Consider the following 68611-nt stretch of genomic DNA (forward strand, 5'->3'; position numbering starts at 1 on the left):
ATAAGGCAGCGGATATGTGATACACTGATTCCAGTGTTAGAGCTTGCGACTTCCGTCCATCAAACGGCTGCCAGCTGAAATCAGTTCTTCGTGAACCTTTCGTTGAAACGGGCGCACAACAAGGACTAACCGAAAGATACCAAATCGCAGGGAAGTGATCCAACCACCGTTGTGACAGTGTATATATTTTATTTAGTTCGTTCATTTAGTCCTATTTTTTCCATTTTTCTGTTGAAATTTTAAGTAGAAAATAGTTTTAGTGACAGTAAAATCTGCAAACATGCCCCTACAATGTGCCAGAAACTTAAAACATGGGTGCCTGTAAACTAGCTCCAGTCAAAAGTGGTTCGCAGTTTTCACTTCGCCTCTTCTTAAAACTACTGATCGCTTTTTGTGCCCTACAACAATGTGCTGCACCGGTGAAAGCGGATATTCAGCCCATCGAGTCAGAAAAAAACATCAGTGACAGTCGCGGAAACGATGGCCAATTTTACCAGAGTGAATCGAAGAGTAGTCAAGCCGTCAAGGATGCCATCTGGGGTCAGTTGGCCAATGAACTGCAAGGCCGGGTACTCAAAGTTACCACTTTGGAGGTGAGATAAGAAATTAAGGAATCGCGATGTGTTATTTTAATTATCAACTTAACAAAATTAAACAAAAAATAGGTGCTTATGTCGATAAGCAAAGATAGCAAGATTTTTGCAAGCAATTGTCCTAATAATAGTAAATTAATTATACAATATGATTTGCGGATAAAAAATGGGGCTTTCTAGTGGTCTGTAACTTTATATTTAACAAATTAAAAAGTTAAGATATAATGAACGGCCATTCGTTGATTATTTTGGCTTACAATATTTAAAAATTCGAGGGTTCCAATTTTCCTAAAAACTTCATTTATCGGAAATTATCCGATCTTCTCGAGCATAGCTTATTTCAAAAGGCAAGCATTTCGGCAATCTGGAAAAATCTGGAAATATTATTTGGAAAAAATGTTTCAAAATTTTTCAAAGCGGTAGAAACTTCAGAGAAAAATCGGAAAAACTATGTTCTACCTAATGGGAACTTTTAAAAATATCTCAAAATATTCAAAATACATTCTTCAAACCATAGATTCGGTGTCGCTTTTGTTGATTTATCAGGTGCAAAAATTGAAAACCGAAATATTTAGAAATTTTTATATAAACGACATAGAATAGATACTCTTGAGTCGCTTTATACGTGAGGGATAGGTTCCAAGTTCACTATGAAATCGCGTAAAAAGCAACTTTTTCCACTCTTGGTTTTTGAAGCTGATAGCTGATGGCCAAAGTACGGTTTTTAAAATTTGTGATGTAAAATGGTGATCTAAAATGGTAAATGTGATTGGAAAGATGTCAATAAGTTGCAACCGTTTCGAGTAAGAAATCGCGTAAAATGCAATTTTACTGTAAATTTTTTTACGATCCGACTAGGAAAAATAGCTTGAAAAATCGCATACTCAAGTAATCCATTGACTAGTGGAACAAATGCGAAGCAATAAAACGTCACTCGTCTAAAATTGGTTTCTGATAAGGCTAACTATGAAACTTTATGAAGTGCTAAATAAAACATCATTATAATAAAATACTAATGAAATACTTATTCAAACTTTACGACAAACTGAAATGAAATTGAATAAAACTGCGGTACAATTATACGCGGAACAAAGTTTACTAAAGATTACTAAAAAAAATCAGTATGAACGGATCAACTGAGTAATAAATAAGGAAAATTAAAGGTAAAAAATACCTTAAGTGACACATTTTTTTGTTTTTTTTTTCTCTTCTTTTTGTCATTTTTTGTTGATTTTGTTGTCATTTGGGTATCCTTTTGGTATTATTTTTGTCATACAAAAGCATGCGAAAATAATTATCTGGGCGAGCGCCACCAGGGGTGGATTTACAACAAAAAAATTCGGACATAACCTAACCTTAAGCAGTTTATTCAAGAAATGGAAAATTATTTTCAGTTAAAAGCTATTTAGGTTGAAATTGAATATTTTTCATTTGACAAAAAATCGAATTGAATAAAATAAAATAAATGTTAAAATTTAGCCTCTCGGTTGGCATCGAGGTATGTTGTGTGTTCGAATCTCGGCTGGGAGAGGCTGTAAAAGTCCATAAGGTCGAGCCTCTTCGGCCAGGGTCGAAACAAGTTAACAATTTATCCTGCATGCTTTTCAAGATCGCCCTTTGATGGGGTAATTCGACAAGCGGATATCGAAAAAAGAGGTTTGATTTTCAGTAAATGTAGCAAACTACGCCGGCTACGCGTTTTGATATTAAAACCAGAAACTTTGTCACGGCGGAGGCCATTTGCGCTAGACTGAAAGCGGAGGGTAGGAGGATTGGGTTGAAAATAAATGCGTCGAAGACCAAATACATGTATGGTAGAGGCTCAAACGAGAGCAACGTGCGCTTTTCGCGGACGGCAATTGTTGGCAGCAACGAACCAGAAGTGGTAGATGAGCTCGTTGTGGGATCGCTGGTGGGCACGGATAGCAAACAAATGAGGAGATCCAGCATCGTATTCAAACAGGACATCAAGCCGTAAAACTTCGTAAAACGACACGATCGCCGTACGAAGCTGACAATGTATAAACCCCCTTGATAATGCGCACTGAGGACTTACGCGCCCTTGTGGACGGTGGACTACAACTTCAGAAAATCCTGGGAAATGAGCGACGAATAACCCAAGATCAAGTTGAATGAAGCTTAAAACAGTACGAACCACCCCGGCTCTAAGCTGCTGACGACGACAACGAAGATCGTATAACCAGCCCTGCAAATTTTCTTCTAAACCAGGACCCGGCATAGTCGAAACAAATAAAAGACGCTGACTTTCTATTACCTTCACATCATACATGAAGAGACTGGTCTTATTTGTTGAACAGAATGTTTCAAGCAAGCGCCAGCTGAAGTTGGTGACTGTTTCAAGTGACGACAACTGAAAGTCAGGCACGAACACGATTTGTCGATGTTGACTAAGAAGGTTAAATATTACATGCGTTATATTGTAGGAAATGTTACTGACCTTCTACTGAATGTTTGATAGGAAAGTGAAAATGAAACTTCAAAACCGATTGTCATGCTGACGTGAAACCTGTTTTACTGACGCAGATTGAAACCAGATTTGAAGCGAAGCGGAGTTGCTTCAATGGAAACCGAGGCTTCATTGCTTCATTGTCGGGTTACAAATTGCAATTGAAAGTGATGGTGTCGGGCCCTGCTCTAAGCTGATGGCTGTGAAATTTCAAGCCTGAAAGTGTAGAATTTTTCTCCTGGGGGAGGGGTTTGAACCCCCATACCGCCCCCCCCCCATCGCTCCCCCCAAGGCACGACGTCAATATGGCCTATGCGACTTTTGAGAATTTTGCAGTGTTGCTGAAATGCCATTGTACTTTATTTAAACTGTGGGAAGGCGCATCCGCTTCTCTATGTTTAAGGGGGGACCCTACTCTGGAAGACCAACAAATAATAGATTTTCGTAAATTTTTTTCAGATGCTAGAATTATAGTTAAGTGTTGGGGTATTTTGGTTTTATTGGTTAAGGTATATTTGAAGATATATTTTGTATTTTTTGGATACCAGAATAGTGATTATTATGCTGGTGGCAGGTGGACACGTGAATGATAAAAAGAGTGTTGTTCGTACTGAGTCTCAAACAAGAATGATCTTTATTCCCTTGATCGGTTATCTCTTATCGGTTATCAATTTCTAATCGATTGACTCATTCTCTCTGAGCCATAACAAACCTACCTACTCTTCATCGATCGACTCTCTATCCAGTGGTTATACCACAGTGAATATCCTCTAGAAAATAGTTTCTTGCTGGCGGTACGTGCCGGGAACCAACGGAGTATCGTAGAACGGATTTCAAAGATGATTTTGAAGCTTTAGGTTAATACCTAAATTGTTACGTAGCGGTTTTTGAAAATTCGAAAAATTACCAAAAAGGCAACAATTTTTCCAAAAGAAAGGTGTTTTTTCATCAAAAATCGCCAATTAAACGCTCATAAAAAATTGAAAAATTGAGATATATAAAATTTAGATAATTCATTTTAAAATGCCGAAAAAAATTTCAACCAAATCGGTCCACTAGATTCTGAGATGCACGTACCGCCAGCTAAAGAAACATGGTTTTGGGGAAAACGCGTTCAAGGATTCGTACAGTAATGAACTTCGCTTGAGGTGACTCCACAATATTTGCCGTAAGTTTTCAACGAGATCAGATATTAAAAAATCCTTTTGGCATGACATTTCTGAAGGTGTAAGCGTCTCGAAAATGCAAAAAAATAAATTTCGATTTTTCCGACTCTCCAGAGTAGGGTACCCTTTAATCTACTATTTATACTACGAAATTGTCTTAGTTACTTAATAAGTTGGCACTACGCGTCCAGTGCTCGCCAGATCTCGCTCCACCTGGTTTGGAAACCTCGCTCGCTCCACCTGTGCCCCTTTCCGTCATATTCCTACTGGATTCGATGCGAAACCATTTTTGCAAGAAAGTTATCAGGCATTCTAGCAACATGTCCCGACCAACGTATCCGTCCAGCTTTAACCACTTTCTGAATACTGGGTTCGCCGCGCGTTTAGCGTTTTGAACGATGCGTACTTTATACTAAAGCTCAGATTGTTAGACCGCAAGTGTTTGTGGAGTTCACAGTAGGCCCGACTTCCGCTGATAATACGCCTTTTAATCTCACGGCTGTTATTGTTGTCCTCTGTTGCCAGTGAGCCACCCAGTTATCTTCGAGGTACGATGCTGGTCTAACAGGCCAGTCGTCGTATGTCGTATGCTGAGGCAAGGCGGTGCTGTTAGATAGAGTCAATAGGATTGTTGCACTAGCCCCGTAACTGTCCTGTACTCTAACAGCCGGTTGTGAAGTCTGTCGATAAAGAAGGGTCAAGTCTTAGAAAGACGTTTAAGTCCAAGGCTGTTTTGCCAGTGAGCCAAGGTATACGAAATCGTCGGCTACCAGAATCTCATCCCCATCGATTACCATGGTACTGCCTAACCGGCGACGTTTTAAACGTATTTATCTTCAACCCAATCTGCTCTGCTTCGCGTTTTGGTCTGGTGTACTAATGCTCCACCACCTCAAATGTTCTGCCGACAGCATCCACATTGACTAGATTTATTGAAAATCGTGCCCCGCGCTATGTTGAATAGCAAGCAGGAAGACCAAACGAGATTCGAATGGGTCTTACAATCCAATCGAGATTCTCACACAGCACTGAAACCCATCCATCGTAGCCAGGATAAGTCTAGTAAATTAACCCGGAAAGCCGTTTTCGTCCAAATTTTCCATATCTCTTGTTGGTTTACTCTATCATTTGCGGCTTTGAAATCAATGAACAGGTGATGCATGGCGACTCGGAATTTGCCGCACTTCTGGAGGATCTGCCGCCGAGTGAAGATTTGGTCCGTTGTAGACCGACTCTGCATGAAGCCGGCCGTAGATTCGGTACCACACGGTCTAAGACGTTCTCCGCTATCTTGTGAATGGCTGTTTTCACCGCACTCTAACAGTTCTCAAGAAAGGCTCATTCATCCATCTCACCCTCTTCCGACAACGCGACTTTGAGAGATAACGCGTAGTTTTCGGCAGCATCCGATAGCTTCAGTCGCGTTAGATTATACCGTGGCGGACGGCGGCATATGTTGTTGTTGACAACCGATAGTTTTTGACGTATCTTAACCATCCCTGGGTTATGATACGAATAATGTGAGCGTCCTAATAGGTTCTGACGTCGATAATGTCTGAAAAGTGCCGACCATCTATCAGAACATGGTCGATTTGTGATTCCGTCTGGTTGGGTGATCTCCAGGTGTATCGTGGCAATTATGCTGGAAAAAGATACTACGTATGATCATGTTTTTGGAGGCATCTAAGTTGACAAGTCTAAGTCAAGCAGAAGCAAAGCCTAGGTGTTACATTCTGTTATCGAAACTTGACCTTCTGTTTTTATACGACAGACTTCGCAGCCAGCCAGAATGTTGTTTGTAATACTAACGCCAAAATCTATACCTATAAAGAAGGATTTCTGTCTGTCTGTCTGTCTGTCTGTCTGTCTGTCTGTCTGTCTGTCTGTCTGTCTGTCTGTCTGTCTGTCTGTCTGTCTGTCTGTCTGTCTGTCTGTCTGTCTGTCTGTCTGTCTGTCTGTCTGTCTGTCTGTTTGTCTGTTTTGTGTTCCTTATAGAATCAAAAACTACTGAACCAATCGGCGTGAAAATTTGCATGTAGAGGTTTTTAGGGCCAGGAAAGGTTTTAGTGATGGTTAGAGACCCCTCCCCCCACTAAGAGGGGGGGCTCCCATACAAATGAAACACAAATTTCTGCATAATTCGAGAACTAATTAAGCAAATAGAACCAAATTTGGCATGTGGGTGTTTTCGGTGACAAGAATTTATTCTAGGGTAATTTGAGACCCCTCCCCTCTTTATAAGGGGAATTATAACTCCTCTCCCCTTTAAGAGGGGGGGTTTCCATACCAATTTCCTCATAACTCGAGAACTAATCAAGCAAATGGAACCAAATTTGGCATGTGAAGGTTTTCGAGGGCAAGAAAATTTTCTATGTTGAATTAGGACCCCTTCTCACTTTAAGAGGGGGGGCTCCTGTACAAATGAAATACCAATTTCCTCATAACTCGAGAACTAATCAAGCAAATGGAACCAAATTTGGCATGTGTGTGTTTTTGAAGACAAAATTTTTTTCTATGATGAATTGGGACCCCTCCCCACTTTAAGAGGGGGGGGGGCTCCTATACAAACGAAATACAAATTTCCTTATAACTCGAGAGCTAATCCAGCAAATGGAACCAAATTTGGCATGTAGGTGTTTTTGGAGGCAAGAATGTTTTCTATGATGAATAAGAACCTCTCCCCACTTTAGGAGGGGGGCTCCTATACAAATGAAATACAAATTTCCTCATAACTCGAGAACTAATCAAGCAAATAGAACCAAATTTGGCATGTGGGTGTTTTCGGTGACAAGAATTTATTCTATGGTAAATTGAGACCCCTCCCTCTTTATAAGAGGAATTGTAACTCCTCTCTCCTTTAAGAGGGGGGGCTGCCATACAAATTTCCTCATAACTCGAGAACTAATCAAGCAAATGGAACCAACTTTGGCATGTGAAGGTTTTCGAGGGCAAGAAAATTTTCTACGGTGAATTAGGACCCCTCCCCACTCTAAGAGGGGGGGCTCCTGTACAAATGAAATACAAATTTCCTCCTAACTCGAGAACTAATCAAGCAAATAGAACAACATTTGGCATGTGGGTGTTTTTTTTGGTGACAAGAATTTATTCTATGGTGAATTGAGACCCCTCCCCTCTTTATAAGAGGAATTATAACTCCTCTCCCCTTTAAGAGGGGGGACTTCCATACAAATTTCCTCATAACTCGAGAACTAATCAAGCAAATGCAACCAAATTTGGCATGTGAAGGTTTTCGAGAGCAAGAAAATTTTCTATGGTGAATTAGGACCCCTCCCCACTTTAAGAGGAGGGGCTCCTGTACAAATGAAATACAAATTTCCTCATAACTCGAGAACTAATCAAGCGAATTGAACCAAATTTGGCATGTGTGTGTTTTTGGAGACAATTTTTTTTTCAATGATGAATTGGGACCACTCCCCACTTTAGGAGGGGGGGTCCTGTACAAACGAGATACAAATTTCCTCATAACTCGAGAACTAATCCAGCAAATGGAACCAAATTTGGCATGTAGGTGTTTTTGGAGGCAAGAATTTTTTCTGTGATGAATTAGGACCTCTTCCCACATTAGGAGGGGGGGCTCCAATACAAATGAAATACAAATTTCCCCATAACTCGAGAACTAATCAAGCAAATGGAACCAACTTTGGCATGTGAAGGTTTTCGAGGGCAAGAAAATTTTCTACGGTGAATTAGGACCCCTCCCCACTCTAAGAGGGGGGGCTCCTGTACAAATGAAATACAAATTTCCTCCTAACTCGAGAACTAATCAAGCAAATAGAACAACATTTGGCATGTGGGTGTTTTTGGAGGCAACCATTTTTCCCATGATGAATTAGGACTTCTTACCTTTTTAGGAGGGGGAGGGGCTCCCATTCAAACGAAATACAAATTTGCTCATAACTTTAGAACTAATCAAGTAAATGGAACCAAATTTGGCATGTGAGAGTTTTAGATGGCAGAATTTTTTTTCTGTGGTGTATTACGACCCCTTTCCCTTTTAAGAGGGTGGGCTTCCATACAAATGAAATACAAATTTCCTTATAATTTGAGTACTAATCAAGCAAATGGAACCAAATTTAGCATGTAGGAGATTTTTGAGTCTTGAATTTATTTTATGATAGTTAGAGACCTCTCACCCCTGTGGTAGGGGGATATGGACTTTCATACAAATAAAACAGAAATTTTGGCGAAACTCAAAAACTAATCCAACTCGAGAAATTCGAGACTCTTCCATAAAACATTAATCAATAACAAGACCACAAAAACTATCTATAGTAACACTAGATCATTCAGGACGAGCCGGTCGCGAGTGTTGCCGGTGACCCGCCGTCGGAAGCGCCGCCCACTGGGGGACTTGCAAAACTCGAGAAGTGATAAAGATCATCCGAGATTCATGATTTATGTACAACACAGGTTAATTTGTGGCAATACGAAGTTTGTCGGGTCAGCTAGTGTCAAATAAAATGTTCTGAACACTTTTTCATGTTACTCATTCAAGACAGTTTTGTGACTCTGAGGCTTTAAAAGCAAGTACCGCCTTACCCGTTAAAGCATTAAAATAAAGCTGTAGTTTCAATTATTTTTGTGTCATTCTTATGCCAATTTTTGCATAAATTTTGTGTTATCTTTATGCTATTTCGTGCCATTTTAGTGTAATTTTTATGACATCTGTGAATTATTTTGTGCCATTTTTGTGATATATGTGTGCCTGCTGATCAAAGAGATTTTCAGACCAAAGAAATCCTTGATCTATTGAAAATCAAATCACATATCAATAACGTAACATGAGAGAATCGGCTGAGCCAGATAGCCGATACTAACCACACAACCATGGAAATCACTTTTCAAGTTTGCGTATTAATTTTCACAATTCCAAATTGTACACCTTAAAACCTTACTGATTCGAAATCAATGTGAAGCTGTGCTAAACTTGATTCTTCTGACTACCATATATAAACTAAATTTTTGAGAAGTTATATGGCTGTCGAGATATAATTGTAACTAAATTGTAACTAAATCATTCACCATTCTCGCTGCAGGACTGGCCGCTCAGCTACACTGAGCGCATCAACGGTACCCTGTATGGCCGCGGAGTGGCTTTCGAGCTGTTCGAGTTCATCATGGAAAAGTATAAGTTCAACTACACGCTGGTAATGCCGGAGCACAACATTGTCGGGTCCACCAACGACATGGAAGGCAGTGTTATCGAGCTGCTGGCCCAAGAAAAGGCGGATGTGGCCGTAGCCTTCCTGCCTATCTTAGCCGACGCACGACAGCACATACTCTACTCAGCCGGACTGGACGAAGGCGAATGGATGATGATAATGGTACGGCCAATGGAATCGGCCAGTGGTGCCGGTCTGCTTGCTCCGTTCCAGCGCGATGTATGGATTTTGATTCTGGTTTCCCTGCTAGCAGTCGGACCGATCATCTATGCCTTGCTCGTGCTGCGGTACAAGATGACCAAAGATAAGGAACAGGCCCTGTACCATCTGCCCCATTGCGTGTGGTTCGTGTATGGTGCGCTGATGAAACAGGGTAGCACTCTGTCCCCCACGGGAGGTAAGTTTCCGTTAGTGTCCGCTGTATCATCAGAGAATTTTCCCCACCGGATATGAATCGTAGTGTTCATCGAAGGTGGTTACTTTCCAATTGAAAATTTAAAATTGCGGAACGAGGAAGGTTGACTGAATTGAATGGACACAAGCAACCTGAATCGCATCCGAGTGGTGAAGGCGAGGTCAATAATTACAAAGCACACACAAAGGTTGAACGGCTGCGTCCACAAAAGCCACGTGTGTTCGGTAGTTACGACAAAGAACCACATTGTTATTGAGGGTGTAATGCGACAATCATTTTAAAAATGTATGGGCTTGGTCAATAGTTAGCATCGCTGGAATTACCTCAATAAAATCATAGATTATTTTCCATTAGGGAATGCGTTGGGGCTGGGATTGAGGGTCCTTTGCATTGCGTGCAATGGACAATTTAGTAAATGTATTTGATTAGCAATTATAGTGCATTTATGTCATATGACGGAATGAAATCGAGATTAAAAATAGAGAATAATTTTTGAACAAAAAAAATAGAAAGAGGATAAAAACAAAAAAATATTTTTCAGACTCCACACGCATCCTGTTTGCCACCTGGTGGATATTTATAACACTGCTCACCTCGTTCTACACAGCCAATCTAACCGCTTTCTTGACGCTATCGAAATTCACCCTGCCTATCAACAGTGCCGAAGACGTGCTCCAGAAGGAGAAGCAGCTCGTCACCATCCGTGGCAATGCGATCGAATATGCCATCAAGAACGTAAGTTAACTAACTCTGGTGAAGCGCAAATGGGCCACCGTAGTCAAACTGTCGAACAATGTGGCACCGTACTTAGCATTAATAATTAATCCTTCGCGTTATAGCTTTGTAACGAGATAGGGTGAGGTACTTCCCACAAGTCGTGATTCGCGTCGGTTTGTTCTTTTTGGTGAGCTTCCAGCTGTATTGACGCCTTCCGTGTGAATGCGATTAATTTTTGATAGAATGAATTATGATTAAGACACCTATCCATAGTCGTTGATACGAACAACGAAAAAAAAAATGGGGAAAAAACTTGAAAAACTACTGGTAACGGCGTGATGAACCGTATTTAAAACAGGTTGAGTAATTTATTTTTATCATATTACGATGGTATATTTTTGTATATAGATTTGTATTAAAATATAGAAAATAAATCAATGGAATTCGAGCAAACTTAGCTTCTATTCCATTATCATATATTTGTCGAGAAATTAATCACTGTAGGTACAGTCTGGCAAATGACACCGCCACTAAACCAAAAATAAATACACCAAATAATGAAACACCCGTGCCTCTCCTGTTCACGTGCCTTGTTTGCATAGGGCTTTTTGATGATATCAATCAAAGTCCTACTTTAGTTTGGTGGAAAGATTATTATTGAAGGGCACTAACACTTCTTGATTAATGTTACCAGTAGCAAGCAAGGTCATCCATTAAGTTTCCGCCACTCGTTAGTCGCCGGTTTTTACATCCCTAGGAAGGTCAGCATAAATATTTACACCAATTTTGTTTGTCCACGACCATATTGCCGTCAGTTATTTGCGCACATTCTAACGGAATCAATCATTTTATTCCCTTCCTCCCGTCGTCTAGAGTGACGAGGCCTTGAACTCGCTCAGCGCTCTGGTGGACAAACATCTGGTCGAATTCACAACAAATCTGAACGACAGTGACATCCTGATGACAACAGTGGCCAAAAAGAGCTACGTTTACGTTCGGGATCGACCGGCTTTCGCTCATATGGTCTATAGCGACTATCTAGTCCGACGCAAGGTTAATCCGGTCAACGAACGAAGCCACTGTCCGTTTGCAGCTGCCACTTCACCGTTTCTGAAAAAGGTTCGAGCCTTCGCCTATCCGAACACCACCCGTTGGAACATTTTATTCGACGCACAGTGAGTAGTCACCGAATGCTGGCAGCGTAGTCGTTTCCGCTTTTATACTGACTGTCATTATTCTCAGGCTGCTGAATATGGTCGAGGGAGGCATCGTTAAGTTTAAACTGTTAGAAAACCTCCCAAAAGCTGAAATATGTCCACAGAATCTGGGTGGTACAGAGCGACAGCTGAAAAACCGTGACTTAACCATGACCTACTTGGTGATGCTAACCGGATTCGGCACAGCGATTGTTGTTTTTGTAACGGAGGTGATTGAAGACGTTTTTCTATTCTGAATAATTACTCATTTGATTTTGTTTTTTGTTCCATCAGATGTTCTTCCGAATTCTGAACGAACGTAAATTCAGCAAAGAACCGCAATCCGAGTCCCGGAAGATCCCCGCAGCGATAGAAAAACTGACCTACTTTAACGGCAAGCCAAGATCCCTTGGCGATTCACCACCGCCCCCGTACGCGGAGATTTTCAGCCGGCACACGAACGGAACGTTAGGATTTTACGGTAGCAATATCGATCCAACCGCTGGATCCCGTCGGATGATCAACGGTCGCGATTATATGGTTGTGAAGGAGAAAAACGGCATCGGATCGCAACTGATTCCGATCCGAGCCCCTTCCGCAACCATCTTTCAGTATACGTACACTAATTAAGGTGGAATTTACGTTGGATTATTTTCAGAAGTTGTATTTTATTGGTTGAACAAAACAGCACATTGACAATAGTAGGTAGTAGATGAATATTTACAACAAAAAATATTAGAAATAATGTTTCACAATCTGTTGGGCCTTGTTGAATAGGATACGTATGAATCAGTAACTGACTCGTAAGCTGAAGAATTCTATCAACATGTTTTTCCGATCCAAAAACCTGGGTGGATTGGGACTAAAACCAGACGAAACACTAACAATTACCAAAACAAAATAGGGCTGGTTTGGTTGAAAATTTCAATCCGGTTTCCAAATAGCAATTCAGGTTGGTTCTGAGCGAAATGTAGAATGGAGGTGAATGACTAACGTTACTTGTTTATTTGTAATGTATCTACAAAACAGAATTAATTGAATTTCTATTAAAATCACCCTCGGGTTTATTTACGACCGCATCCGACATTTGTGGGAATAGTTCGATTTGAGCGAATTGGAAAGCAGTTATTCTTAAATTTGAAAGAAGCGAAAATCGCAATATTCACAGCAGATTCGGCCGTTTTCAACGTTACCGTTTTAATTTTCCAAAATTCAGTGCTTTGTTAAGTTCTTAGTTCTTCCACTTTAAACCATTCTGGTCAGAACTCAGATTAAGATTATTACACGATTCGCAGTGATTAACGAAGTGCATGATTTTATAGTCAGTATCAACCGTTTTTGTCTTTGCTGTTTGCTCAAATACCAAAACAAAACTTAAATAAGAGATAAGTTCAGTGCAGTTTAATGATCGTAACAAACAGAACTACTTCTGCCTTGTGCTATACTTTTTCATTTCATCTATCAATGACTTGGTGGTTATAAAATCACTAAATTATTTGGCTGCTTGAATAAACCATTTCATGACGTGCCTGGTTAGAATTAATATTAGCATCTAGCATAAGTGTATCATCAACAGTGTTTACAGAATCAAACAAAAAAAAGACAAATAACACAGATCTTTATGAAATGGTTTATGCATACGACTGAATACCATGCGTCAAAACTCAAATTTAAAGGCTAGCAGCTCAACAGACTACAAAAGATTCATCGACGGAAGTTCGGTTATGCCGTTTTGACATTCGCGTCAGTTTGAGGGCAGCACGCGTTTATTTTAATATTCGATTGAAATATAATCAGTTTAGATCTTAGATCCACAATGATGCCAAACTTTAATTAAATTCAATGTAGCTGTATTCAAGGTGAGTTAAAATAGGTGATCTAGTTTTCACAGTTTGTAGAACAGAAGTGCGCGGAAGGATTGGTTAGCAACCATCGACGTTGTTTATACATTCAGCAGTTTCCGCTTTGAAAATGTCGGTGATCGTCAAGGGTAACCAGCGGGGGTGAAAAACAAATTTGAACATCAGAAAACCTCTCTTGACTAACCTTGGCTGTATTATTTGACAGGATTGAAATTTATAAACCTTGATTTGGTCGATGCAAACTAGATTGTAGAGCTGCCAGGCATTAAACAGATCCAGAATACAATCCTTGGATTGAAAAAAAAAAATCATTGTCAGGCGTAGAAACTAAACCAAACGTATAAAAGAATGAATTATTATTATAGCATGAAACTAAACACAGTAAATTAGATGTTATTGCACATGCAAAAGTATCTCAAAATACAAAAAATACCAAAAAAATTCGATGAGTATGTGATTCATTCATACTTTACTGACATGGCAATGGAGGAAACGGAAAATTAATTCAAGTGGTTTCATTTCTACTCATAGATATATAACGATATGGTCGACTAGAAAACTATATGTACTTGGTACATATTGAAAATAATACCAACAAAAATGATCGACTCGGCAATGGTAATAAACGGATACCGATTACAAGTAAGATTTATTCTAACCTGTACCAAGCGTAATAAAAACTAGATGATAAATTTCTTTCAAGGCACTAGTAAAACTTGCATATGGTGTTAGAAATTCAAAATGTTTACCACAGTTACGTATGGCGTACGAAGATTAAACCACGCAGCAGATGAAAGAACTGGTGTAGCCGCTATTATCAGAAAAGTTCTTTTTGTGATTTAGATGACGGCATGTTTTTCGGTGTTTATGTTGCTTTCTATACTTTCGAATATATCATGATCAAACATTTTGATGATATACTACCGTCCGACATGTTGCTTAGCACCTAATAAAGCTGAAAAGTTATTGAAATCTACTTGATGAAGATTTACTTTTAGTATTCGAGCAAACAGAGCAAAGGAAAAGGAGCAAAAAATAGCAAATGCGACACATAATGTGCCACATTCTCTACGAACTGACTATTATCAAAAAATAAGCTATTAATTTTTCAAATACTGCGAAAAAAAATTGTTTGAATTAAGTACTAAAGTCCAACGTTCTGTAACTATTTCAAAACAATTGAAATATTTCACCGTAGAAGAAATATTTCCGCAGGCGCGAATTCCTTTTTCACCTGGGATTGGGAAAAACGAAAAAACTATAGAATGTCGGCTAACTGTATAAAACCACGGACTATTTTTAGTCATACGACTTGTGAATTCAATGAAAATTTTGGACGTAATAATGATTTTACTTAATCCAGAAATAAGGTTACATTTCTAATGACGACTATGCCCAATATATCGGTACTTAATATATTTAAAAAATGAGTTACATATTGCTTTCTAAACTAATTGTTGGTTCTCTATTTCGCATCATACTTATTTTTACACTTCTTTTTTATACAGTTTATTTTTACAATTTTTGCATTAACGCATTTTTTTGTATCATTTTTCGAATTAACGCGGTTTTTTCAGAGATTAAATTCGGGCGAGTTTTTTCGGTGATTTTTTAATTAACGCGTTTTTATGACGATTTTAGAATTAACACGGTTTTACATGCTTTTCTTTAAGGCGTAACGTATCCCCTGTGTAAAAAAGACTTGAGTGATTACGTACAATAAAGTTACTATGAATTTCACTACATATTCTTCAACTTACCCTATGTAAGAATCTGCACGTCTTCTGTCATCTGCAGATTAGACAATTTTTTGGCAACATATAGCGAGCTAAATCTGCATACGACATGTTGCTTCTGGCCTCACCTGAACTTCGATCAACTAGCATGATCGTACCTTTTTGTATGATTGTACCTTAAATATTCCCGAACGCATTGAATGAAAATTCTCTGAAATATCATAATATTTGGTTTTGTGGTAAAACAATAATTTTTTTCAAATAAAGAAAAATGTGATTTCTCATGCAGTTTAAGTGATTCTTAACCTTTTTTTAAAGTTCTGATATAGTCCAAAAAAGTAAAAACAAGGTTTCTTTTATGAAATCTGCATAATACCTACCTTGATATAATGCTCAACAATGGACATATCGACATTCAGTGAAACTTAACATGATCGTTCTTGTATTTGAAACGCCTGATGACGGAAATGGAATAGCAATGCTCAATACACAATAGACATTACATACTATCAAAGCAGTATTATAGATCCTAGCACTAGGAAACATTCTTGAACTTGTTGAGAATACCTGTATACCTGTTTGCAGTTTAAGTAGTGACACCAGAAAAAAAAATCACAAACGCACATTTAGATTACTCAAAAAAGCAGACCCATGTAACAAATGACCTTTCGAATATGGCCCAGATTTATTGCATAATAGGTTTGATTATTTTTTCTTTTGAAGCAAATAAAAAGGCTTACACGTCCGATTTCGGATGAAAGTGGCAACCAAAAAAGCTTGTTATAATTCAAATCCCTATGAATTTTGAGAAAAATGTGCCTTAAAATCCATATACAAAACTGGCACAAAAAGGATGATAACTTGAGAAAACAGAAGAACGTACTCTGCTAGATATCACAGTGCATCCAACCGAAATGGACTCCTTCGCTTCTTGTTGATAGCTTACAAACCAAACAGAGTCTTCAGATCGTCGATAGTCAGCTTGCTGCTGGTCTGCTTTGTTCCAGTGAGCACCTCGTTGGCAATACCCAGTTTCTTTTCCTGCAGTACTCGAATTGCTTGCTCCACGGTGTCCATACACATAAATCTGTCCGAAAGGAAACGTTTAAAATTACTTCTCCCTTTGCACTAGCAGATTAAATTGGACAGCACTTACTTCCAGATATAAACCGGCTTTTTCTGGCCTACTCGGTAGACACGATCCTGTGCCTGCGATTCCAGCTGAGGATTCCAATGTAGATCCAGTAAAAATAAATGATTGGCTCCTACGAGGTTCAAACCGACGCCACCGGCGGTTAGTGATAGCAGCATAATCTAAAAAATATGCTCTGTATTAGGATATTACACTTTTCTTCGCCTGTACTATAGTGATTCGCCATTGCTGACAACTTTTGCTATACAAACCAATCAAGAAACTTTATTGAAAGGTTACAACACACCAATGCTAGTAAAAATAAATATCAAATTCTTCATAAAATTCATGTTTGTAACTGCTAAAAATAATTTAAATCTATAGAAAACCACACCGACACCATGGAATCATTTCTTTTTCTGCTTGTTAACGTTTTCGATTTCCATTCTGGCTTCGTGTTCCATCTCCATTTGCTTCGAACGGCGTCGACCCAACGGTGTTTTACACCACCAGTACATGAAAGCTTCCTCTTCCTCTTTGTAGACGGGTTCAAGTGCGCTTCATTGAAGAAAAAAAGCGAATAGTAAAGTTTCCTAATAAATAAACATTCAAGCCAACTACAACATCGATCACCAACCTTAACGCATTGATCAGCTCCAAATGGGTCAAAGGCTGTGTTCTTAGCTGAAGCATACGCTTACAGGTAATGACCTCCCGGATACATCTCACGACCGAACCTACAGTGTAGCCGTCGGAAATTTTCGCCATAGCACCCGTATCAAACTGCCGTGGAACGCCACTGTAGTGGCTCAACAATTCTTTCCACGCGAAAGAAAGAGCCCCGTAATCTGGCCGAGGAATGTAAATGAAACGCTGATAGGTTTGCACCATCAATTTCATGTCCGCCTCCCAGGGACAGTTAGATGTGCCGATCAGCATGATGCGATCCTCCGGGTTGATGTTCTTTACCAATTTCGGCAAATCCTTTTTCAAACGCTTGGGATCAGTTCGATCCGTTTTCGGGACCTTCTTAATGAAGGGTTTTTCAGCGTCCCCGAAATAGATTACAGATGGTTGCAGCAGACGCGAGACTTTCGTTATCAAATGCATCAACATGATGAGTCCGGACTTTCCTGGGTACTTTCCGGCAATGTTCGCCGGACTAATATCGAACAAAACCGATCCGGTCTCCGTACAGATTGCATGAACTAGAGATGTTTTTCCCGAACCCTTCGGACCGGCTATAAGCAGGGACTTAATGCACGGGCCGAAATTACGGATAATCTCAGAACCCAGTGGAAGGATGCAGTACTGTTTGATGAGATGACGAACATCTCCCGGGGAGGGATTCAGTGCACTCCTAGCGGCGTAGCTCAAATCCCCCACGAAGGAGTTAATCGGAGTCTCGGGGAACTTTTTAATAATACCGTTCGTTAGCAGCTCCTCAAACAGCGACTCAGTCGTGCGATCCGGGGTCAAATCTTTCTCACGTTTCTTCTTGCCCTTCTTGCCACTTCGACGAGCCTTCTTACTGCCCTTCTTGGTTTTCTTTCCCTTCTGGGCTCGATCTCTATCCAGCGCAATCTGCAGGAGATCCAACTCCTGCCGCATAATATCGTCCACAATTCGTCGCAGTTCAGTCTCAACATCCGCATATTTTTCCTCGTAGATCATGTCATCGTAATATGTCTGTCGTAAGTTATGCGACTCATCCTTACCCTTCCAGACTTCAGTATACTCATCGATAGCATTTTTAATCTCCGGAAGAAATGAGGATTGCATCGGTTTAAATGCCTTATCCAGTCCTTCTTCGAGCGAAACCTCCCCAGGTCTTTTCTGTTGCAACTTTGCGTCTTTGGCGGACTTTAATTTACTCTCACGCGAGGACATCACGGAAGACCGGCTCATCTCGCTTTCTGTGGCCTGTCGACTCAGCAAATGGCGGGATCCACCGGCTTCCTCCGAGGGAAAATCGGGCAAACGTCCTGTTCGTTTCTGGTACTCTTTAAACCAAGTGCGAATTTCGTCGGCGATGTCCTCCTTCATAGCGGCTCCCTGTTTGGAGTAAATTTCGTCCTTGACGCGAACCAGCGATTTTTCGTACTCCTCTTGAAACTCCTTTTGCTGAACATATCGTGCCAATTTCGCTTCCTCCAGCTCATCGACCGCAGTTCGCGTCGTCGTGACGTGGGGCGGAATCATTCCGATCAGGATCATTTCCTCCATTTTTCTGCGTCTAGTTTGTCTTCGTGTCGCATAGCCACGCCAAACTTTCTGGATTTTCATTGCTGCGTTCAATCCGGTCGTGGATTTATCACGGCTACTGTCGGGCTTACCTTTCTCCTTTAATAGTTTTAACTCTTTCATAAACTGAGCCCGCAATCGACCCTGTCGAGCACGCTCGTGCGTTTGAATTATCTTTATAGCATCCAACTCCGACAATTCCTCCTCCACAACTTCCTCATCCAGTGCCCCAATACGTCTCAATATGTCATCCATAAACTTTCTTCTTTCATTGAGCATATCTTCTTTTTCCCTCCGAAAATATCTTGGAACCGTAATTTCCATTCGAAGAGGTGTCAGATTCAATTTCTCCACCACGGCATCATTGTAGCTAAACTCCATCATGTCAATGATCACCAAATCGTGCTTCAACTCAAGCACCCGACCGAGACAGTTGTCCAACAGTTTTCGAATCAAAATACGCTTCTGCGGTTGGACCATCTGATCGTAGATTTCCTCCAGTTTGTTCGAAACCACAATGTAACGCAGGTATAGCTCAAATACTTGGCCCTGGACCTCGCTTCGGTCGTGTTGTGCTTCGATAGCCTGATACTCGAAATCATTGACCGCAAGTTTTTCCAGTGTTTTCTGGGAACTGGTCCACAGCAGGTTGAACGTACGGTTGGACATTTTTTCGGACTCTTTTTGCCACAAGATAGAAAGAACAATGTGAACTCTTCGAAGTTGAAAATTTTGCAAAATCAACTGCCTACTACAGTTCCATGTTTGTTCCGAATAAACAGAAGGAACTCGTTACGCTAGCAACGGTTTCGATGGGTGGATGTATGAATATGTTTATTTAAAAGCCACCTGTTGAGGAGGGCACCAGAGCGTTCACATCCGTAAACATAAACTCAAAAGTAACCCAATCAGTTACCACAGCAACGTTGTCAACAATGGCCAATTATTTAAAGCAATCTTCCGACCAAGCATAATTCAGGGATCGTTATTATTCTTAAACAGTTTAATACCACCCCAATTCTTTCGGCGAAACGAGCCAACTTAATGAAATACTATTTAATGCGAACAAAAAGAATACCCCAGAAAAGATTTCTGGCACATATTATGAAAAGAATACTTATTTTATGAAACTAAAATGCAGCGAGCATTTGAGAGTAAATTGTCTCTGAATGTTCTGCAGCGTTCTTTCCCCTCATAAAATATATCCTCTAAATATTTCGAAAAAATAAAAAAAGTAAAACACACTTACCTTTGGACCCGAGTCCTGCTTGTTGAATTCTACCACAATGTCGTTCCGAAACTTTACCGGCACCTTACCGGTCAGAGACACAAAGCGAACACCTTTGGTACTCAGATGCTGAGCGACAATGTCCAGCACGCTACTCCACTGTGACACAACAACCGCCTTATCGTTGCCGGATAGAATTTTCTCCTCCAACAGATCGAGCACTTTAGCGATCTTCGAACTAAGCCGGGCCAAATCGAAAACCGGATTCGAACGGAGCATTACCTTGGACGATGCCTTCGTGATTGCATCCGTATCTCCAGGCAGCTGATCGCTAATGTTGAGCTCCTTTTGTCCTTCCTCAGTACTGCTGTTTACCGTAGCACTAGCCGATGTATCCGTTAATTTAAGCTTGTTCAGCTGTGCGAGCAAATCAAGTTCTGGCGACTCATCTTCCTCTGCACTGATGTCAAAATTTCCTTCATCGTCCTCCAACATCTGCTGTATTAAACCTGGATGACAGCAGATCTGTCGCAACCGAAGTAATAGAACCAGAATTTGATGTTGCTTAACCTCATCTTTGGTATGCAACTGTCGCAGTTTCTGATGCACACGGTCAAAAGCGGCGTTTGGCTGACGAGTTTGTGCGAACGTCGGTCGGCTTGAATGGTCATAATAGTCATCGTGTATTTTCTCAGCACGCTGGTGCAGAAATTGGGCGAAAAGTGTTCGCGAGTAGAGTAAAACTTTCTGATATACATTCATTTCGTCCGTATCAAGTCTCACTTCTATCAGTTCAATGTTTTTATCCGGAAGACCCTGCAAAGCACCTTTTTCGTTTAACTGCTGCTTGGTTCTGCGGAGCATTATAGATTTCATTATCGTATTGAGCCGAACCATTCCTCCGGCGCTCTTGTTGTCTATCCACTTCTTCCAGTGATTCAAATCATCAAACGGAGTACAACGCAGAAACTTCATCAAAGCGTACATGTCCATTTCTTTGTTCTGAATAGGAGTCCCTGTAAGAGCCCATCGGAAGCGACCTTTTAGCTGACAGCATGCAATAGACATTGCACTTTTGTGGTTTCGAATTACATGTGCTTCGTCCAAAATAAGTCGATCCCATTTTACTCCGAAAATTCCACTTCGGCTTAGTTTCAATTCCCGCGAAACTATATTGTACGTTGTGATTACAACGTCGTACTTGGCAAGATGTCTTGGTTTCACATCTCGGTTCGTGCCATGATAAACGCACACGGCTAAACTGTTTCTTGCCACTCGATTAGTTATTTCGCCTTCCCACTGTCTGATAAGCGAAGCTGGACACACGATTAAAGTTCCCCCGGCATAATAATCTTGCCGGCCTTTTGCCTTCCAGCCAGCACCGTCACCGTCTTCTGCCGAAGAATCGCTATCATCTTGTGTCTCTTGGTTCTGATCATCGAGCTCTACCGTCCTTAAAATCAACGAAATCATACTCAACGTTTTTCCCAAGCCCATATCATCAGCCAGTATGCCACCACGTGGCTTTTGGCTTTCTCTCCAGAGCATCCAAGCCAGTGCATGCAGCTGATGGTTCATTAGATCAATCCGCAATAATTTCGGTGGTTCTGCCAGAGTGTCCTCACTAGGGCAAGTCTCAATCGATTTATGCAGCGTAGCTAACCGGTCCATAGTCAAAGTTTTTTGCGTTTCAAAAGTGGCCATCCCCTGCTTGCCAGTATACTTCGGTTGGATTTGATCCGCGGCCTTTGCAATATCTTGCCAAGAAATGTTACTCGTTTTTGAATGATCGCTTATTGGCTGAACGGAGGCATCGCTGCTGCAAATGGGTAAAAAGATTGTCTAAATGATTGTACGATCACGTGAAAACCTAAACTTACCTAGCTAAGGAATTATTTCGGCTCGTATCGATTGAACTTTCAAAACTTTTTTGAATTTCACTCCGAATGCTAGTCGACTCGTTTACCTTCATTCGATCAATTTCTTTTTTCAATGTGTTTATCTCCTGCTTTAGAGCGTTCATTCTTTTAAAGAGAGCAACCCCTTTATCGGGTAGATCATTGCTGACTCTGGTTAACTTTTCCATCGATACCAGAGTGGCTTTCATGTCGGCTAGTTTACGCATCTTGCTATCGTAGAAACTTTGAGAAACTTGTTTTGTTGTAAAAATAGATTTGATTGTCGGCTGTAACAGCGCAGGCTTGTCTACTTTAGCGTTATCTTCATCATCGCTGGAAACCAGTAAGACCTCATTTGATTTCTGAATTTCAACTAAACTAGGTGAGTTGCCTCGATCTTCATATTCGGACACCTCTTCATTTTCTTTTGCTACTGTGGACGATAATTTAGTACCGATTGACTGCCGTATACTAGTAGACAAACGCTTACCAATGGAATTTTCAAAAGGTTCTTCAGATTTCTGAACTTCAACTATACTGGGTGAATTGCTTCGATCTTGATATTCAGAAACCTCTTCCTTTTCTTCAGCTACTGTTGATGATAATTTAGTACCGATTGACTGCCGTATACTACTAGACAAACGCTTACCAACGGACCTTTCATGGATTTCATCGGTATCTTCTGAAACTGCAGTCGACGACAGTTTTGTGCTTATAGAATCACGCTTGTTGGATTCGGCATTGTAGCTATGCATAGGAAGACTATCGTCAAAAGAGTCATGCTCATTATCTTTCGCCACCAGTTCGTCCTCGGATTCAGCAGATTCAGGCTCATCCTCATCGTCCGACATCAATACATTACGACGAGCTGGTTTCTTCGCCACTATTATTTCGTCTTCATCGGAGCTCAAATCATCCGGTCGAATCCCGCTAATACTTAACCGTGTCGCCGGCGACAATGCTCTACTTTCCACAGCTAACTCTTCCCCGCTAGTAGAGTCATCACTGGCAATCGATACCTGTCCCAGTTTGCGATAACGCTTGATTTCCTCATCTTCGTCGTCGTCACTGTCACTCGAAGAGCTACTATGCTTCGGATGGAAAGACATTCGACGACTCTGACGTTTTTTAATCCGTTCCCGAGCTTGCCTGGTTTCGCTATCCTCTTCCTCCCATTCTTCCTCAGTTTCCGCTGAAATGACGCAATTATTCGCATGTTTATATCATTGTAACGGGACTCAGCGATAATGGTACCTACTTTCTTCAATTACAATAGACTCCTGAGGCGCATCTAAACTTTCACTCGAAAGGTATACTAAAAATGGAAAAAAGACGTAAGTAGTTAATAACTGTAACTAAAATAAGTAGGCGATGTTTGTCTAGTAAAACTAAATTTTAGAGCAATAAACGGCAAAAATTATAAAAATAATAGGCACAACACAATCATTCCGATAAATAACACGAATTGAATCACGGAACTGAGGTAATCACGAAAATCGTATTCTCAACCGTTAGTAACCGAAGATCGCATAAATCCTTACCATCGCCTGAAGAATTTTCCGCAAAAATATCATCTGCTTCGGACATTGTTAATACTAGAGAAACAAGCAAATTATTTACTATTAAACGGTAAACTTCTTGCGATATTTTATATTTTACAACGAGAAGGAATTTACGTTACACTATCTTCCAATGGAACAAAACCTGTGAACACTTGAACGGTGAACGAAAAGCAAACGCGCAAATTTTCAAAACTTTTTGACATTATACACGCTTACTTGGTTTAGATTGGATCATCAAGCAAAACCATCATGCTTATACGCGAATAGCTAAAAATAAGGTGTCTATTATTGTGGCGCTTATATTGTGCTTCCCGAGAAAATATTTCGTTTTTCAGCTTTATGTAGTTGTGCGGGTGGTGCACAAAGGTAAATCATGTATGATTCACAGAGTAAGCACGTGTAAGTTTTCTACTCGGTTTTCTATGTGTATGCTCTTATTCTTTGCTTAGATAACATTTGTTTTGTTCTGTTACGTACAGACTTACAAACAACACAGTTATAATGTCATACCACTGACGAACTGACAGGACACATAGAAGAAAATTCTTCAAAAACCATCGTCCTACACATTTTGTTTGCACTCTAGCGCCATCTGTTATGCATGTTGCGGAGTAGCTTGCATTTGCAGGGTTTTATACTGTTCACAGAGCGAAAAAGCTCCAGTTTGTTTTAAACAAAATGATTGTTGTTTTAAGCCTCAATAAAATATTTTTATAACAACCTGAAAATATTGTTGTTTCCAAACGAGATTCTGTTTGAATCAAGTAAATAACAGTTTTGAATTAAAAGTAAAGTATTTTCAAATTTGAAGTTAACATTGATGTAACAATAAATATTTTCATTTCAATCGTACATTTCAGTTTGAAACAAAACGAAATTTTTGTTTGTGCGTAAAACAACCATAAATATGGTTGAAACTACATTTTTATTCTCCGTGTTAGTGTTTTATATTTGCAGGGTTTTATACTGTACGTTTTTTTTACATTTGTATGGTTTTATACTGGAAACTCGAAGCAACACTCGAGCGCCGCGGTGTGGCCATGCTGCGAAACATGCTTTTTTGAAAAATGAGTGGTTTTTTATTGGACGATGGAATTAACGCGAGTGTCTCGTCTGTTTGTCTGTGGTCATACGTTAAGCGGGGTACGCTACTGAAAAGTAATGGGTAGAAAGATAGGACAAGAAATGCTCAAGAAACCGATTTCTTTAATGATTTCTTAAGCATGTACGCGAGTTAAACGTCAGTTTTACTTTGGGAATATTACTCGGCTCAATTCTGGCTTTAGTTTTCAAAAGTTTGCATAATCAACCCTTTTACATGCATTATGCGACCTTTTGAAAACTAAAGCCAGAATTATTCCGCAAGAAAAAGTGACAAAAATGTTTTCATTGTCAACACGGTCAACATCGACAATACGGATCACCCATGGCCTTTAGCCAAAAAATATTAACTGATTGACAAATGCGTCATATGCCAGAATGCAGTGCACCAGTGACAACGCAGGCTCGCTGATTTGATCCTGTTGTTTTTGGTTCGGAAAGTTTCGGGTTGAAAGTCTGAAAAAATGACTGAAGCAAAAAACGCAAAAGGTTCCACCGCGTTGATAACAAAACCGGCCAATCTAGAGTGCAAAAACCTAGAAGAATATCTTAAGTCACGACCGCCCGATGCCCTCGAGAAGCTGTACAACTACCCGGCGATATGTCTGGCCGTCTATCGGTATGTCCTGTTGATTTTGATTATTTAACCGGTTTTGAAAGTTCTTAATTTGTTTTGAAATTTCAGTGAACTGCCGGAAATCGCACGTCAATTCGTGATAAGAATACTGTTTCTGGAGCAGGCAATTCCACAAGCTGTCGTGACATCATGGGGCTCGCAGATCTATGCTAAGTAAGTATTGATTATTTATCAGATAATTCTAGCCCGTATCTGGAGTAACGCTCTTCAAACTTTAAGGGAAAACTTAATTGTTTCACGTGTTTTAACTGATCTTGGTGTTTGGCGTAACATTCCTATCCCAGGAGGCCTTGAAGGTTTGGAATTATGTCCTACTTTCAAGAAGAATCTGAAAATTGCCTTACTAGGCGGAGGTCGACCTTGGTCGATGAGCAATGCAATGGATCCGGATCAAAAATCACGTGATATCGAATTTCTTGACACGTATGCTATGTCCCGGTGGCGATGCGTGTTGCACTATATGGTAGGTGCTGGCAGTTCGAAAGGTATGGAAGGAGAAGGCATTTCGCCCGACGCAGTTCGAATCCTTCTGCATGCGAATCTGATGAAACGGGATGAATCGGACGGTAGTCCGGTGATTACGCGTCAAGGATTTCAATTCCTCTTGCTTGATACGCAAGCGCAAGTGTGGCATTTTATGCTCCAGTATTTGGATACTTGCGAAGCACGAGGATTAGATTTGGCCGAATGTTTGTCTATGCTATTTCAGCTTAGCTTTTCTACACTCGGTCGTGATTATAGTTCCGAAGGGTTGAGCCAAGGGTTGCTTACCTTTTTGCAGCACTTGCGAGAGTTTGGACTGGTCTACCAACGCAAGCGAAAGGAGGGACGATTTTATCCCACTCGATTGGCACACAACATCACCTCGAAGAATGCCGTACCTGCCATTCAGGAGGATGACAGCACATCACAGGACAAGGGGTACATTGTGGTGGAAACAAACTACCGAGTGTATGCATACACCGATTCCAACTTGCAAGTAGCCTTGCTAGGCCTGTTTACCGAACTGTTGTATCGTTTTCCTAACTTAGTAGTTGGTGTGCTAACTAGAGATGCAGTACGACAAGCTTTTCGGGGAGGAATAACCGCTGAACAAATTATCAGCTATCTAGAGCAGCATGCACATCCCACCGTAAGTTCGTTATTGAATTATTACTTGCAAATTAACATCGTTTGATTCTATTTCTTTTTTGTTTTCAGATGCTCTCCACAGAACATTCAGTAAACACTAAATCTCCACTTCCACCGACGGTGGTCGATCAAATTAAGTTATGGGAAAATGAACGGAACCGTTTTACGTACACCGAGGGCGTTGTTTACAATCAGTTCCTGTCGCAGGGCGACTTCAACACCCTGCGAGACTATGCACAATCCATCGGAGTAATGACCTGGCAGAACGAGAGGACCCGAACTATGGTTGTCACCAAAAATGGTCACGATGACGTGAAAAGATTTTGGAAACGATATTCGAAGGGAGGAAGCTAAAGCTTGGGATAGTTCTTTCGCTCAATGTGAATCGAATGTTGATCTTAGTGTTTAGTTTTCCTTTAATAAAGTTTTCGAACAAAAGATCTGTTAAATTATTCAGCTTAAAGCCCCTGCTATCATTATACAACTTGCTTTGTTACAATAGTTATTAAGAATAAATGAAACTCTGAAACATCGCTTAGACAAAGGATAAACAAATGATTAATAAATCCCATTCGAATGGCAGCTATTTTTCGTTTTATATATCATGTTGGGCTTTTAATTGGTGGATGCTTGCCATCCATATGTTGTTTATCTTCAGTCTGAATAATGAATAGTTTTTCTTCTACACGCTAACTAAAACTTAAACTACTTGCCATTTCAAGCGTTTTCGGGTTCCTTTTCAACTCAATGCACGATGGTCTGCTGGGTAAGGTAGGCCAACAATGCCTGCAGTCGTTTCTTGATCGTTTTCTGATCATCCAAAGTACACCCAAGTAAAACACTTTCAAACTTTTTATCCGAGCAGAGCGCTTGATCCAAATCAGAATAGGTGCTGGTGTCGGCGGTGCTGCAGGCATTCAGAAACTGCTGGCAGCGCATACGCGAAACCACCGGATCTGAGCTAGAGATCAGTGCATCGATCAAACTGTTGATGTGGTGTAACGAGTCCTCCTGGGCACGGTCACGGACGGTGCAGACACTTAGCTCCACTGTCGACAGACGCCCACTTATTCGCTGAACGTAGCAGCTTATTTCCTCCCGCTCGTCTGAAATTACACATTACATTAAACATAAATGTTATGCTATATGCTTAACGAAAGTCAACTTACTCTCATTTAAACCGGTTAAATATTCGTTGTTTTTGAGCACGTCCACAGACATTGCCAGAAAGTCTTTCTTCTCCTGCAGCATTAGAGCATCTTTGCGAAGTTTCTCTACCTTCGAGTCCAGCTGATCCAAAATGCTAATAAACCTAAAATTTACGGAGAACCAAAAAGAAATGCGTCAATAATTTGCAACAATTGTTACCAAAAAACGAAATAATATGGTTTTCGTTACAGATCAGAACCTTTCCATTGGTGGTTTACTGAGCCAGGCTGTTCTAGATTCGTCAACCGTGGGAACCAAAGACCAATCTTGTTCATCAGACTCCACTTCCATATTTTCGAGTGTCTGTTCGTGTCCTGCAACTACGGGCGAGCTCATTTGCCGAAATAAACCCAATTTGCTGCGCTTTACACTTAACTCAGAAACAAATGCAGCGATATTTTGCGATGATGACTAATATCCACACACTACTGCAGCAGATACCGCTCGATTTGTTTATTCTTACGGAAGCGACGGGTGACTACGGTTTCTTTGGTAACACTTTGTTCACTATTTTTTATGTGACCTGCCAAACCTGTAAAACAAAAAAGGAAAACACAGCTGTCACTGCCAACGGGCAACATTTACCTAAAAGTGCTGGTCATGCTAGTGGACGGATCAAAGCCATTGAATTCCTCTCCAAACTGCGCATCGAAACGCGATCTTTTCGGACAACCGGCAAATGAATTTTCGGCCATAGCCCAAATTGCTAAAGCGACCTTTAAGCTACTTAATCTACCAGGATTTAATGGGGCAAACACTCAATTGCAAAACATGTTTGCTTCTACAGCATTTAAACTATGAACACATCAGTCTGTGTTTCAAGATAACACCTATATTGCTGCCTACTTTCAAGTTTTTCACGACACTCAGGAACAGCGAACAACATACCGATTACCAATGGCAATCGGAAGCGTTTTCACTTTTTAAATATGCTGTATCTTTGCTCGAAATTAAATAACTGACAGATCAGTAAAACACAAAGCAGACTTGCAGCCACACCGCCACAAGTGTAGCTAAAAATCTCTAGAATTTTCCAGATTTACCTTTAAATAGCCTCCGTTCGTCGTCCGGCAGCAGCGAAACAAAAGTTTCTGTTGTATTGTAATATTAATTTACTTGTGTGAGTTGTTTCTCACGAATCACAAGCTGTCAACAACAAAAGAAAAACAAACTAACGGTAAGTCAGCTGTAAGTTGTTTTTAAATAAAACGATAAGTTTAATGCTTTGATTTTAGTTTTACATATACTCAATTACACCCATTTAAATTAGAATTTATTCTTGTTCTTAATATTGTTTAAGTATTAGGCATATATGCTACATGACAACTATAAAACCATGGGCAGGATAGACGACGCCACAAAATCTGAGAGAGCACCTTGTAAGCGATGTTGATCAACGTATTGCCACGGAAGTTACAAGAATCTAGCCGATCGCCGTTTTTGTAGATGGGACAGGCTACACAGAGGACCTTAGGTTAACAGCCTACTGTATACCGGAACGGAACACAGGACATCATCGGGGCAAGTCTTGCTCTACTCTGGCTTACGAGGTGAAAATGCTACTCGAGAAAGAGGAGTTGGATTCCTACTGAGCCCAGGGGCACATGCGGCCCTGATGAAGTAGGAACCGATAAATGAGCGAATAATCGTTGCCAGATTCAGAACACGGGTTAGAAACCTTACAACAATCCAGTGCTATGCGCCAACAGATGCTGCCGACCTGCAGGAGAAAGAGTTTTTACAGCCAGCTGAACAGCGTGGTTGAGAAAATCCCGAAGGGGGACATCCAAATCCACATGGGGGACTTCAACGCGAAGATTCGCTCAAACAATGCGGACCTTGAACGCGTCATGGGACGCCATGGCCTAGGAGAGATGAGCGAAAACGGGGAGCTGTTTACAGAATTCTGTGGTAATAACAACATGGTCATTGGTGGATCGCTCTTCCCCCATAGACCAGTACATAAAGTCACGTGGGTTTCCCGCGACGACCGAACAGAAAACCAAATCGACCCCATCTGCATCAGCCGGAAATGGCGAAGGGGCCTTCTGGATGTACGCAACAAACGCAGCGCTGATATTGCATCCGACCATCATTTTTTTAATGCTGAGATACGTCTGCGCGTCGCACGTGTCCAACGACGGGAGGAGAAAGTTGGGTGCCGCTACGACGTCCACCGATTGGAGAATCCTAAGGTGAAAAGGGCCTTTGTCGAACAACTTGAATGTCGAGCCTCGCAGTTGCCACCTGGTGGAACCGTCGAAGGTCGAAAAGCAATGGACCGGCATCAAGAACGCCTTCATCACGACCAGTGATGAAACCCTCGGCAAAGCTCGCAGCGGGCGGAGGAAGTGGATTCGGATGAAGCTTGGAGGAAGATTGACGAGCGGAGAGAGGCGAAAGCCGGCATTGAGCGAGTGCGGACCAGATCGGCTAAGACAGCTGCCCGTCAACAATACGCCGAACTGGAGAGGGCTGTTAAACGTGCTTGTAGGCGAGACAAGAAAGCCTGGACTAATTCCCTAGCCAAACAAGAAGAAACCGCCGCCGCCAATGGTGATATCCGTTCGCTGTACGTTATTTCTCGCAGCCTTAGCGGTGCCAGGATGAATACAAAGATGCCGCTAAAGGACATCGCTACTGACTGACCGTACAGAACAGCTTAAGCGATGGACTGAACATTTTGAACAACTCTTCCGAGTTTCAAATGTCAGAGACCAACAAAACCAGCAGCGTATGACGCCTACAGTTCGTCGATTTATTCACGTCAACTCGGAGGCGCCATCGCCGGATAGTAGCAGCCATCAAGAGTATGAAATCCAATAGAGCGCCAGAGATAGATCATATTTCAGCCGAAATGCTCAAAGCTGACCCATCTTTATCAGCCCAGATGATGCATCAGCTTTTCAGCAATATATGGGAAATCGCAACTTTTCCGGTGGACTGGATGCAAGGCATATTGGTCAAAGTCCCTAATTACTCTCAAAGTACTTTGTCAGGTAATCCTCAACCGGAACCAGGAGAAGATCGACGCTTTTCTCCGGCGGCAGCAAGCTGGATTCCGTGCTGGCCGATCATGTGTAGACCATATCACAACGCTCCGCATTATATTGGATCAGATCAACGAATTCCAGGACTCTCTTCTGCTGGTGTTCGTTGACTTCGAAAAGGCGTTCGACCGACTCAACCACGTAAACATCTGGGGCGCACTTAGGCGTAGAGTAGTTCCAGATAAGCTAGTCCATCTCATCAGGCTCAGCACGAGGCGTTTTCGTGCAAGGTTTTGCACGACGGCGTCTTGTCCGACCCCATAAGGGTTGCTGCTGGCGTGAGACAGAGCTTCATTTTATGACCTCTCCGAGAGCTCCCAGACAGCAGGTCTCACAGTCAATGTAGCAAAAACTAAGTCTATGGTACCAAGACTGATATAGCCACACGGATCAGGAAGGCCAGGGGTGCCTTTGCAAGTCTGCGAAACATTTGCGCTCAAACCAGATCACTCTACGTACGAAAACCCGAATCTTTAATTCAAACGTTAAATCCGTACTGTTGTATGCTTACGAAACGTGGTGCGTCTCAGCGGAGACAACGCAAAAACTGCAGGTATTCATTAACCGGTGCCTGCGATACATCATTCGTGCCTGGTGGCTTGATAACTGGATATCCAATGAGGAACTTCATCGTCGGTGTCATCAACGGCCGATAGCCACAGAAATTCGTGAACGTAGGAGAAAGTGGATCGGACACACCTTGAGGAAAGAAGCCAACGAGGTTTGCAGAGAAGCACTCGACTGGAATCCCCAAGGATAGCGTAGAAGAGGCAGACTCAGAGGCTCAATGCGACGCAGCCTAGCCAACGACATCCGATCCGGGCTGTAGACGAGAACCTGTCCTGGCGACAGGCAAAAGCCATGACGGGTAACCGTCAGCAGTGGAGATCTCTGATTTCATCCCTTTGTTCTGCCGGACCGGTGGACATGGACATATAAGTAAGTAAGTAAAACAGGCTACACAGACAGACCTCGATATCATTACTAGAAACCTTGGGATGGCGGAGACTTATACAATGCGTCGAAAACCAAATATATGGTAGGAAGAGGCTCCAGAGAAAGCAAATTTTGCCTCCCACAGACAGTGACTATTGACGGCGATGAACTGGAAGTGATTGATGAACTCGTATATTTGGGATCTCTGGTCACCGCCGACAATAATACGAGTAAGGAAATTCAACGATGCATTCAAGCTGGAAATCGAGTCTGCTTTTCCCTCCGCAAGACGCTTCGATCAAGGGGCATACGCCGCCGCACAAAGCTGACGATGTACAAAACGCTAATCAGACCCACAGAGACTGTAGATTACAGAGGCACCGAGACACTCAAAAACCGCTAAATTTTGAACGAAAACGGAGAGTTACCTTTATTTATGATGGTACTCTCCGTTTTGTTTCAAAATTTAGCGGATTTTGAATGTCCCGGTGCCTCTGCAATCTACAGTCTCTGCAATCAGACCTTACGGAAGACATACGTGCACTTGCCGTATTTGAACGGAAGGTGTTGCGGACTATTTTTGGCAGAGTACACACGGATAATGGAGAGCTGAGTAGGCGTATGAACCACGAGTTGCCCACTACTTGGAGTGATCCCCAGGTACACCTGGCGAAAGTTAGGCCGGCCACGTCACAAGGCTGCCGGACGACTGTGCAGACGCACACACACACACACACGCCCGTGCACGCACACACACACACACACACACACACACACACACACACACACACACACACACACACACACACACACACACACACACACACACACACACACGAGAAAGAGAGCGAACTCAACTAATTCTTAAAATTTTAGCTTTAAGGGTAATATCCGAGTTTTCTATAACTCGGCCCTCCCTTGGACTTCCATAATATTTCAAGTTTCAATATTTAGTTTGAAGTTGAAGTAACATCATAAAATACAAAATACAATAAATTCGACCGATATAGCGTTGCTGCATGTTACTCCGCAACTGTTGCAAGTTACCCTGTTTACCAATATAAATCAACATCGCCTTTTTTCATTGAATATATCTTATTAAGGGGAAACCGAAAGTGGCTCAAAGATGGCTGGGTAAATGGCTACCATTCGAAGCATGTATTGTTTTGCGCCTTAAAAATGCATCTGTATTGGCAGAGCACGCTTTCGCCACGTAATCAGTGCTTCCAGCGCTGTTATAATTTCCTAAAACTTGTAATTCAATTTATCGATCTGCTATGTATCAATAAACGCTCAGCAAAACATAATTGCTAATGGAAAATAAATTTAACTGATCATATCGATCATTACGTGTTCATAAAAGTGACCAATGTATAATTTGGAATTAGTTAATAGATATTTGGTAGTGCACATATTTCGTTGAACTAGCGATTTCCGAAAAAGCAGCAACACAGTATCAAACTTTCGTCACATCAATGAGCTTTTAAAGAGCTTTCAACTTTCGCCGCATCGATGAGCTTAGAGTGAAGTAAATAAACAAAACGCAAACGCAGGAATCAAAAAGGCAATCTGATGCAAGCGGATTAATTAAACATCCTAGTGATCCTACGCATTATTCAGTTGCTGCTGTTAATTTTGATTGAATCGGAATGCCTTGATAAAGAAAACAAACCCTTTTTCGGGATGTTTGTAGTCAGTGGGGTTGGCTGCGGATCAGCTGTTTATGTTTGCAAGCTCCGCTATTTGACATATATTACCAATACTAATGCAATATTCAAATAAACGTTTAGGTTTTTAACGAACACATAAGATGTACAGTACAGCGTTTGTCGCACTAACACAATAACGTTAGCCACTTTCGGTTCCGCCTTAATTCGAACAACCACTAAAACCCTTTGGCGCCAAAAACAAAATTGCTTTTAGTCAAGAGCAAATCAAAATAAAGAGCAAGTAAGTTTTCTGTACGAACTCGAAGCGTAGACATATTAAACAAAGGAAGGTCTTTATTATTACTTTACATACGTGTATTATTGTTTTAATCAACTTTCTGGTGAATAACAAACGGTGTTATTTAATATTCAACAATTACTTATACTGTAAAGCCAAGCGCTTATTACGCATTTATTCTCAAACAGTGTCGCTGACTTTCATCAGACAAAAAATGACTGGAAATCGCCCATCCATTGCCAGCAACACCGAGTACAATTTGAATGACGTTGATTTCACGTTGAAGAATCACCGCATGGTTTTCGGCTTTGAGCGATTGGTCTGGTTTACACTTAACAACGGCACCGTCCCGGACGATAATGTAGTACAGATTATCCCTCAAGTCAAGCTTCAGTCCACTGGCGCGGCTCAATAACCTACCCATATAGGTAACATTAGTCTTTGTGATCATTTTTTGTATGCCCCCTTCGGGAAAGTTTAGCTGCCGAATACTTTTGATCGGAAGTGAAAATAACCGCCCACTTAGCGCATCCGAAATGTAAAGTACATTATGGTTAATCGCGACCTCCGACAACGATATCGGACTTAGTGGTGAGAAGTCCTTTTTCCTGGGAAATAATCAATACTGTAGCGGGTTGCCATATCTTTGGTACAATATAATAGTAAATCATACTCAAACTTCATTTTACCAACTTCCCGCTTGAATAGCGAAAACATCAGCAGATAGTCGGTATTTTCGAATGTAATGAAAGCACGTGTATCACCGTCTGCCGCTTGCATAGGGTCAACCACAATCGAATGAAACACACGATCCGAAAAACCAAATTCGTAACGAATTTCTCGGCTAGTCGCGATGATCAGGCTACGTATCACTAATTTTGGATTGCAAAAGAGAATACCACCGCCTCGATCGAGAATCCAAAGGCGCGCAACTCTATCAACATCGGTACCAATAATTTTAGTCAAGCCAGCGCAGGAGTTGTTGGTTAGATTCAAACCATCATCAGAGAGAACTCGCGGCCGAACGCCAATCTTATTCTCCGGCCACGATGCTTCCACAAGTGTCACTAAAATAAATTCGAATAGTTATTTTGATTGCGGATTGTATTTGTAAACTTGCCCACCGTTGGGACTATCGATTGTAAGAAATGCGCGAGATTTGTACAATGATACCTGCCTGATCGCAAAATCAGTCAATCCGATAGGTGAAAGATCCCAACTAGATACGAGATTGTTCAAGAATGCCAGTGAAGCAATTAAAATTAAGAGAGCCATAGTAGATATGGCTGTGTGTTTGCGTTGAATGAAATTCCGAAACTAACGCGAACTGCATTCTGATGCGGCATTGAGAACGACTGCAAAGCTCGACATCGCGTGGGGTCAAGTTTTTGCTGAGCTTATGTTTCTGTTTCAGCGCGGTGTGTTTGTAAACATTCTGGAAAAGTAATTCGATACCAGCGCAATATCGGAATGAACAACATTTTTGAAAGACCGCTTTGAATTCAGTTAATCCCTTACAGGGATGGCACGATCACTTTGACTCAATTCACATTTATTTGACAGTACCGTCTCAGCCAAGCAAAATTTGACAAAGTTTTATATGGGACACTGTAGAATTAGCTATTATCTACAATTTTGCTGAATGACTAAATGAACGTTCACTTAGTCAGTAAAGAGGTACTTTATTCAGAAAAGTTGTAGATAATAATTAGTTCTTCAATCGTCCCATATGTAATTTTTTCAAATTCTGCATGACTGAGACGGTATTGTCAAATTAATGTGAATTGAGTCAAAGTGATTGTGTCATCCCTGATCCCTTATATTTATGAGTCGTAAATTGGTAATATTAGTGACTCTAGAGAAAATGCTCAGCAAAAGATAAACGTTCGAGCTTCAAAAGGATCTTTATAAGTTCGTTATTTCATTACGATGTTTTAAACTTTTTCAACGCATTTTCATAATACATTCAAAAAAGTAGTACATTTAAAAGAAAAGGTTTCGTCATTCACAAATATCGTAAGCGCGGCTAATTCTGTACATGGTTTCTAATTCTGCGCACCGCACATTTTATTTAAATTAAAAATGAGAAATTTGGAGCTGAGAAACACGCCTGGTTGTTATATTTATATTATTATATTTAACGTTATATAAGTTATATTTAACGCAGCGTACTTTTTACCTTGATGAATAAAATAAAGAGCGGTTTGCACAACATTGAAGTCCGTTCGGAAGAGTTCATCTGGTTCTGTAATGAGCTCCACCATATCAGATCCATCATGAAGAAAGTTTCGATAATATGCCTATGCTACGATTACGTGGATATACGCAGGTAGCGGTGAACGGCTAATATGCAGAGATGAATACGTAAGGAATCCGCGAGTGTCCTGGCTGTGTTTAATAGGAATGGATGCAGTAAAGGAAGTTTACAGTACAGGGGCACTTTCAACAGGGTAAAGTTTATTTTAGATATCTACCTCTATTCGAATTACTCCGACAATTAGATTCTTGGGTGGAGCATGCATCCATTGTATGCTATGATCGTTTCATACCTGCGTTCCTTAACTGTACATATCGTATTTTTGCTACCTTACTGACCGTTCTTTAATCCATTTGAACTCAGATTTGGAAATGTTAGACGAGCAATGATAGTAAAGATCATCATGAAAACGAAATCCTATCTAGCTTTTTACGAGTCATAATTGTTGACATTGCCTCCAGTTGAGGTACGATGCTTAATAAGTCATTCGTCGTATGTTCGAATCTCGGCGATGTTATATGCCGTTCCGATTTGGTCAAGTTGTTGTATTACAAGGAAGAAGAGTCTTCAGAGGATTCAAAATAAAATTTTGAAAATGATTTTGAAGCGTCCTCCTTGGTTTAGTACATTAGAATTACATAGACTTACTGGTGTTGAAACCCTAGAAACTATGTCAAACAAAATTATTTCAAATTTCCGACAAAAATCGTTGCAATTCTCTATTGCTATGATTAGGTCTCTTTATAGATCATAAGTTAGCTAGGTTAGATATTAGGTTAAGATTTATATATATATATATTTTTTCTCTTACATTTAGGTTGTAATCCCTACTGCTAAATAATCTTAATTGTCGTAACAAATCATAAGAAATCAGAATAATACCCAGGTAACCAATAAGCATTAGTATAAGCAGTAAATCAATCGTTTATTAGCATTCCTGGCGTTTTATACTGCAGGTTGCTGTTTACCAGCCTTTTGACTGCATAACTGTTGTAAATCGGCATCCACAATTCTATTTAAATTCTTCTTGTCGGTAACTAGCTGAAAATAAGCATTGTCAGCACTATAAGAGGGCTAGCAGTAAAGTAGCCGCATATTTTGCCAAACAAGCATTTAAGTAGCATTTAAAGCAACTTACATGCTTATTGGCTTGCATTTAAATTGCATTGGAAATGCTTATTGGTTACCTGGGTAGTATATAATGCAACTCTAATAGTGTTGAAAAGTCACCACTTGTGATTGAACACACAATATGATATAGGATAGTTACTCTTAAGTATTTTTTGTAATCGAATATATGCCCCAATAAAAAAAAAAAAATTGATATTCATATGTATGAAATGAGAATATCAATTAGATTCATAAGATTTTTAATTTTACTTATCAATCGATTGGTAAGAATTTATCGAATGAATTATACTCTACTGAAAGTCCTCAAACAATTACCTTTGTTAGTATATTATACCAATATAGGTTTCATTATTCCTCAAAATATAATCAATGTTATTTGCTAATTTCATTTCTTGCTGGGCTCCTCAAACATACGAAAATGCAAATAAATGTACGCCTTGTCTTAAACCCTTTTTTGTCTTCTTTATTACTTTGGTATTTCAAAACAATTTGAAACAGCATTATAATTTTATGAGCCTTTTTGCACTTTTAGAAGTCTAATCAGAAGAGAAAAAGACAAAAAATAATTAACGTTGTTTTCAATACGATTTATTCTAATGGGTTACATGTACTTTTAGTGTTAATTTATTTCAGCTAATATTCTTTTCAAGTACACTTTTCAATTAAATTTAATACATAAAGTATATTATTCACTTGACGGTCATATAGCTTCATACCTAATTTTTAGTCATTGAAACATTTGTAAACATGCATTAGAAACGCATACAACGTAGAAAGTTTCCAGTTCTGATTAATTTCATTAATTTGATAAATGATGTGAAAGAATTAGTTTTAGACTATTAGGCTCTTTTATAAACTGAACCCCCAACGCATTATACAACATTTATTATTTTTTAAATTTGCTAGCCCATAAAACTGTTTATTAGCAAGAATAAAGATTCTGTTTCAATTTATGTATATTGCATACCATATTAACGGACAACTACAGCAGACGGAATTGAGCTTGCTGACGTTTATCGTACGCACACATCGACGCGCGATTTGTTGTTGCTGTTGTTAGATTTTACATTGATTTTACACGTTTGTTTTTGTTTTCCCCCAGTTATACCCCGGTAAAAAAACACGTTTGAGTGATAAACGATAAGTTTTTGTAGCCTTTTGCACTGGGCTTAGCAAGCTCTATTAGCAGCGGGGTGCTATCCGTATCTTAACGAACGGTGCTTGACAGTCCACTTAACGAAGGGCGCTATTTCAAAAAATGCAAGAAATAGCGCCCGTCTGACAGGTAGATTTGCTGCCAACCTTTGTCCAGATGTGCTGAGATGTTGGCAACAAAAACATGGCACCCATCGCAAGCCCCTGTCTATTAGGCATTATCTAGAGCTATCGAATTTACTTTTACAAAAAATAAATTAACAGCCAGCTTAACTGTTGAACAATGTCGAAAAATCAACATTTTCCACATGTTTTCAATGAATATTTGGCAATAAGTTTTAGGATTCTGGAAAGATTACCATTTCTAACTAATGTTGATTTCAGATAATCGCCGCCACCGCAATGTTTGTTCGATTTAATCGTCGTTTTTCGGCGAAATAAGTATGAAGATTTTTAAATACCAGTTAGTCCGGACGTTTCGAGCTACTATGGTCTTCGCTCATCATCTGCGGACAACTTTTTCGTCCATTAGGTTCTACTTGGACTTGGAGAAAGATAAACCAAGTATTTAAAATCTTCATACTTATTTCGCCGAAAAACGTCGATTAAATCGAACAAACATTTCTAACTCAGTTTCTAAGTATTTCAGTATTCAGTATTTCTAACACAGTTGTAACGAACAAATGTTCTGTGAAAATCAGGCACTATTGACCATTCAATCAAAGTTACCCTCATCAACATGTTTGTTAGCCCAGCAACGACGCTTCATATTGAATGCGACGCCGGTTGATTTGCACCGATAATAATCATAGTAGTCTAAAACATTATCTATGCGACGAATGACGGGAAAAGTAAAATATCGGTTTTTTACTATTTTTCAGTTTTTCGCATAGATTTTTAATATTTTTTTTTGCGTATAAACCTGACGCAAACCAAAACACATCAACTGAAAAAAGAATCATGCAATTCCGTTCTGCCGTTCTTGAGTTTATCCCTTACAAACAAACGAACCAACTTGGTTTTATTATATAGAAGATGCAGGTTATGCCCGCTATGCCGTCCACCCAAGGGGTTTTCAGTAAGGCGAATAAGTGCGTAGTAATCAGAGATTACTTTTGTAATCATTTACGAATTAATTAGGTAATCAATGGTAATCAGTATAGTAATCAATGATAATCTTAAGTAATCATTGGTAATCATGATTAATTTATAGTAATCACTAAGGATTGATTACTGGTAATCAGAGGTAATCAGTAAAGTAATCAAAAGTAACTTTTTTCAAAGGTGTGTAGCAATCATTGCTGTTGGAAACCCCTAGCGTCCACCATTCTATGTTCTCGGGAACTTGCCTCTTGAAAAAGTTTCGAAAGTTTCGATTAAGCCGCTGAAATTAAAAAGAAGTCTAGCAGCTCTGCTCTGCTCTCACTGAACAGTCAACAATGAAAGTGAGCTCAGACTTGAGCTCATCAGAGTCACTCTTACTCAATGAGGTTTAAAAAGGTGTGGAAGAAGAAGACATTTGATGGCATTAGTAGTGAAAAATCAGCAATGGACGTCAAACTAAATACAAAAATAAACCGCGTCGGAAAATTGGGTTTGTTTTTGTCGTTTGACGTCACGCTTGATAGTGATTGATCGATTTTCGTTTCCACGCACACCGTGATGAAACTTCTTCATTGCTGTAAACGACTTTACCAACTTCGCCACACCTGTATATATCTCATTGACTCTCACTGACTCTGGCTCATCAAGTTCAAATTTTCATCGTTTCACAGTTCACACAAACCTTGATGCTGTTAGCTGTGTGCTGTGTCCTGTGTGTACAAGTTTATTCACTTTGAATTGGTTGGTTGCCGCGTTCGGTTCGTTGCTGTCGGTGCGGTGTCGTGCGGTAGTGCCGCGAATAACACGTTTTATACATTCACACTACCCGTGCAGTGATCGCATTACCTATCTACCTCTTCCTATATTGCAAAATTTTACAGTCAATCGGTATAAGCCAAGCCGACGTAAACGTAAGTCGATACGTGTTTTTAAAGTTCTTTCTGCGCGGCGCGGGTTAACTAGAGTAGCGTTGAAGTGAGCGTGGCGTGGCATGCAGCGATGATGTAAACTAGTAATCTGGCCTTTGCGTGTATTTAGCCGATCAGCGTTCTAACTGCCGTTTAGTACGATCTATTTTTAATACCGTTACTAATTTGATCTGTCACCGAGTTATTTTCACCATTCACGAATAAGCATCCGGATTACATTTCTCACTACCTGGACATAAGCGCAGCCTATTTTCAAGTGGTAACTGTAGTGTGGTGTACTCCAGCAAGGGCGAAAAACCAACATGGTATTTACCAACAATAATTCATCCTATTTACCGCTAGACAGCGACCAGCGACCAACATTTTACAAAAACGAGAACTTGCTGTTCCCACCACTACCACCATCTTCCGTAGCGTCGGTGGCCTGCAGGCGCAGCAACAACTCACTGATTATGCCATCAGTCGTGACAGCAGCTGCAGTGGAGAACCATACAAGCTCCAGTCCGATGGTTCACCACAGCTCCAACGGCTATTACGGTTACGTGCCGGTTAATTCGATACCGAAAGTAATGTCAACAGGAACAGCAGCAACCACAATCAGTGGAACAATCATCGGCAGTGCTGACGGTATGAGTATTCAATTGGGTTGCTCATCGTTTGCTACTGCGCCGGTCAACGATGATACCATGATGGATTGCATAGATGACAGTGAAATGGAAAACTACCACCAGCAGTCGCACCTCCAGCGAAAACGGAAAGAGCACCTTGAGGAGGCGGAAATCAGCTGCAAACGCCGAAAAACATGGCTGGAGCAGCAACCACAGCAACATTCTTCTGAGGGTAAGCATACTGCACAAAGTGCTGTTGAAAAATCAAAATTACCAATCGCGACAAATTAATGCAATCGATACAAGTTTTCTAGCCAGGCCAGAAGTAGTTCGGTATGTTGAGTGCACTTGTGTGTGTGAGTTTCACTGATCACCCACAATCAAGACTACTTGTAGTGGTATGTAATGGTTGTTTTGTTTACACAACCGAAACTGTGTGTAAGCTACATAATCGGCAATAGTCGACAAAACAAAGCGCATGTAGCGTTTACCGCGGGAAATTACCCTTACGAGTCCGATGCACATGGACAAGCTGCAGATACCTACTACTTAGATCATCAGCGCGCAAATGAGCGATGATCGTGGCTCGTGAGTGCTATTACTGCATCGAATGCATGGAAGAGTATAGATGCTGGGATGGATTCCAAAATTTTGCTCGCATCAATGCTACGAGCGTATTCCAGATTGATATAAACTGCAACGATTTATACAATTTTATTATAGAACTACTTTTTTGATTACTATTGCTGTACACTTCGGTTAAAAAAAAGTGGTTACGCTTGCACTCTTCTAGCCCACCCGTTTCTCAATAGATTTTTGGCAAATCTGCATCAATTCGCGTTGATGAAAGTAGAAAATATTTCTTGAAAACTCTGTTCACGCTTGCATGAAATCTCATTTTGAATTGTCAAAAAAGCAAAAATATTTTTTTTCTCACAAAACACGAGAATATCAGCAACACCGCCAACGCGAATCGATCAGAATATTTACTGAGAAACATTTTCGAAATTAGACTTGAAAAATGCATAAATGCCACTACTATCAGAAGAGTCAGAAGTTAATAAGAATTTGGGTTCAAATGAAAAACAAAAAAGGCTTCTTATACCAGCAGGTTATAAATTATTCGTTTTTCTGGAAACAACTAAATTGATGTCCTGAAAGGAAATAGTATCGTAAAAGTGCATAACCGCTCTTCGATTATCATTGATATGCTAGCATTTAATCAAAAATAGTCTAATTTGCAAACGTAGGTTAAAGGAATGAATAATTTTGTCTAATTTAACGACTTTAAGGTAGCAATTCTTTCAGCAAGTAACCATTTTCAAAGATACTTATACTTTTCAATATTTATCTAATCAATCGATTAGATACTACGCATGTCAAGCCAAAACCCGAGTTACCAAGAATTTGCAAGCATTTTATTCTGTAGTGAAATGCCGTATCTATAAGGAAATTTGTACTCAAAAGCATGTTCGAATAACAATGGACTTTTCACGGTCAATTGGTAGGTTTTCTGTCATTGCTGGCAATCAATATTTTTCCTTTTTTATTAGGCGATTTGTTTATTATTAGTAATTGTTTTTCTGCACAACTGTTTCTAACTAAGGCTTTTGTTCGCACAGGTTTTGCGTACGGTTCCAACTGTAATCAGCAGCAGATGCCAACTTACCAAATGGAGTCCGTCCAGCCGCAGCCGCATTTAGTATCTCAGTCTGCACCAGCAAACGGTGTGTTCGCCAATGGATTTACTCACCCACCAACAACGACGACGTTAACACCTACAACGATTCTCCAGGAGAAAAGTAAATATTCCGAGACTAGCCGCTGCATGATGTCCCATATGATTTAGGCAGAATATTAGCTTACATCGGTTGGATCTCTTGCAAAAATCTAGGTTAGCCCAAACCAACCGACCCAACTTGAATTTCCTTTTACTAGCCATCCTCTAGCGATCAAAATAATTATCAAATATTTTATATTTCTTTTAAGATAACGTCGGAGCCACTAGCAATGGTGTACGGTGGAATACAAACCGTTCCTCCGAGTCCTATCTAGCAGAAAAACATCCCTTTGGCAAAAACTGCCCAGATTTGCAGGATCTTTTCGTCAGCTTACACGGTTCCGGGTGCTTTCTGTTGGATTGATATGTTTTAGCAGAATTGAAACAATAGTTTGTAAGATTGCCTTGACTAACAATTCGCCGTGACAATTTACACATCTTTATTATAATATATCGTCAACAAACCACCTGTCCTAGTTTTAAGGGATCCTATGCAGTGACCTACTTATCTAGTTTACGATCGAATCATCGTTCAATATGAATCAACTATGCAATCAATTGACAAATGTTAGACTAAGTATTTTTGGAATCACTCATACCATTTAAAATCATAGTATTTAAGTTCGTTTTACACAATCTAGTGGAATGATAGTTTTGTTTTAGCGAAAAATACTATTTTTTCTACAACACCGCAGTACTAACATACCATATCGCCAGTTCAAGAAGAAAATGCAACAGTTCAAATGAGTTGTAATATTATTTTCAAATATATCAATAAATATTTTTCTTATTGAATGTTTTTAATCTTCTTGCTGAGAAAACATGTACGCTAAAAAAATTATTGCGTTCCGTCTGCCACAGACTGAGCTATTCTGCCCTTTGCAACCGATTTTAGAAGTACATCGACGGTTTCACCTCAAGATCTTTCACTATTTGCTCTGCAATCCCACAAGGCAGCCATATTGGATCTTTGGGTTTCCTCGTCTACTTCATCGATGTCATTTTTCTGCTTAAATGACTGTGGCTCTCGTTTGGATAAACTACCGTGGACCCCCGTTCGTTTGACCATTTTTAATCTGAACTCCGCTGGTTTGCACGACGTGCAAATTAAAAATGGTTCAAATGTCATTCTCAACATAACATTTCTGGCTTTAGTTTTCAGAAGGTCGCATATTGCATGCAAAAGGGTTGATTATGCGACCTTTTGAAAACTAAAGCCAGATTTGTTTATGCAGACAATGCACATAAACACGATTTTGTTTGTACTGACCTAGCGTGTTTAATCGGTTTCACATTTCGTTTTCCTAACGATTAAGATAGAAATTCGTTCGGAAAATGCGATATTCGCACTTGCAACTGCCGACTAAAACAAACCACCAAAACAATAACAAAGAGCAGGGCGGCCAGTTCACAGCGGTTTCAGCATATTTCGGGTTACCAGTTGTTCAAATTAAATAGTAACCCCGTTAGTTTGCATGAGGAATCGTTCAAACGAACGGGGGTCCACTGTATAGGTAGAGAGAATCCAGTCGATGCCGCTGTTTTGCAGGAGCAGCTATCAATTTTTGCGAAATGCTGCATAGATAACCGCATGCTGCTGAACTCCGACACACGTGAAGTTATTACATTCTCCAGGAAATTAAACTCTCGTCTTCAACTATACACTATCAGACCTGCCTTTACCGAGTAAAAACTGTGTTCCTCGACATCTATTGTCGAAAAGCTCTCTGCTGTACACTCCCCAGGTAACCAATAAGCATTAGTATAAGCAGTAAATCAATCGTTTATTAGCATCCCTGGCGTTTTATACTGCAGGTTGCTGTTTATCAGCCTTTTGGCTGCAGAACTGTTGTAAATTGGCATCTACAATTCTAATATTTTTTTTTGAAACGATGGTTCTACAATTGATGAAGGGACGGTAGGGGAAAGAAATGAAAATTTTTGGTGAAGGAGGGGGAAGAGCGGAAAGGAAGGGGGGGTATTGGTAGCTATGCTTGACAAGTAGTCATTTTGACTCCTACCTTTTGTCCAATACTGGAAGGTGCATGAGTCGAACCAAGCTGTAATCTGAGATTATAACCGGATTCGAACCCACAACACCCTCCAGGGCATGTGGTTCGCTAGTACTTGTACCTTTGAACCATAGAGGCGCTGGACAAAAGGAGAACGCAAAATCCACTTCTCAAGGATAGCTACGCGTGTTGGTTGTGTTATCGACACATATTGTGCCGCTTCCTGCATCAATTGCAGATTACCACCGAGCGAGAAGTTTTAATCTAACTACTATTTACTTTCAGGACGACGACACTGTGCCGGCCCTACAATTCTATTTAAATTCTTCTTGTCGGTAACTTGCTGCAAATAAGCATTGTCAGCACTATAAGAGGGCTAGCAGTAAAGCAGCCGCATATTTTGTCAAAACAGCATTTAAGTAGCATTTAAAGCAACGTAGTTCGCTCCTATCTTGAGTACTGCGCTCCTGTGTGGAGTCCTTACTTTCCAAGTAGAGTTGACCGATTCTAGTCAGTGCAGTGGATTCATCCGGCAAGGTAATTACCTTGGAACGACTCCTTCCAGCTGCCTTGCTATGAACAATTCTGCAGTCTCATCGATCTTGACCCCTTGAATCCTGGTCGTGAGGTGATCAGAGCAAAGCTATAGCTGTGGCCAATATGCTGACTTCAAGAGTGGATTGCCCATAATACACGCTCAAAGTCATACTCTACGCAATTGTTCATCTCTGTGCGTACCGTATCGGCGAATCAACTTGTACCTACAGCAGCTTTAATATATTATTTTAACAAAACAAAAAAAAGTGGTTTCATTTTGAATGATTCAGTTCGTAAATAGTGTGCATCGCTAAGTAGACGTCTTTGTTTAGAAGTATTCCAAGGGAATAACTATCGCAGCGATTTAAAAATTTACTTTTACAATTAAACTATGTTAAGATAGAGAAATTCTATAGAAAAATCTGTGACGCGTATTTAAACCAGTCGAAAATAATAATTTAAATTAATCACAGATCAACACAAATACAAAATAAAATTGGTTACGTATTTTTTCCCAAAGCCTTTTTTATTCTTGCTCGAATAAAGCATTACACATTTTGCATACCATCAGGGGAGCGTTCGAAACTTTCGAAATCATATGTTGAAATATTACATTTTCCCCTCCGTCAAATTGTCTTTGTGTGCGGGTTTTATATATTTTTTCATTCATTTTTCATGCCTTGCCTTGATGACGTTTTCATCAAAATTAGCAGAAAATGGGTTTGTGCAGAAATCGTCTCGGATGAAAAAGTTATCAGAATTGTGTAAAATCAGTTCAATTTCTTGTGATTTCTAGTTCCAAGCGTAGATAATAGGTACGGTCACGCTCGTTCCCATTAATCCGGAATTAGCTGAATTAGCAAGTGTGAAAAATGCCAATAATGCTGTTTGGAAATTTAACAATCTGCCGATCCAACATGTCTTCCTAATTAATGTTTCATCTGTTATTTGAAAAACATGAAAATATTTAAGCTTTTTTTTTGTTTATTTTAGTAGTCTGCAAGTGCACAAAAATGGCCCCCGGAGCTAATAGCAACAATAATAATCAAAATCGCCAGACAGGAACAAAACCGAAGACAAAATCTTCGAAGAAAAATTCAGTGCCTCGAGAGGTAGTTGCCCCGACTCGGCGAGATCTCCAGCAGCAGCTAAATGTAAGTAAAAACGTGTGCGTGTGAGTGCGCATAAAACGCATTTTACCACCCCTCCCGCTTTGTTACGTACACTATTATACTAATGTTTTTGTTGACAAACATGCGAGTAAACTAAGCCGGTGCCGGTTTGGTTTACAGATAGAACTACCATCGAAATTTTTATTGCGCTTAGTGTACGCGCATCGCCGCCGTTGATTTTATAATTAGACATTTTCAACGGTGTCGTCACTTTTCTCCGCGCAGACTGACCACGCGGAAAACATCTCGCTCACGAAATCGATGTCAGTCTCAAGCGAACAGTTTCCTCGCGTCGATCGCTTACCAGGTCTCGTACCCTATACAACGACCTCACAGTTTTCGTGTGCATGACTTTCATAGATTGGCTAGTGCTGATTGCAATTTTGTACTATCTGTTCAAGGTTCTCGTCGATTGGGCAACGGTATCGGGCGTTGCTGAAGCCGCGACTAGCAATCAGCAGCAGGCAGGATCAGCCGTTGGAGCTTCCGGCAGTCAGCAGAACATTCTACTCAAACCGAGAAACAACCGTACTCCGGGCGAAGGGACGTGTTACGAAATTGGTGAGTTATCTTTTCGTTCTTTTTTGGGAATGAAAATCACCTGTGCGAGAATATTTTTCACGCTGTCGGTAGAAGGCTGCTGCAAAATGTGAAAAACGCAAACTGTATAATGAATGGCCACCTAGCGGGGGTGACTCCCACACGATAGTGAGTAAAGGTTTATAAATACAGTATAGTTTATCGATGGAAATGGCGCGGCAGATTAAATTGTGAATTTTTGCTTTTTTTGGATAATTGAAAAACGTTTGCTTTGCGCAGCTTCGAGAGTAACGGTAAATGGAAGCGCAATTCTACGTCAACGTTGAAGTGATTTAACCTTGTCGGTGGTGAAGCCGAGTGCGAGAAAAATAGAAATCTGCTTGTGATGTCTATCTAGACATCTAGAGCGAAGCGTGCTCGCAATTGTGGCATGTGTTTCTCATGTATACGACATGTGCGGTGTTATCCTAAAGCGATCGAACGAAAAATATTGCCCAGAATTGTCGAGAAACATGTATTCGAGAGGAAGCGACACGTTTTCTGAACAACTCAGTTTATTGGACTGAAATAACAAAAGTCAAAAGTTATTGATTTGACAGAGCCAATTTCGAAGACAACAGAAAATTATTATTTTTATTTGTGGCTGAAATTTGATCTAACGTTAAAGTACCAGTTAAATTGACATAGGATACTCAGTTATTCTAATGTGAATCTATATTTGATTTAAACGTAATACCGTGGAATCACTTAAAATTTATGAACGGCTTATTCTGATTGATTTGAGACAGACTACATGGGATACCTTGAAACCTCCCAGTTGGCATCGAAGTATGACGCTTGCATGATAAGCCAGTCGTCGTATGTTCCAATCTCGACTGGGAGAGACTGTTAGAGTCAAAAGGATCGTAGCAACTGGCCCTGCAATTGTCCTGCACTCTAACAGCTGGCAGCGAAGTCTGTCGTATATAAATAGAAGGTCAATTTTCGATAACGGAATGTAGCACCTAGGCTTTGCTTTGGTTTGCTTTTACATGGGATTTCCGTTGAAAATGCTTAATTGCAGGGGCGACCCAGAATATAACTCGTCTTTTGATCACTCTGTAGACTGCTATAAAAAATTAAAATAAATTAAATGAATCCATAATGAGCAATAGTACAGATCATTAATGTATATCTAGATTGAAGAGCACAATGCATTCTGATGTGAAAAAATTTATGCAACATCTTTGATGTACCTCAAGGAAGTAACTTTGGATTGATTTTGTTTTCGCTGTCTATTAAATTTCGGCGGCTTGAGCTGCTCTCTTGGACGGTTTCTATACCGTAATACAGTAGTCACATCGGCTGGACCTTGTTTTGACCGGTGACTCTGACTTGACTTATTTGCGAATGTTGACGGTGATGTTGGTCACCCCACCCAAACTATGAAACATTTTATCTCTGATTGTATGCCCATTCGTAGACCACCATGGAAACCAGCGTGGGGTGATGCTCATTTACGGCTTTTGAAGCGCCTCAGGTCCCCTGCTGTACGAAAATACAGCAAGCTCCTATGTCCTAGATGCGAACCAGGCCCATACTGAAAACCTCTCAAATATAGAGTAGTAACAATAATCCGATTTCCATTTTCTAAGCTACAGTTTAACATAACTACTCCTTTACAAAATATTCACTTTACGAATGCAATCCAGCTTGCGTAGAAATCCAAACTATTCTGGTCGTTCGTGAATTCCAAGAAAAACGAGGAAGGACTGTCTATGTAAACATGTTTCCGAGTAACCGTAGTGTGAATACAGCAGAGGAAAAATGTGAACTTTTCGCCGCTCACTTAAGGAATTCCTTCAACACTATTGTCGCTTCAGAAACGCAGGTTGCTCCTGCAATTCGAGATGTATTCCACATAAACGATCATCTCGTTGACACCGCAATCAAAAGCTCAAATAGGGTGATTCATATATTTTGGATAGGCGTTACGCTTTTGGACTCGCGACGAAATAAAGACTACGATTGCAAACTCGGGACATGGAATTGCAAATCGCTCGGCTTCCCGGGTTGTGATAGGATAATATATGATGAAAACATCCCCGAAACTTGGAAGTCGTAGCACTGCAGGAACTTTGCTGGACAGAACAGAAGGTATGGAAAAGCGGGCATCGAGCGGCTACTTTCTACCAGAGCTGTGGCGCCACCAACGAGCTGGGAACCGGCTTTATAGTACTGGGAAAGATGCGCCAGCGTGTGATTGGTTGGCAACCGATCAACGCAAGGATGGATGTGCAAGTTGAGGTTTAAGGGCCGTTTCTTCAATTACAGTATCATCAATGTGCATTGCCCACACGAAGGGAGACCCGATGACGAGAAGGAGGCGTTCTACGCGCAGCTGGAGCAGGTGTATGATGGTTGTCCGCGACGGGAGGTGAAAATCGTCATCGGTAACATGAACGCGTAGGTAGGACGGGAAGCTATATATAGACCGGTAATCGGGCCAAAAAGCCTGCATGCCGCAACGAACGACAACGGCCAACGATGCGTAAATTTTGCAGCTTCCCGCGGTATGGTAGTCTGAAGTACCTACTTCCCCCGCCAAAATATCCACAAGGTCAACTGGAGATCACCAGACCAACGAATAGAAAACCAAATTGACCATATCCTAATCGACGGTAAATTCTTCTCTGATGTTATAAACCTGTGGAGCGATATAAACAAGCACGGAACAGGCAAAACTCGGTCTTCCGGAGGAAAAGCGCCAACAGGAAGATTGGGATCGCGAGGCGATGGAAGAACTGTACCGTGCTAACGATAAACGGAAGTTTTACGAGAAGTTAAACCGTTCGCGCAAAGGCTATGTGCCGCAGGCCGATATGTGTCGAGACTCAGACGGTAATCTTCTCATGAACGAACGTGAGGTGATCGAGAGGTGGAAGCAGTATTATGACGAGCACCTTAACAGCGATGTAGCTGAACATGGAGGTGACGATATGGCAATAGATCTTGGAGCACGTGCAGAAGACGACAGAATACCAGCCCCCGACCTCCAGGAGGTAGCAGAAGAGATCGGTCGGCTGAAGAACAATAAAGCGGCTGGGGCTGATCATCTACCCGGCGAGCTGCTGAAATACGGTGCTGATGCACTGGCTAGAGGGCTGCACTGGGTCATTGTCAAGATTTGGGAGGATGAGCTACTACTGGAGGAGTAGATGGAAGGCATCGTGTGTCCGATCTACAAAAAGGGCGACAAGTTGGATTATTGCAATTACCGCGCAATCACACTGTTGAACGCCGCCTACAAGGTACTCTCCCAACTTTTATGTCGTCGACTATCACCATTTGCAAAGGAGTTCGTGGGGCAATATCAAACGGGATTCATGGGTACCCGTGCCACCACGGGCCAGATTTTCGCGCTTCGGCAAGTGTTGCAGAAATGTCGCGAGGCCAACGTGCCCACGCATCATTTATTCATTGACTTTAAATCGGCGTACGACACGATCGATCGAGATCAGCTATGGCAGATTATGCACTACTACGGATTTCCGGAAAAACTAACGCGATTGGTCAAGGCGACGATGGATCGAGTAATGTGTGTTGTTCGAGTATCAGGGGCAGTCTCGAGTCCCTTCGGATCTCGAAGAGGGTTACGGCAAGGTGATGGGCTTTCATGTTTGCTGTTTAACATCGCTTTGGAGGGTGTGATAAGAAGAGCGGGTATAGACACGAGTGGCACGATATTCACGAAGTCCGTCCAGCTTCTTGGTTTCGCTGACGACGTTGACATCATTACACGTACCTTTGAGAGGATGGCGGAAACGTACATCGGACTGAAAGCTGAAGCCAAACGGATTGGACTTGTCATTAATGTATCGAAAACAAAATACATGAAAGGAAGAGGTTTTAGAGAAGTGAATGCTGACCTCCCTCCCCGGATTCATTTAGACGGTGATGAAATCAAGGTGGTAGAAGAGTTCGTGTATCTGGGCTCACTGGTTACCGCAGACAACGACACCAGCAGAGAAATACAAAGACGCATTATGGCAGGAAATAGTGCCTACTTTGAACTCCGTAGGACGCTGCGATCGAAAAAAATTCGCCACCGCACGAAGTTAACAATCTACAAGACCGGTAGTTCTTTACGGCCATGAGACATGGACTATGCTCGTGGAGGACCTTAGTGTTTTCGAACGAAAGGTGTTGCGCACCATCTACGGCGGAGTGCAGATGGAAGACGGAACGTGGAGGAGGCGAATGAACCATGAATTGCATCAGCTGCTTAGGGAATCACCCATCGCTCACACAGCAAAAATCGGTCGCCTGCGATGGGCTGGGCATGTCGTGAGGATGTCGGACGACTGCCCGGTTAAAAAAGTTCTCAATAACGATCCGACTGGAACGAGACGGCAAGGCGCGCAGCGAGCAAGATGGATCGATCAAGTGGAAGGCGACCTGCGGACCCTACGTAGACTACGTGGCTGGCGAATTGCGGCCATGGACCGAGTGGAATGGAGACGACTTCTTCGTACAGCAGAGGAATCTCTGTCAGCCCAGATGATCCATCAACTATTCAGCAAGCAGCAGCGAATCCATAAAGAAAAATAGGAAGAGGTAGACCCAGAAGCTTAGGGGAGATCTCCGATTTCATCGCTTTGTTCTGCCGCACCGGTGGACATGGACCAATAAGTAAGCCCCAGTTGGCCACGAGTTACGACACTGTTTTAACTGGACCGGAGTTTATTCTAATCAAATGCAAAATTATTATCTCGTAGGCATAAAATAGAGTGTTTAAAAAAAAGTGGTTCAAGGTTGCTCCCCTGTGGTACGCCAGATAAGTTGCAAAATAAGTAGGTATATTCGGACCCGGTCTTCACACTTAACTTACGGTGTGTTAGACGAGTGATAGTCATTTACAGAAGCCTTTCACGCTTAAGCCTTGCAAGAAAAGAATCTGCCCAATCAAACGCGACTTTCTGGTCTGTGGATATTGCATCAACTTACATTTCCTCGTTCATGTTGCGCAGGTTGAAAAAGATGAAGTCAGTAATAGTTATAGATACATAGATAGTTTTTAAATGAGATTGGCAAATGATAATACACATTTCCAGCTGACTCGATTTGTACGCTAATACACCTTACGTTGTCTATACGGCTAAAAAAAATATACCAATATTCAAGTGTTTCATAAAGCGGGGAAAGGTTGATCGAGTAACTTAGTTTACATGGTCATCAACATATCTCCGCTACGGGATATCTGTTGCGAATCGAAGTTCAACTCTGTCGTAACGGTGAAATACATCGACTTTGATTTGAAGTTCCCGCACGTTTTGGTAGTAAATCATTGTCGTGCCAAATAAATATCATTGAGAAAATAAATTACAATAATCTAAAAGTTATGATTCTCTAACTTTTCTCAAATATTTATTTCCAGATAATCTTGCCCTGCAGGACAACAGTCGCTACATTCCGGTGCGACCGATCGTCCGCCGAAATCTGCTGAGCGAAAGTGCTGGGACCGAGTCCGGCGAGCAGCACAATACCACGGTCGGTGTGGTTATTCCGACCACTCCAAACTCGGCGCTGCAAACGTTCCGCCTTAACGACGCCTCCGGAGCGTCCAGCATTGGCATTAACAATCTCATCAACAACAACACCGGTAGCCAAAAACACATTCTCAATCCCTTCCAACAGCAACAGCTGCAGCAGCAACAGCAACAGCAGCAACTGCGTGCTTCTCCGCTTAGCTCGCGTGTTCCAGACGGAGCATCCCAGAATCAGCTCAATCTCAATAAAAACTCGAATCAGCAACAGCAGCAGCTGCAGCAGCAACAACAACAATTTTACGGCGTTGGTGCCATTGGTGGAGGAGCTGCCTCGAAAGCCAATTTTGAAGACAAATTAAATCAGATTCAAGAGTATATTAAGTTGACCACCAATCTCATCTCGTCTGTACAAAACGATAATGTAAGTATTTGCAATCTTACGGTTTTTAACGGCGCATCTCAACATCAAGTCGGTTTAGAGTCTTTCACAGAGGAAGCAATCGCAGGAGGGAGGGAAGCAAATCAACATCTCTACCGAGATGGGTGATCAGAGTTGCTATTTCATGCCGATCAATTCCACTAGCTTAGAAAGTGTTCCAAACAGCGATTCTGAGGTGCGTTTAGTGCGGAGTCTAAAACTGTCTGTCACGTGAAATGTGTTATTGTAATTGCTCGTTACCCACCAGGTGCTACTAACCCTCCAAGAGCGCACTAATACTGACATCAAACTAACGCTGAATAAATCTGGTTGCAGCACATTTCGGTCGTTGCTAACAACAACTGGCGAATGGCGCACAACCAACTTGCAAACCTTCCTGCAATTACCTCCTCTACGTTTTGTTTTATTATAAAAACGAATATTATACCAATCTTTCTCTTATCCCTATTGCAGCTCAACGGTCCACGGCCACAATCGGTTCAAAGTATCTGCACCAACAACTCCACAACTCCGGTGCAGACTCCTTCCTACGACGAACTGCGTTACCGAATGGAGGGCCAAAGCAGAAATATGCAAGCACTGAAAGAACAGCAAGCCCATCTTCTGCGATTGCAGCAAGCAGCACGCCAGCAACTGCAGGAAATGGAAGCGATTCGCCATCAAACAGCAGCCAACGTGGTTCCACTGGAAAACTTTGAATCCGTAGAGCAAGTTCAGGAAGGAATCAGTAGCGTGATGGAGCGGATGCATGTACTAGCTTCGTTCATCCAGAACCAGCAGGCGCTGAGTAAATTACTCGGTGGAGAAAATGATGATGTGGTTAATGAGCAGGACATTCTGCAGCAAAAGTTTCAGGAGTTACGCCATAAGAAAGCTCAGATGCATAATTTAGTTTCCGAGTTACAGAACTTGAATGTGGAAGCGAGTAGACACTTCGAAACCACAGCCCCATCAACTGGAGTTGAACGGAACGTTCCGATTGAACTAACAAATGCTCCAGCGCCAGCAGCAGATATGAAGAAAGCTACTAAGACTTTCAATCAAAATAATGTCGAACACGCAATGCTGAACGGGACCCGCGGTGGTTCTATAACACCGAAGGTGGAAAATGTGCTTCACGACAATGTGGATGGCATTAATGAGGATGAGGATGAGGAAGAGGAATCGGAGGCAATCGCTGGAACAGCAGATATGTTGAACGAGAAAATCAATGAAATCAACGCCATGAAATCTCAACTGCGACGGTTGAAAGAGATGATGGACACGGTGAAATTAATCGAAATGAAAACCGGCGATTCTACCAATGAAGATGAAGATGTCCCCGATGAGAACAATGATAACGCGGACACTGACGAGAACAGTCGTTCACCGAGCGTCGCCAGTCAGATTAGTGACCAAGCAGGAGCTGCAGGAGGACCCACGGACAAGCGACGAGAGCAGTTGAACCAGCGGGTGGAAGCCTTACATGCCATGACACGTGATCTTAGAGAGCAAGCAAAATCGATAGCCGCTGAAAGAGACGCTCTAAAAATCTCCCGTTCGGAAATTGAAAAGCGTCGCAATAACGTTGCTGAACTGCAGCACCAAGCTGAAGCTCAAACCTCAGAGAAGTTAACCAATCATGTGGCATCACTCGTTTCTTCGTTGCCAGTAGGGGCGAAAGAGCGCGAACAGATTGCACTAAAAGCTGAACTCGAACAAAAGAGACGCGAACTGGAGCGGATCGAAAAAATGACGCACAGTATCAAGAAGAACACTGAGCTATCTCGACGAAATACAGAGGTTGCACCACCGAAAGTCTCATCTGTTTCCTCTACTGGCTCTCTTCAATCCCCCAGTCATCCACCGGTAATTCCACCTCCTCCCGCGACTTCCGCTGCTAACATCACCAGCGCTAGTAACGCCACGAATCACTCGAAGAACTCCGCCGACTCCGGTGTGACTGATATATTTGCTAACGCTCAACTCGAATCCGGCAGCTATCAATCCAGCAGTACCCGTAGTTTGAATATGGTACCACCAATGCCAGATATTTGCAATCGCGCTGATCGCTATCATCGTAAGTCCGAGGAAGTTTCCGCTTCAGCGGCACGCACTTCACCTTGGCCAGCGCATTTGTTCGGTGGAAGCGCTGGAGTTGGTCCATCTAGCTCCAACACGGGACCTCAAAGTCCTCACCCGTTCCATCCATTCGTTGGTTCAGATATTCAAGTAAGTTCGGCCTATCCGGCCTACAATGTTTATCCGAACTATTCAAATCTGCTTCCACCGCATACACCCAATTCGGCACCACCGCTACCAGACCCCTTGATGTTCCAGCACTTTATGCAAACCCAGCAAATGCTGATGAACTCAATAACCCAGTGTAACCAGTTGCTTTGGATTCAGCAGCGTGAAATCAACAATCTTAACAATGCAGTACTGCTGGTAGGTTTGTTGTAATTATTTTGGTGAAGCAAACATTCAAGTTTTACTTTCGTTTTCAGCTACAAGAACGTATTCTCAACAACGGAAACAATAATATCTTGTTGAATGATATCCACGTTCCCGGTGCTGGAGCACACATACGAGCGGAGTCAACCCCACCAAACAACTCGCTCAATTCGGCTGGAACACTCTCCGGTTCCGTCTACAGTCGAGCTCGCTCCGAGCAACCATCAATGAATCACCAACAAACTCCTTCCTCCCCATATCAAACGATTCCATCAAACACTGTGCAGCACACGCCGTACGGCAGCCTCAGTGGCGGCTCCACCGGCCAGTTTCATCCCTTCACACCAACCTCATCACATCAGTCCAGTGCCCAATTTTCGATTAACCAACAAATCCAGCGTAATAACACTAACATCTCGAATGCTAACGCTGCCGGCTCGGTAAATAGCAATAGTAGCCAACGCAGCTATCGCAATCTCAGACACGTTAACATTAACACCGCTAACAATGCGATCTACGAACAACAGCAGCTTCAGCAACAGCCTCTATACAGTCACCAAGTCTCTCTGCAACAGCACTCGAATAATTTTATGAACCTAAACAACCCGTTACAACAGACGGGAGCAGCAGATGATGACACAAATCTGCAGCATCAGCCTTTCAACAACGTTTCCGTTGTTGCCGGTGGTGGCAGCAACCTCGGCCCGTCTCACATGATCAACAATTTGGCAAACGGACCGACAACGACCATGCAAACGGGAGGACCGCTGCAAGTTTCGGCGCCACCCCCCGCGCAGCAACAAGTTTGTCTGAACAATCTGAACAATAGCAGTAACAATAGCAACGCTTCTCAGCAAACGCAAGCCCTCAATAACCAAGTTCTACCGGGAGTACGTGCCAACAATTACTGGGACAATTTCAGAAGGTAAGCCCAGGTGTAAAACCTACGGCCGCAAATGCAAAATCCAGCTAGCCAATACCCAAAGTAGATGTTAACTGTTTTTATTTTATTTTTTGCTTCTTTTTTATTTCCGATAGTTGGTAGCATTAATGTTAGCTAGTCTTTGCAAATTACTCCCTGATCGTCCTTATTCAATATCTGCATTTTTTCATTCGCACCTCATAACTTCGCACACAACCACGCATTAACACATATCGCGAATTACAAAAACAAAAATCCTTCCCAATTCCTAACCACAACTAGAGCCGGCATCGTCTTCGGCCCGCCCGTCCCTCCTCGACATAATGGCGCAATTCTGTTTTGAATTTACCAATGGTAAGTGTGGTCGCTTTTTCACGCGAAAAAAAAAACCGTCTGAGTTTCAACCGAGAGTGGATTTGTTTCGTTTTCGATGTGTTATTTCTGATAGCATGCCGGCTTGATAATCGACGAAATGCCGAAAGAAGGGAGTGCACAATGGTTTGACTAATACGTTTTATTCTTTGTTGATTAATCTAATACGCTATAGTATGTTGTTTCGATTTTTAGTTCTTTGTCTCGCTAACGAAAGACATTTTTTATTCGTTATAGTTCGAACATGTTAGAAGATAACGTTGCATAGGTTTAATCGATTCAGCAGGACTAAGGATAGACATTTTTAGTATTAACTACCATGCGGTATCGAAATCCGTACAGCTTCGAAATCCGTACACCTAATACAATTTGCTTGATTATATGTATTAAAAAGTCTAAATGCAAAATATTAATAATAGGCCTAGACCCGTGGTTTATTAGCATTACGTCAATGTCAAAATATAGGTAGTAGGCCATCAAATACAAGTAATAAAAATTAAAACGTTAATGCCTATCAGATTTCTTTTTAAATTGGCTGTGTTGTTAGCAATTTGCTAAGAAAATAACTACCAATAAAATGAAGTGTAAAGCGCACTTGAAGTGATTTTCCTATTTAAAATCCCGAAAATCAATTTGAACTAAAGGTGTTTATCGTTCTACAGCTTAATTTCATTCGTTATGGCATTGAAATAATATTTATTCATCATAATTAGTACTGTACGGATTTTGATTCAGTTTTACTAGTTGAATCTAAATCCGTACACCTGTGCAGTATCCTTAGTGATCCAACTCTATTCTATGTTTTGCCAAACAAAATGGAAATAACTAAAGCTAAATATATGTCGATAAACTGGAAGATGGCAATTACGATAATACATGGTGGATAATCCCTTAATAAAAGCATCAAGATAGTTTAAGTTCCGGTCACTACGATAAGAGCTACTATATTGAATTGGTACTCTCGAAATACCGGAGTCTCTTGTGCAATTTTTCAGCTTTCCGTATAGTTTGCAACAAAAATCAAGAAAAAATGTTATATATTGTTTATAAGTGAAGTTAATTTACTCTAAAATGTTGAAAAAGTTTGTTTCTAAGCCTAATATTTCCTGAGGCATAAGGAAAAGAATGTAAGAACATTTAACACAAACGAGGTTTTGTTACAAGTGGGATGGATAGAGGCAATATTTAATCAGTACCAAACCTGATATTTTAACTTTCCGATCGAAAATGAACAATTACCCATAATTTGGCTTAAAAACAAAAAGATTGATTCCTTGTAGTGTTCCTACTGTGCGTGTGAACGACTCTTAGATGAGCAGGACTAAAATACAATGCGTCAATTATCGAGAAAAGCATATTTTATAAAGCAACTAGCTGACCCGACAAACTTCGTATTGCCACAAATTAACCTGTGTTGTACATAATCATGAATCTCGGATGATCTTTGTCACAATCTCGAGTTTTGCAAGCCCCCCAGTGGACGGCGCTTCCGACGGCGGGTCACCGGCAACACTCGCGACCGTCTCGTCCTGAATGATCTAGTGTTACTATAGATAGTTTTTGTGGTCTTGTATTGACTAATGTTTTATGGAAGAGTCTCGAATTTCTCGAGTTCGATTAGTTTTTGAGTTTCGCAAAAATTTCTGTTTTATTTGTATGAGAGTCCATCCCCCTACCACAGGGGTGAGAGGTCTCTAACTATCGTAAAATAAATTCAAGACTCCAAAATCTCCCACATGCCAAATTTGGTTCTATTTGCTTGATTAGTTCTCGAGTTATGCAGAAATTTGTGTTTCATTTGTATGGGAGCCCCTCCTCTTAAAGTGGGGAGGGGTCCTAATTCACCATAGAAAATTTTCTTGCTCTCGAAAACCTTCACATGCCAAATTTGGTTGCATTTGCTTGATTAGTTCTCGAGTTATGAGGAAATTTGTATGGAAGCCTCCCCTCCTCAAGGGGAGAGGAGTTATAATTCCTCTTACAAAGAGGGGAGCGGTCTCAATTCACCATAGAATAAATTCTTGTCACCAAAAAAAACACCCACATGCCAAATGTTGTTCTATTGCTTGATTAGTTCTCGAGTTAGGAGGAAATTTGTATTTCATTTGTATAGGAGCCCCCCCTCTTAGAGTGGGGAGGGGTCCTAATTCACCGTAGAAAATTTTCCTGCCCTCGAAAACCTTCACATGCCAAATTTGGTTCCATTTGCTTGATTAGTTCTCGAGTTATGAGGAAATTTGTATGGAAGCCCCCCCTCTTAAAGGGGAGAGGAGTTACAATTCCCCTTATAAAGAGGGAGGGGTCTCAATTCACCATAGAATAAATTCTTGTCACCGAAAACACCCACATGCCAAATTTGGTTCTATTTGCTTGATTAGTTCTCGAGTTATGAGGAAATTTGTATTTCATTTGTATAGGAGCCCCCCCTCCTAAAGTGGGGAGAGGTTCTTATTCATCATAGAAAAAATTCTTGCCTCCAAAAACACCTACATGCCAAATTTGGTTCCATTTGCTGGATTAGCTCTCGAGTTATAAGGAAATTTGTATTTCGTTTGTATAGGAGCCCCCCCCCCACTTAAAGTGGGGAGGGGTCCCAATTCATCATAGAAAAAAATTTTGTCTCCAAAAACACACACATGCCAAATTTGGTTCCATTTGCTTGATTAGTTCTCGAGTTATGAGGAAATTGGTATTTCATTTGTACAGGAGCCCCCCCTCTTAAAGTGAGGAGGGGTCCTAATTCAACATAGAAAATTTTCTTGCCCTCGAAAACTTTCACATGCCAAATTTGGTTCCATTTGCTTGATTAGTTCTCGAGTTATGAGGAAATTTGTATGGAAACCCCCCCCTCTTAAAGGGGAGAGGAGTTATAATTCCCCTTATAAAGAGGGAAGGGGTCTCAAATTACCCTAGAATAAATTCTTGTCACCGAAAACACCCACATGCCAAATTTGGTTCTATTTGCTTGATTAGTTCTCGAGTTATGCAGAAATTTGTGTTTCATTTGTATGGGAGCCCCCCCTCTTAGTGGGGGGAGGGGTCTCTAACCATCACTAAAACCTTTCCTGGCCCCAAAAACCTCTACATGCAAATTTTCACGCCGATTGCTTCAGTAGTTTTTGATTCTATAAGGAACACAGGACAGACAGACAGAAATCCATTTTTATAGGTATAGATTAGTCAAATAAAGAAAAACAACTTAGCCACAAACTTTAAACTCATTTCGATCAAGCTTACACGGGTTTAAATTCAAAATTATGTGGACTTTGATTGACTTTTAACATGGTGTACGGATTTTGAGTCACAGGTGTACGGATTTTGAATCAGGCATAAAAAAGTGTACGGATTTTGAATCAAGAGATGCACATTTTGATCTCGTTTTTTTATAACTAGGATTAATTTTAGCTTCCTGTTATTCCAAATAACGTTAAAATGAGCATTATACTGTCAAAAGAAAACATGACGAATTACTTATTACAATATCATAATTTTATATTGACCATTTAAAATTGTCTAGCTCTTAGGTGTACGGATTTCGATACGGCACGGTATTTGTTGATAGCTGGAATTCATAATACGTTCTTGAATGAAAATATCCAAGTCAGTCTACGACAATATCTACCTACTTAATAAACATTTCATGCGAAATTGTATGAGGCTATTATACCAGAGACCTGGTCAACAGCTTTAGAAAATGTCAGCTGATTGAAGACATTTATTGTGTGCGCCAAGTAAAAGTGATCTTGAGGCATGTTTTTTTTGTTTTCTGATAAATAGTTGTGTTGCTTATTTTGTATTTTGTTTGATTAGAGCAAGTTGCTAAGTGCTTTCTATTTCATTTTTGCCTTTCTACTATATAAATATATAGTATAAAGGTATAGAAATCACTTGGAAAACCGGAAATGGAAAGAAGGTCCTGCGGGCCGTATGTCATATACCATTCGACTCAGTTTCGAAAACTGAGTATTTTCTGTGAGTGTGTATGTATGTGTGTGTGTGTGTATGTGTGTGTGTGTGTATGTGACGCTTTTAATCTCACTCACTTTTCTCGGAGATGGCTGGACCGATTTTAACGTTCTTAGTATCAAATGAAAGGTCTAGGTGTCCCATAGGTCGCTATTGAATTTCATACTGATCGGACTTTTAGTTCAAAAGTTATGTATAAAAATACGAAAAATATGGGACTTCATTATCTCATAGATCCCTTAACCGATTTGAACAAAATTGATTGCATATGAAAGAGGAGTCTTGCAAACCCTTAACTTCCAAATTTCATGACGATTGGACTTGTGAAAAAATAGTATTTAAAACATATTTTTGTAACATATAAGCATTAATTCAATGAAAAACATCACACATTTTATTATTATTTGAAAATTACTGCTGAGATCTATCAAACGAAACCGAGTTATTTAAAATCGGACGGCTCATTCAAAAGTTATTCAAACTTTAACACTTAAGCACCGTATATTAAACCGTTAAAACGTGTGAAATCAAAACAAATGTTGATTGTATGCAATGTGTGTGATGTATGTGTGTATGTATGTATGTATGTATGTATGTATGTATGTATGTATGTATGCATGTATGTATGTATGTATGTATGTATGTATGTATGTATGTATGTATGTATGTATGTATGTATGTATGTATGTATGTATGTATGTATGTGTGTGTGTATGTGATGACAATTTGCAATTTCTAAATTTGCATTGAAATTCCAGAAAAGTGAGAAACATGTCAATTGCCTGAAGTTTTTGAAGCCTCTTAGTGGAATACGAAATTTGAAATTAAAGAAAAGATAAAACTTTTACCGACTAAATTTCACTATTTAATATTTATTCGCGACAGATACGTATACGCTTTGAAATAACACACTGGTGAAGCCTGCACGTCGTAGGCGAACTACGTATTTGTTGCAAATAAATATTAAATAGTGGGATTCAATCGAAAAGCTGTTTGTTTTGTTTGCTTTCAGATTTCAATTGTCATTTTGTTCACTTGCTGTTACTCACAATTGTGCAAGAAAAGCAAAAAGCGAAGAAAAGCAGTTAATTTAAGCATGTAGGTATAGTAGTGTATAGGATTAAAAATACTAGTATAAATTTATACCAATTTCAAACAAATTCTGCGCATCAATAGATGCTCGTTTCAATCAATAGATACTAGAGCTTAGAAATGTTATATGGAAAATTGGAAGTACACGTTGCACGGTAGTAATTTTGCAAGATTTATTTTCGTTAGTGACATTTTAAAGGACAGATGTCTTAGGTAATGTATCATGTTTTAATAAATAAATCAAAAAAAGACAAGCACTGGGAATCATATCGATCACATTTCCCATTCTCAAGCATGTTAATGGCGTAGCTTTTGCACTATTTTTCGACCTCATTTTGTTTTCCTAACCCTCTAACATTGTAAAAACGATGCGATCAAGCTAATGACTGACTATCTTTTCATGAAGGTGCATTCCAAAGAAGCTTAAGTTTTGATTTTCATGCAAAAATAATTATCTGAAGGAGCGCCAGCTAAGAAAAAGTTCAATTTCTCTTTTTCATATCTAATGCTCTATTTAGTTATTTTTTCTAATTCAGATATATTGCAAAATTGAAGCCAAGTAAAATTTTGAAATTAATCATTTTGTTGTCGATACCTTTTCCTTCAAAAGCGAAGTATAATAATAATTTTTCTGAACTCTTGTTTTTCAAAGATGCTAACTTTTGAACGCATGGTATTAATATCAAATATCAAAAAATCTGCTATGAACACATGTTTCATATTGTCAACTCAAAAAAAATCAAGTTTCGTATGTGGCTCTGAAGCCCGAACCCGTTAGAGGGTTAATTTCTACTTTTCTATATATATTCATTCAAGTCTGTAAAAATTATCTTTTGTGTTTACATTATTTCTCGATAAATCACGTAAATATTATATAACTAAATAAGGTGTTCATCAAGTAACATAAATGACGCTTACAAGTATTTACGCACCCAAGGAAAGAAATATAATTATTCTATGCAATACGTTGTGAATTTTACTAGCAAATAAGGATTTTGAGGAACACGGAACGCATATTTAAAAATATAGTCTAGTTAATTATAGATGTTCCCGAGAAATTAAATAGTGATTATTGTGGCAGTAGAAAGGCTAGGTCACGCCGCTAGGGTGATTAATTCGGGTTTTTTATTGAATAATTTGAGCATTACGAGAAAATTTGTCTCTTCAAGTTGAGCCTTTCGAGACTCAGCCAAATAGGGGTTCGGCCTTTCGTAATTCATACAAATAGGCATTCGGCCGACTCATGCCAAATATAATTTCGGCCTTCAATGTGTTGAAATTCGGCCATTTGTAATTCGGCCATTTGTGTTTCGGCCATTCGCTACCAGCAACGGATTCTAATTATCAGTTATTTTATCAATTGCTCATAATTAATCTTATCTCTGTCGTCCATCACAATTCCATCACTTTTCTTTACTGTTCCCGTTCATGGTACAATTTAGACGTAGGATTCCATCTTCAATTCAGCTATTGCAACCAAATTGCATAATTGTAAAACTCAAATGTTTCGCTCTTACTTACTTTACTTTATCGGCCGAACCTGCGTCATTGATCCTGCGCCGAACGAATTATGATTCTCCAGTAATGTCGGTCCTGGGCTACCGTTCTCCAATTTCCTCGAGCACCAGCTGACCGTGCGTCGTTCTCAACAGCGAACGAACAGTCATCGGGTGCGGGATCTGCCCCGAAATCTACGGCCTCTTCCTGGGTCTCTGCTGAAAATAGTTTTGGGTACTCTTTCGTCAGGCGACTACGTGCTCAGCCCTCCGCAGCCTGTCATTCGTCTTTTCACTTCTCGGCTTACATTGTTGTCACATGTCACGAGTGTACCAGGGTGAATAAATTCCTTAATGGTAAGTCAGGATCTCGCTGCTTTCCGTTTAAACCCTAAAGGCTTTCACAAAACCAAGAAGCATGTAAGACTTCGTCCCGTTCCTTTTCATGCTTGCTCTTCGTATTACACCTTCCAAGGGGATGTTGAATAGCAGGTTAGAGGTCCCTTGCTTTAGTCCATCCAACGTCACGAAAGCGGCTGAGATCTCGCCCGCTATTCTGAGGCATGATTTTGACCTGGATAGGTCGCACGAATCAGCGTAATTAGTTTCGTCGAAAAACCATGTTCTGACATTATCTGCCACAGCTCATTTCGTTTGACTGGATCGTACGCCGCCTTAAAGTCCACAAACAGAGGGTGACTCTGCAAGTTGTACTCACGGAACTTGTCTAGTAACTGACATCTGGTCGGTCGTGGAGAGACTCTCACGACAACCAATTTGGTACTCGCCGATGAAAGACTCCACTAACGGTCTCAGTCTACAGAACAGGATACGCGAAAGCACCTTATAGGCAGAATTGAGCAATATAATAACTCGATAGTTTTTACACTTGAGTCGATGTCCTTTTTCTCCGGCATTCCTCCGGTATTTGTTGTTCCTCCCAGATCCTGACAATGATCCGGTGGATTGCTACGTACAGCCGGTCGGTCTCCGGTTTCAGAACTTCAGCCAGGATACCGTCCATCCCAGTAGCCTTACGCTTTTGAGCTCACTGTTTGCCTTCTGAATCTCTTTCCGAGTGGCTTCACAACTTGGCAATCGGTCACAATTCTTATTCTGTTTCTGCTTATCCTCGTGTTTACCTCTCCATTCAACAACATCTGAAAGTGCTCCTTCCATCTGGCTGTGGCTGTTACCAATAAGCAGATTGCCAGCGCTATCATTGGTCAATCTCAGGCATGGCACAATTCCTGCTTCACACCGTTTTGTAGAAACTCCGTATGTCGTTGCTGGCGAATCTCTCCTCTGTGCCGACGAGCAAATGCTCCTCGTTTTATTAGACGGTGGGTTCTTTTTGACGTAAGACTGCGTCTGACGGCAAGGTTTAGAATAAGGGAATTCCAAAAGCAGAAGAAAACACCTTTAAAGAATAAAACAAACAACAATGGTCCCACTTTGCTACCAAATTTGTACACCAAATTTATTTGTGATAGTCGAACAATAACTTCAGATCAAGTTTTGCTTCGATACATTGCTCATTTCTGGCTATTTCGTCTAGTTGTCTAGTTATTACACAACGACAGGAATAAAATTAAAAATGCCAAGATTGCTGCTATTGCAAATCAAACCTTAACATAACTGCAGTTTTTATTCTCTTTGGATTCATTAGCTTTCCAGAAAAAAAAACACTAACATTAGCTCCATTGTTTCATTATTTTTTATATTAAATAACAAGCGTGTAGAATACTGATTATGCGATGTATAACCTAACGCAAGAATCCTGTGCATTATAAATATTTACCTACTTAAAAATATAACACTTTGATATTTATTTCTAGTTACTCAAGACAAAATCTTCTGTCGAGCAACAGCTGCAAAAGCAACGAAGATTCCTGCACTCTCAGTTCCGGCAGCTGCACCAACAACATCAACAATCAAATTCAGCGTAACAATAGTAATACAAACAATTACAACAATAGTGCCACGTGTGGTTCCACCGGTCAAAACGCTAGTAACAAGTATTCTTCAAATTTTAACCGCAACAATTCGCTTAGCAACATTAATCAGCAGACAGTATCCGATGTGGGTTCCAATCCGCAGCAACCGAATATGTCACATCAGCAACCACAGCAACACTATTCATCTTTGCCATCATCGCAACAACAACAACAGCAAGCACAGCAACCGCCGCAAGAGTCTGCGACATCTTTCCAACAGATACCGCAGACGATGTTCCACCAACAGCAACATCACCAGCAACAGCAACAACAATCACAACAGCAGCAACAACATCACAACCCTCTGAACCAATCGAATTCCCTCGATCTCGGCGAGCTGCAGTTCCACACCAATCCGATCAACCTAGGATTGGCCAACAAAAGCAGCCATCCCAAAGCTAGCGGCCACAAGAAATACCCCCTTTCGTTGCGATCCTGTCGCGACGGTAGCAATTCTAGCGGGGAAGTCAGCTCGAATTTCTACGCGGTCGGTGCACACGCGGATATGATCAGCGATCTGAACTTGGCCACTGCCAGCAACTATCAGCACGATTCCAAGTATGAGCTGCCATTCAACCAAACTTTAGTCCGAACTAAACTTTTTTCGTTTCAGATCGTCATCGAAGCTGTTCGAAGCTCTCAAAGAGAATGTCTATCAAGAGGTTAAAAACCTCATTACCGCGAACGAATCGAGACCCCACTTCCTAATTCAACTATTCCGAGAGCTGCAGCTCATTTCGTCCGATCCGTTGCGCCAGCGGACGCTGCAATCTATTCAGGAGCTGTATAATCGTTACATAGAGACCACTCTGCAACAAGAACAACAGGAAGGTCACGTCAACAACATAGGCAGTAATAATTTGCTTTCTTCAGTAGCGGTGCCCGCGTCAGCCACCGGTAATGCTCAAGGTACAGAAAGCGCACCCGGTGGACAGCCGCCAGCGGCCGCGGAAAATTTGGAAGTTGTAGAAATGGAGGTTTCGCAGAACTTTACCAACGCCCGAAATCAGCAGCAGCAACAGCAACAGCAACAACAAGTATCAGCGGCGGTTTATCACTTTGCGCCTGCGGCGGAAAGTAATCCTAACGTTGCTAATGTTACTGCATCTGGTTCGAACGCAAACGACGTCCCACTCGGGAATGAGCTAGAAGCTAACGAGCTTGGCATTCCCAGCTCGGAAATAATCAGCATTATTATGAGCGACATAGTTTCAGTAATCAATTCGGTCGATTACATCAACGACTCGGTTCTGTGTAAGATTGCGGGGGTAATTTGTAATCATGCCACCGGTGCTTCCAATGGACTGTTTCAGAGTACTCAAGGAGGACAGCAGAAGACTCCTGAGAGATTGCTAGCCAATCCCATGCTAGGTCCTTCAATGGCCGCCTTCCTGGCACAGAACGACGCTGACTTCATAAGTCGGGAGGATTTTCTCCGCCATCTGGAGAGCTGGAACCGAACCGATAAGGATGAATTCATTTCCAATTTAGAAAATCTGTTGAATAACATCCTGTTAAGGTCATCTGCTGCAGAAGGTGATCCAGGACTGGTATCGTCCTCGAACATGAACATGAACGGTGACGAGGAAGGACAAATGAGAGCTCAAATGCAACATCAACAACAACATCTTCATGACTCTTTGTCAAGTCACGGAAATGGCATTAACAGTAGTGCTGATATTAGCACCGACAACAATGAAACGTTTGCTTCCTATCCTGGAAACGAGGTACCGTATTCTCCACGAGGTTTTCCTGGCGTTGCCAGTGTTGGTGGAGCATGTGGCGGTCGACGCTTGTATGGAGTATCTGAAAGCGATAATATGTCGAATGGTGTGAGCAGTTCAAACGGTTATGCATCGACGACATACGACTTGGCTGAGGCGGATCAAATCTGCGATTTAGACAAAAGCATTGCTGCTGGCGCGGTTGGGGGAATTGCTTCAGCACCGAATTCGAACGCTGAAGCCTTGTTGCACAGCATAGAAGATCGACGAAGAATGAGACAGTGGATGCTGGATGATGATCTTCCGGATATGCCGAAAGAGCAACAACAGCACCATCACCAGCAACAGCAGCAGCAGCAGCAGCAGCAACAAGCGGCGCAAAATCCAGATTCTAGGTTCGGTGAGGTGTGGCAGCTTGAGGATGAATAATTAAAAATATGCTTCTTCTTTAATGCTGCAATGACATGTTCCTGTTCTATGCTGACAGTCTTTTTTTGAGCTTCTAATATCGATACTCAGAGAGAACCACAAAACAATACATGTAAGCATTATTGTAATCGAATAGTTTGTCAGAACACTGATTTTAATATTTTCTTGTTTTTTTTTTAGAATGGAATTCAAATATTGATCTGCACTTCGTCGAATATAGACTCTGCTAAAAACTGCGCGAAATGCTATACCAGTGCTCAGATGTAAGTTGCAACTCCTCGTTTCTACTGTTACTGCTCTTTGTGATAGCTTCGGTTCTTTTCAACCCAAAACGGTTGAAATCGCAACCTGGCGACAAATTTTTGTAAGAACTTTTTATTCGGTATGACAAAATTGACTAGCAATTGTAAAAATTCGAACCAAATCATTTTTTTTATCACTTCGTCAATCAGGCGCTTTCAATAGGTATGAAACCTCTTTCCTGATCTACCTTTCCCTTTATTTCGCATCAAAAATTCTACTTGTGTTGCGGAGACACCTTGGTAGAATAACGACCCAAACCCAAATTTCAAATGCTTGAAGTGTTCCTAAGTGATTGGTGGATTGCCATACCTTGTGGTACAAAGCAACATACATGTTTGGTTTTTATTAACAGCTGAAGAAAAATCGTAACCCCCAAGTACAGAAGCTCAAAGCGTCTGTAAAAGAAGCTGTATAATTCTGAGCCTAATATATTCTCGACGTCATATGCATAACATTACATGAACTATATTGATTGTATCCGAAATGCTCCGCTCACTAGAAGAGAATTGTAGTAGTACCTGTATCACGCTATATTTTATCAGATTTAAACAGCTTTTCCCTATCTCAATAGTGTCCCAAATTTCGCCAAGTGTACGATGGGAATCTGTCCAAGTAGTGCCTGCAACTCGTGGTTCATACGCCTACGAAACTCTTGAATACGTCGTTGAATCTCTTTACTAGTATTATTATCGGCGGTGACCAGAAATCCCTAATATTTGAATTCATCAACCACTTCCAGTTCATCACCGTCAGTAGTCACTGTCCGTGGAAGGCGAACGTTGTTTTCTCTGGAACTTCTTCTTACCATATATTCTAGTTTCTAGTAAGCACATCCCCTTGCAGCAATCCTCTGCGCGATTCGAGTCCAGAGTCGCTTTGATCAGCCGCGTCAGTTTGTCCGGGAAACCGTAATCATACATTATCTGCCATAGCTATTCGCACTCGACTGTATCGTATGCTGCATGAAGTCCACGGAAATATTGTCCGGGAGCACGCTTTGCTCAATTTTGGAGAATTTGTCGGAGTGAAAATTTGATCTGTAGTAGCATGGGCCCGCATTAAGCCAGCTCTGGCATCGCTGAGCAGTACCAGTCTTTGGGCGGGTATTAAATGGAGAGAGTTACCTAGAAAAAGCGTCAAACATAGCTCTGGCTCTCTCAATCTCCCACCTAGCGCCTTCACGCAGATCTAAATCAAATGATGACGGTCGATTGCCTTACTCGGTAATGCTTCATGCACTTACTGAAGCAGCTAAGCTAGCAAGGTGCGAACTAG

The 68611-nt window shown here is 40.9% G+C and overlaps 7 protein-coding genes across 13 annotated transcripts; 4 read left to right on the forward strand and 3 right to left on the reverse strand.

Moving 5' to 3' along the window:
- Nucleotides 1–311: 311 nt before the first annotated feature.
- LOC128738819 (glutamate receptor ionotropic, kainate 2) lies at nt 312–12367 on the forward strand. Its single transcript, XM_053834227.1, has 6 exons — nt 312–593; nt 9284–9806; nt 10366–10559; nt 11415–11716; nt 11784–11967; nt 12032–12367. The coding sequence occupies exons 1-6, from the start codon at nt 312–314 to the stop codon at nt 12365–12367; spliced, it is 1821 nt and encodes a 606-aa protein (XP_053690202.1).
- A 3858-nt stretch (nt 12368–16225) lies between these two features.
- LOC128738348 (transcription termination factor 2) lies at nt 16226–23484 on the reverse strand. Its single transcript, XM_053833401.1, has 7 exons — nt 23379–23484; nt 23096–23152; nt 22376–23029; nt 21820–22228; nt 19961–21758; nt 16492–16649; nt 16226–16422 (listed from the first exon to the last, which is right to left on the reverse strand). Exons 1-7 carry the CDS (start codon nt 23422–23424, stop codon nt 16278–16280), a joined length of 3267 nt encoding a protein of 1088 aa, XP_053689376.1. The 5' UTR covers nt 23425–23484; the 3' UTR covers nt 16226–16277.
- Nucleotides 23485–24898: 1414 nt separating this feature from the next.
- On the forward strand, nt 24899–26696 carry LOC128737869 (general transcription factor IIH subunit 4). The gene is made up of 4 exons (XM_053832605.1): nt 24899–25119; nt 25186–25290; nt 25357–26269; nt 26338–26696. Exons 1-4 carry the CDS (start codon nt 24965–24967, stop codon nt 26620–26622), a joined length of 1458 nt encoding a protein of 485 aa, XP_053688580.1. The 5' UTR covers nt 24899–24964; the 3' UTR covers nt 26623–26696.
- Nucleotides 26676–28561, reverse strand: LOC128737872 (BAG family molecular chaperone regulator 2). 4 transcript variants are annotated; one of them, XM_053832611.1, is made up of 4 exons: nt 28521–28561; nt 27677–28009; nt 27438–27580; nt 26676–27374 (listed from the first exon to the last, which is right to left on the reverse strand). In XM_053832611.1, exons 2-4 carry the CDS (start codon nt 27811–27813, stop codon nt 27013–27015), a joined length of 642 nt encoding a protein of 213 aa, XP_053688586.1. In that variant the 5' UTR covers nt 27814–28009; nt 28521–28561; the 3' UTR covers nt 26676–27012. The 4 variants fall into 4 exon arrangements, with proteins under 4 accessions (XP_053688586.1, XP_053688585.1, XP_053688587.1 ...); XM_053832610.1 differs by lacking the exon at nt 28521–28561 and adding an exon at nt 28324–28461; XM_053832612.1 differs by lacking the exon at nt 28521–28561 and adding an exon at nt 28366–28408.
- Nucleotides 28562–33576: 5015 nt separating this feature from the next.
- On the reverse strand, nt 33577–34685 carry LOC128738824 (uncharacterized). The gene is made up of 3 exons (XM_053834233.1): nt 34535–34685; nt 34084–34477; nt 33577–34018 (listed from the first exon to the last, which is right to left on the reverse strand). The coding sequence occupies exons 1-3, from the start codon at nt 34683–34685 to the stop codon at nt 33577–33579; spliced, it is 987 nt and encodes a 328-aa protein (XP_053690208.1).
- Nucleotides 34686–39835: 5150 nt separating this feature from the next.
- Nucleotides 39836–43118, forward strand: LOC128737871 (uncharacterized). 2 transcript variants are annotated; one of them, XM_053832608.1, is made up of 3 exons: nt 39836–40826; nt 42217–42396; nt 42584–43118. In XM_053832608.1, the coding sequence occupies exons 1-3, from the start codon at nt 40289–40291 to the stop codon at nt 42736–42738; spliced, it is 873 nt and encodes a 290-aa protein (XP_053688583.1). In that variant the 5' UTR covers nt 39836–40288; the 3' UTR covers nt 42739–43118. The 2 variants fall into 2 exon arrangements, with proteins under 2 accessions (XP_053688583.1, XP_053688584.1); XM_053832609.1 differs by having other exon boundaries at nt 42217–42488; nt 42584–42695.
- Nucleotides 43119–45638: 2520 nt separating this feature from the next.
- Nucleotides 45639–67787, forward strand: LOC128737866 (uncharacterized). Of its 3 annotated transcripts, none has more exons than XM_053832599.1 (10): nt 45639–45738; nt 45917–46077; nt 46497–46656; nt 52052–52584; nt 52643–52777; nt 53056–55029; nt 55089–55960; nt 64722–65438; nt 65494–67145; nt 67214–67787. In XM_053832599.1, exons 2-9 carry the CDS (start codon nt 45937–45939, stop codon nt 67031–67033), a joined length of 6072 nt encoding a protein of 2023 aa, XP_053688574.1. In that variant the 5' UTR covers nt 45639–45738; nt 45917–45936; the 3' UTR covers nt 67034–67145; nt 67214–67787. The 3 variants fall into 3 exon arrangements, with proteins under 3 accessions (XP_053688574.1, XP_053688576.1, XP_053688575.1); XM_053832600.1 differs by having other exon boundaries at nt 45656–45738; nt 45920–46077; XM_053832601.1 differs by lacking the exon at nt 52643–52777.
- The last annotated feature ends 824 nt before the right edge of the window (nt 67788–68611 follow it).

The sequence above is a fragment of the Sabethes cyaneus genome, chromosome 2, assembly GCF_943734655.1.
Source record: "Sabethes cyaneus chromosome 2, idSabCyanKW18_F2, whole genome shotgun sequence".
NCBI classification, from domain to species: domain Eukaryota; kingdom Metazoa; phylum Arthropoda; class Insecta; order Diptera; family Culicidae; genus Sabethes; species Sabethes cyaneus.

Excerpts from the sequence above, each read along its gene's own strand:
- LOC128738824 (XM_053834233.1), bottom strand. The coding sequence starts at position 34,685 with ATGGCTCTCTTAATTTTAATTGCTTCACTGGCATTCTTGAACAATCTC. Across the intron at positions 34,478-34,534 it reads TACAATCGATAGTCCCAACG|TGACACTTGTGGAAGCATCG; the intron begins GTGGGCAAGTTT and ends AATTTATTTTAG. Across the intron at positions 34,019-34,083 it reads GTTGGTAAAATGAAGTTTGA|GAAAAAGGACTTCTCACCAC; the intron begins GTATGATTTACT and ends ATTATTTCCCAG.
- LOC128737872 (XM_053832611.1), bottom strand. The coding sequence starts at position 27,813 with ATGAGCTCGCCCGTAGTTGCAGGACACGAACAGACACTCGAAAATATG. Across the intron at positions 27,581-27,676 it reads AGTAAACCACCAATGGAAAG|GTTTATTAGCATTTTGGATC; the intron begins GTTCTGATCTGT and ends CGTAAATTTTAG. Across the intron at positions 27,375-27,437 it reads TTTAACCGGTTTAAATGAGA|ACGAGCGGGAGGAAATAAGC; the intron begins GTAAGTTGACTT and ends GTGTAATTTCAG.
- LOC128738819 (XM_053834227.1), top strand. The coding sequence starts at position 312 with ATGGGTGCCTGTAAACTAGCTCCAGTCAAAAGTGGTTCGCAGTTTTCA. Across the intron at positions 11,717-11,783 it reads AACATTTTATTCGACGCACA|GCTGCTGAATATGGTCGAGG; the intron begins GTGAGTAGTCAC and ends CATTATTCTCAG. Across the intron at positions 11,968-12,031 it reads TTGTTGTTTTTGTAACGGAG|ATGTTCTTCCGAATTCTGAA; the intron begins GTGATTGAAGAC and ends TTGTTCCATCAG.
- LOC128737871 (XM_053832608.1), top strand. The coding sequence starts at position 40,289 with ATGGTATTTACCAACAATAATTCATCCTATTTACCGCTAGACAGCGAC. Across the intron at positions 40,827-42,216 it reads ACAGCAACATTCTTCTGAGG|GTTTTGCGTACGGTTCCAAC; the intron begins GTAAGCATACTG and ends TTGTTCGCACAG. Across the intron at positions 42,397-42,583 it reads AACGATTCTCCAGGAGAAAA|ATAACGTCGGAGCCACTAGC; the intron begins GTAAATATTCCG and ends ATTTCTTTTAAG.
- LOC128737869 (XM_053832605.1), top strand. The coding sequence starts at position 24,965 with ATGACTGAAGCAAAAAACGCAAAAGGTTCCACCGCGTTGATAACAAAA. Across the intron at positions 25,291-25,356 it reads GGCTCGCAGATCTATGCTAA|GGAAAACTTAATTGTTTCAC; the intron begins GTAAGTATTGAT and ends TCAAACTTTAAG. Across the intron at positions 26,270-26,337 it reads AGCAGCATGCACATCCCACC|ATGCTCTCCACAGAACATTC; the intron begins GTAAGTTCGTTA and ends TTTTGTTTTCAG.
- LOC128737866 (XM_053832599.1), top strand. The coding sequence starts at position 45,937 with ATGGCCCCCGGAGCTAATAGCAACAATAATAATCAAAATCGCCAGACA. Across the intron at positions 52,585-52,642 it reads CGTCTGTACAAAACGATAAT|AGTCTTTCACAGAGGAAGCA; the intron begins GTAAGTATTTGC and ends AAGTCGGTTTAG. Across the intron at positions 55,961-64,721 it reads TACTGGGACAATTTCAGAAG|TTACTCAAGACAAAATCTTC; the intron begins GTAAGCCCAGGT and ends ATTTATTTCTAG.
- LOC128738348 (XM_053833401.1), bottom strand. The coding sequence starts at position 23,424 with ATGTCCGAAGCAGATGATATTTTTGCGGAAAATTCTTCAGGCGATG. Across the intron at positions 23,153-23,378 it reads GGAAAATTCTTCAGGCGATG|TATACCTTTCGAGTGAAAGT; the intron begins GTAAGGATTTAT and ends TTCCATTTTTAG. Across the intron at positions 16,650-19,960 it reads AGCAGGACTCGGGTCCAAAG|ATTATGCTGCTATCACTAAC; the intron begins GTAAGTGTGTTT and ends CATATTTTTTAG.